This window comes from Erythrolamprus reginae, chromosome 7 (genome assembly GCF_031021105.1).
Source record: "Erythrolamprus reginae isolate rEryReg1 chromosome 7, rEryReg1.hap1, whole genome shotgun sequence".
NCBI classification, from domain to species: domain Eukaryota; kingdom Metazoa; phylum Chordata; class Lepidosauria; order Squamata; family Dipsadidae; genus Erythrolamprus; species Erythrolamprus reginae.
In genome coordinates, this window is record NC_091956.1 from 1,249,536 (window position 1) to 1,320,016 (window position 70,481).

Sequence of the window (70,481 nt, forward strand, 5' to 3'; positions counted from 1 at the left end):
CCGGGAAGGAGAAACGGCTGTTATGAGGCCTCGAGCGCCCCGGACTGGTCGGGCGGGGGAATGCTACGGATGATGTTCGGCTGCAAAAAAACAAGCGATTTATAATCCTTCTCCTCCTCCCTGCAAAGCCCTTTCCTCCCAGTAGCCCTGATGATGTTCCCTAGTTTGGCTATGAGACGTCTGCAAGGCAACCTGTGAGCTCTGAGACAGCTGAGGATCCTTCCTCCACTACTTGTCCTGCATTGTGCAAAGACCCCACCCTCTCGGCACTGATAATGTTCCCTAGTTGGGCCGCGAGAGGTCTGCACAAAAACAAGCAAGAGGGCGCACCAAGGACTCATTTCAACTCAGAGCTGCGCATATTCTATTTGATTGACACCTCCGATGGCAAACAAGAGTTCGGGGCTTCCTGTTGTTGCAAAACATAGAATCCGTTTGCAACCGAGCGTTTAAAATTCAAGAAAGGGGGAAATGTGATATTTGCAGCTGAGCTTGGTGGAAGGAGGTGGGGGAGGGGCGGTGGAAAGAGAGGGGGAAGGACGAAAAAGGCAGAAGGTGGGAAAGAAAAGAGAGAAAAATAAGGAATAGCGGAGGGAGAAAATCGGGAGGAAGAAAGGAAAGGACAGGAGAGAGGGAGAGGAGGAGAGGAGGAAGCAAGCAAGGAAGGGAAAACAGATTGGAAAACAGAAAGAAAGAAAGGAAGAAAGAAAGAAAGAAGAAAGAAAGAAAGAGAGAAATAAATGAATGAAAGAAAGAAAAGAAAGGAAGAAAAAGAAGGAAGGAAGGAAAGAAAGAAGGAAGGAAGGAGTATATGTGCTTGTGTGAACCCCATTAACTATAGCATAGGAGGAGAGAAGGAAGAGGAAGAAAGGAAGGAAGAAAAAAAGAAAAGAAAGAGTATATTTCATGCGAGCCCCCAACTGACATCAACATAAGAGAGAAGGAAGACAGGAAGGAAGGAAGGAAGGAAGGAAGGAAGGAAGGAAGGAAGGAAGGAAGGAAGGAAGGTGAAATCATTGAAATGGTGGTAGACTGTAGGAGAAACCCTCCCACCCTTCCACCTCTCACAATACTAGGCAACACAGCATCAACAGTAGAGACCTTCAAATTTCTAGGTTCTATCGTATCGCAAGACCTAAAGTGGTCACCTAACATCAAAAAAGCACCACAAAGACCGTTCTTTCTGTGCGGCGGTAATAAAACTGGAGCTGCGCGCATAACTTCGGGTCTCTGGCATGTGCGCACATACATCCCATGGAGATCTTGCTTCTGAGCATGTGCAGGAAGCAAAATATCGCGGGACACGTCTGCACATGATATTTTGGCATAATTATTTTGCTTTTGCGCATGCAGAGAAGCAAAAAAAATCACCGAAATCTCTGTCGTGCGTGCGTCCCCTCGTGAAACTTTGCTTCCTGCGCCTGCGTTCAAGAAAAGTCTCGCTGGGATGTGCACATGCCAGAGACCTAAGGCTGCATGCACAGCGCACCGGGAGCAGCAGCACTGGCAACCTCCACCTAGGAGTAACCTACATTGGCTGATATGATCTCCTTGATTTTCCTGCGGATTGTGCTTTATGGGAGAGGGACCTAACTGGCCCTATTTCAGGACGAAGTGTCGCCGCAGGAGCCTGCCCACGTTCTACAGATGGACAAGGAACTGGGCTCTTCCTGAATCTCCCACTTGTGATCTGACGCCTGGCAATGGGACGTTCTCTGCGGGGAACCACGGGGACATGTGGGGGCTTCCAGAGAAACCGCTCCTGGCTTTAAATGCCTTCCAGATGGTGCTTCGTGCTTGCACACAGGAGGAAAACGTACATTTTCCTACGATAAACAAGACTGACCGTATTTTTGGAGTATAACAAGCACCTTTTTTCATCCCTAAAAGAGGCTGAAAATTTATTATTATTATTATTATTATTATTATTATTATTATTATTATTATTATTACTACTACTACTACTACTACTATTGTTACTATTACTATTTATTTATTTATTTATTTAATATTTAGATTTGTATGCCGCCCCTCTCCGCAGAGTCGGGGCGGCTCACAGCAAGATACAGCAATTCATGACAATTCCAAATAAATTTAAAAAGATTTAAAAAGAACCCCATTTACTAGCAAACACACACACACACAAACATACCATGCATAAATTGTACATGCCCGGGGGAGGTGTTTCAGTTCCCCCATGCCTGACGGCAAAGGAGGGTTTTAAGGAGTTTACGGAAGGCAGGGAGAGTAGGGGCAGTTCTAATCTCTGGGGGGAGTTGGTTCCAGAGAGTCGGGGCCGCCACAGAGAAGGCTCTTCCCCTGGGGCCCGCCAACCGACATTGTTTAGTTGACGGGACCTGGAGAAGGCCCACTCTGTGGGACCTAATCGGTCGCTGGGATTCGTGCGGCAGAAGGTGGTCTCGGAGATATTCTGGTCCAATGCCATGAAGGGCTTTAAAGGTCATAACCAACACTTTGAATTGTGACCGGAAGTTGATTGGCAGCCAATGCAATAATATTACTATTAATATTACCAATAATATTACTATTATTACAATATTATTATTGTTGTTGTTATTATTATTATTACTATTATTACTATTACTATAATTATTACTATTACTACAGTATTATTATTATTATTATTATTATTATTATTATTATTATTATTATTATTATTTAGATTTGTATGCAGCCCCTCTCCGAAGACTCGGAGCAGCTCACAACAGCAAAGCACAGTACAAATCCAATGATTTAAAATAGTTAAAACCCTTAATTTAAAAACAGCCATACACCCCAAACAAACCATACATAAAACGGAACGACCAGGGGGAATCAATTTCCCCATGCCTGGCATCAGAGGTGGGTTTTAAAGAGTGTGCGAAAGGCAAGGAGAGTGGGGGCAGTCCTGATCTCTGGGGGGAGTTGATTCCAGAGGGCCGGGGCCGCCACAGAGAAGACTCTTCCCCTGGGTCCCGCCAGACGGCATTGTTTCGTCGACGGGACCCGGAGAAGGCCAAGGTGGGTTTTATACTCCGAAAAATACGGTAATTGTTCTCACTGTCAGGAAATGTCTCCTTAGTTCTAGGTTGCTTCTCTACTTGATTAGTTGCCATCGGTTGCTTCTTCTCCTGCCTTCAGGGGCTTTGGAGAATACGCTGTTCCCCTCTTCTTGGTGGAAATACTGGAAGGCAGCTATCATGCCATCCCTAGTCCTTCTGATCATCAAACTAGACATACCCAGTTCCGGCAACTGTACATTTTAGCCTTCAGTCTCCTAATTCTGGGGCATTTCTCAGAAAAACCTGCTTGCGGGCGTTAAGGAGGTCAGAGTGATCCTGACCCATTTTCACGCTCAGCAGATGGACGCAGGATTGAAAAGAGCAAATGATGGAGGGGGAGGGGAGGGGGAAATATTTCCAGGAATATTTTGACCCTCGCAGAATGGATGCTCATTTGACAGTGCACATATGAAGAACGGTTGCAGGGACTGGGCATGGCTAGTTGAATGACAAGAAGGACCAGGGGAGACATGAGAGCAGCCTTCCAGTATCTCAGGGGATGCCACAAAGAAGAGGGAGTCAAGGTATTCTGCAAAGAAAAAGAAAGAAAGAAAGAAGGAAGGAAGGAAGAAAGAAAGAAAGAAAGAAAGAAAGAAAGAAAGAAAGAAAGGGGACCAGGGGAGACATGATAGCAGCCTTCTAATATCTCCGGGGTTGCCACAAAGAAGGAGGAGTCAAGCTATTCTCCAAAGCACCTGAGGGTAGGACAAGAAGCAATGGGTGGAAACTAAACAAGGAGAGAAGCAACTTAGAACTAAGGAGAAATTTCCTGATACTGTAGTTAGAACAATTGATCAATGGAACAACTTGCTTCCAGAAGTTGTGAATGATCCAACACTGGAAGTTTTTAAGAAGATGTTGGATAACCCTCTGTCTGAAGTAGTGTAGGGTTTCCTGCCTAAGCAGGGGGGTGGTCTAGAAGACCTTTAAAGTCCCTTCCAACTCTGTTATTCTATTCTATTCCACTTTTGGATATCCTGTTACATAGAAACCTAGAAGATTGTCAGCAGAAAAAGACCTCCTGGTCCATCTAGTCTGCCCTTCTACTATTTCCAGTATTTTTATCTTAGGATGGATCTATGTTTATCCCAGGCATGTTTCAATTCAGTGACTGTGGACTGACCAACCACGTCTGCTGGAAGTTTGTTCCAAGCATCTACTGCTCTTTCAGTCAAATAATATTTTCTCACGTTGCTTTTGATCTTTCCCCCAACTAACCTCAGATTGTGTCCCCTTGTTCTTGGGTTCACTTTCCTATTTAAAACACTTCCTTCTGGAACCCTATTTAACCCATTGATATATTTAAATGTTTCGATCATGTCCCAAAAATAGAGACAGAGAGAGGAGGGAGGGAGATTTAAAGCCTTTAATGCTGAAAAGCAGAAATAAATTACCTTTAGAAAAGAAAGCCGATTGATCGTACAAATAAAAAATACACACAAAAGCAGCTAATTGGTCCAATAACTGCATTGCCAAAGAGTTTTTTGCAATTGATAAACAAAGCTACAGATGCCCTCTGCTGTCCAACCATGGGTATTACACTCTCTGGTTTTTGTTTGTTTATCTTAGTTTTGTTTTCTGACACGTGCCAGTAGTTCGAGATAGCTCCTCCCCTGCCAAGAAATCTCCCCAGGAGACTTAGCCAGCATAAATGAGCATTTAGAAGCATAAGCATTTCCCTTTCTCAAAATATAGCCTTGATTCTTTGCAATAACAGGCTAGTGGGAATTTTGCAGTATTGGAACTCTTCCCAGAGAGCCTTGAGATCATGGGAAAGACCCCAGAAGTCCCCAAAACTGGACCCTCAATTACGAAGGCCACCTGGTGAGAACCGAAACCCTGAGAGGTGCATTGGCAACCCCTAAAACCTAGGCCGGAGCCTCTCGAACGTAGTTGAAGGCGAGTAATGGGCAGAATTGATCCGTGTGGATCCACAGGAGACCCTGGTGGAAGCCAATGGGGCAGAAGGCACTGGGGCAGAGGTGGGGAGGAATTTCAGGAATCCCGGGAGGGAATCGCAGGACCACGTTGAAAACCACCACCATAGAAATGTCGTTGTAGATCTGGTTTTCACATTTGGTCTTTTGGTCGAGCGCTGGTTTCCTTCTTGTTGTTCTGTTGTTTTTTGTTTTCAAAACATTACAATTTTTTTAAAAAAGGAAAAATGGGATTATCAAGAGGCCTACACGGTTGACGTCCTACAAGAGACCAGTCGGACAACTTCTTGGAGCTTTGCTCATCCTGCTTTGAGGGAGGATTCGGAGCTCCAGCATAGGTTGACCGCCCCCTTCTCCTTTCATCTTTGCGAAGACCCCCAAAGCGAGTGACTTCATTCTCAGCTCTCTCCCCCCCAACGCACCCACTTCTCCCAAGAAAGGTTTGGGACTGGGGGAAGGAAGGTTCTAAGGTGGGCTTCCATCTCTTCGTCTCTTTCAAGGACTCCTTCTCCCCCTCCTTCTCTTCCGGCAGAAGCATCTGTTGTCCACCACTGTTGTGGGAACATTCACACCTGGTGGTGGCAGCTCAGACAGTTTGTCCTTTCGGAAAGCTTTGGAGGATGACAGGATGAGGCGAGCAGGTCCCTTCCTGCTGGAGGTGCCGGCCAGTTGGGTGGACCAGCTGCTCATCAACCCAACGCTTTGGAGAATGGCAGGAGGAGAAGCGAGAGGGCCCAAAGACCAAAGCAAGGCCGGCCTTGTCTCTCCAGAGCTCCGTCCTAAAACCCTTCAAGGCTTGAAGCCTCCTCGCTCCCCACCTTGAAGTTCAATGAAAAGAAGGACTCCTCACTCCCTTGAAGCCTCCTCACTCCCTACACAAGGTTCAAAGGCACTTCAAATGGTCCAGAGGTTGGACCCGGGTTCAGGCCCCTTACACACACACTCACAAACACACACAAACACGCAATCTCCTCTAGGTCTCAAGGTGACGATGGAAGCAACGACCGAGTTGGTTCTTCGGAGGAAGTTATCGCTTAGCCATGGTGGGGATCAAAAGAGCCACCGTGTGAATTTGGGGTGTGTGTGAAAAACCACACTTGGGTTCAAAAGCGAGGCTTGACACTCAAACAGGGCGGGTGGCCGCACCCCATATGTTGCTCCTGAACTCTACCGGGGCAGGAAGAGGGGGAGAATTGGGGGGAAACAGCATCTTCTTCTCCAGGGACGTGGATTGATTCATCTCGTGGTCCCACAACACACCTCAGTCTGTTGTCTTCACAAGACAGGCCCCTCGCCTGCAGGAAGCCAGAACGGGGAATTTGGGTTTGTGTGGTAGGGATTGTGCGTGTGAGCTCCAAAGGTTTGAGGAAGGACACAAAAGAGGCCCCGCGAAAGCTTTGAAGCCCACCTGGATGGACCTCAGAAGGAAAGACCGGGAGATTCCCCGGCTGGAATTGGGGAAAGCGGGGTAGCCATGGGACGGGTCAGGTGTCTGATGGTGGGGAGGGGTGAATAGGGAACCTACAAGTAGAATCTAGAAGCCTCCTGGCCAGAAGCAACCTGGAGTAATGGTGGGAACCACACACACACCCCAACCCATTGGAGGACGTTCCTGAATCCTTGTGTTAGCAGAGTGGTGCGTTTCCTAGGTGGGACACAATACCTCCCCCCCCCCCCAATGGATGGAGCTCAAGAAAGGACCAACTCTGGGTCTTCCTGGCTGTCCATCACGCCATTCTCAGCCATCCTGAAAGGCTTCCTTCTCTTCTGGAGTCATCAACAGCAGGTAGGGTGGCTTGGAAAGAGCCTGAAGTTCAGAAGAAAAGAGGAAGAGGAAGAGGAGGAGAAGAAAGAAAGAAAGGAGAAAGGGGAAAAGAAGGGAAGAGGAAGCGGAAAAGGAGGAGAAGGAGGAGGAGGAGAAGAAGGAGGAGGAGGAGGAGGAGGAGGAGGAGGAAAGGAGAAAGGGAAAAAGAAGGGAAGAGGAGGAGGAAGAGGAAGAGAAGGAGGAGGAGGAGGAGGAGGAGGAGAAGAAGGTAGAGAAGGAGGAGGAGGAGGAGAAAGAGAAGAAGAAGAAGAAGGAGGAGGAGGAGGTTGAGAAGGAGAAGAAGATAATGATGATGAAGATGATGATGATAGAGGAGGGGGAGGAAGAAGAGAAAGTCCTTGGTCCTCTCTGAGCTTGGTTGTGTTCTCACAGACATTCCATTGTCCTACTAGGCAACAGCATCAGTGCTAGAAGTTGGAGGAGGAGGAGGAGGCTGAGAATCCAAGCCAACTTCTGACCTCCCAAACGGAGCCAAATCTGGGGGAAATCCTGGCTAAAGGATTCTACCGTTTCTCGAAGTGCTTCTGAGATGCCAGGAAAGTTCACATCCACCGTTATCGTGGCCTCCTTGCCTGGTTGGCTGGGGGGGGGGGGGGCTCTTCCTGGGCTCTCCTGCCACCCCAGGAGTAAGGCACAACGGGGGCTGGAGACGGTGGCTGGAGAGGCCCTCCTGGAGAACGTGGCCGACTGACCGGATGTCCCCTGGTCTTCTTTCCTCCAGGTACAACCTCGCCTGGGCTGTGCTGGGGAAGCCGGTCGGGCTAAGGCTGCCCTCCGACACCAGAAGAGCTCCACGGAAGGTCCCCTTCCAACATCTCAGCCGGGCTGGAGGACTGCGCAGGAAAGCGGTGGGCGCTCAAAGGACCGGGAGGCAGAGCGGGGTGGAGAAGGGGAGCCCGTCATGGTCTGGAGAACCACCACAGCTGGGAGGGGCCTTCACTTCCGCTTGGCCTCCGCCTGCTGCAGGCGCCGGGAGAGGTCGTCGATCCGGACGTTCTTGAGGTGCAGCAGGTGCTCCAGACGACGGATTTTCATCTGCAGGATCTAAGAGGAGAGGGCCGAGGAGGGCGTCAGACCACTAGGACAGTGTTTCCAACCGTGGCAACTTGAAGAGATCTGGACTTCAACTCCCAGAATTCCCAGGAACCAAACATACACACAGACATACCATGCGTAACTTGTACTGGCCTAGGGGGAAGGAATATCTCAACTCCCCCAGGCCTGGCGGTATAAGTGAGTTTTGAGTAGTTTACGAAAGACAGGGAGGGTGGGGGCAGTTCTAATCTCCAGGGGGAGTTGGTTCCAGAGGGCCGGGGCCGCCACAGAGAAGGCTCTTGTCCTCACCTGGATGGTCTCCTGGGAAGCCAGCAGGGCCTGTTCACGCTCGGCTAGGTGGAGGCGCATGTTGGCATCCGACTGGAGAGGCACCGGGTAGCCTTTGAGACCCCTGCAAGTGGGAAAACAGTTACAGAAACCTAGAAGACTGACGGCAGAAAAAGACCTCCTGGTCCATCTAGTCTGCCCTTATATTATTTCCTGTATTTTATCTTAGGATGGATCTATGTTTATCCCAGGCAGGTTTACATTCAGTGACTGTGAATTTACCAACCACGTCTGCTGGAAGTTTGTTCCAAGCATCTATGACTCTTTCAGTAAAATAATATTTTCTCACGTTGCTTTTGATCTTTCCCCCAACTCACCTCAGATTGTGTACCCTTGTTCTTGTGTTCACTTTCCTATTAAAAACACTTCCCCCCTGGACCTTATTTAACCCTTTGACATATTCAAATGTTTCGATCATGTCCCCCCTTTCCCTTCTGTCCTCCAGACTCTACAGATGGAGTCCATGAAGTCTTTCCTGATAGGTTTGATGCTTGAGACCTTCCACCATTCTTGTAGCCCGTCTTTGGACCCCTTCAATTCTGTCAATATCTTTTTGTAGGTGAGGTCTCCAGAACTGAACACAGTATTCCAAATGGGGTCTCACCAGCGCTCTATATAAGGGGATCACAATCCCCCTCTTCCTGCTTGTTATACCTCTAGCTATGCAGCCAAGCATCCTACTTGCTTTCCCTACTTCCTGACCGCACTGTTCACCCGTTTGGAGACTGTCAGAAATCACAACCCCTAAATCCTTCTCAGCGACTGAAATCTGGGGTCTCAACAGTGGCCATAAATTAGGACTACCTGTATTTCTCCGGCCTGCAATTCAGCTGGGCCGAAAAGGAGAGAAGTGGCCCCTCGAATCCCACCTGCAACCTACCTGGGTTGGGGGTTCAAAGACCCCCCACACACCTGAAGAGGACGACCTCAGATAGCTCACCTTTCGGAAGAAGGAGAGTCCTTGGCGTATCCTCCGCTGTTGTTGGACGTGGCCTTCGAAGGGTAGCCTGTCAAATGCCAAAGAGAGGTGAAGAAGGACCATTCAACACCCCGGAATTCCTCATGGACCCTTCAGACAATTGCCTGAAGTGGAAGAGGGTTTCGTGGCTCAGCAAGGGGTTGGACTAGAAGACCTCTAAGGTCTTTTCCAGCTTTGTTCTACCCTATAAGACGGAGTGGATGTGGGTTCTGCCTCCCAAGGACAATGCCATCTGTCCGTCCACAACCCGGGGGGGGAATTACTGACCCCCTCAGAGAGGGTTCGCAACTTGGGCGTCCTCCTCGATCCACAGCTCACAGCTCACATTAGAGAACCATCTTTCAGCTGTGGCGAGGGGGGCGTTTGCCCAGGTTCGCCTGGTGCACCAGTTGCGGCCCTAACTGGACCGGGAGTCACTGCTCACAGTCACTCATGCCCTCATCACCTCGAGGTTCAACTACTGTAAGGCTCTCTACATGGGGCTACCTTTGAAAAGTGTTCGGAAACTTCAGATCGTTCAGAATGCAGCTGCGAGAGCAATCGTGGGCTTCCCCAAATATGCCCATGTCACACCCACACTCCGCAGTCTGCATTGGTTGCAGATCAGTTTCCGGTCACAATTCAAAGTGTTGGTTATGACCTATAAAGCCCTTCATGGCATCGGACCAGAATATCTCCGAGACCGCCTTCTGCCGCACGAATCCCAGCGACCGGTTAGGTCCCACAGAGTGGGTCTTCTCCGGGTCCCGTTGATTAAACAATGTCATTTGGCGGGACCCAGGGGAAGAGCCTTCTCTGTGGTGGCCCCGACCCTCTGGAACCAGCTCCCCCCAGATATCAGAGTTGCCCCCACCCTCCTTGCCTTTCGCAAGCTCCTTAAAACCCACCTCTGTGGTCAGGCATGGGGGAATTGAAACTTTTCCCTTCCCCCTAGGCTTATAGAATTTATACATGGTATGTTTGTTGGTATGATTGGTTTCTTAAATTGGGGTTTTTTAGATTGTTTTTAATATTAGATTTGTTTACATTGTTTTTTATTGTTGTTAGCCGCCCCGAGTCTTTGGAGAGGGGCGGCATACAAATCTAAATAAACTAAACTAACTAAACTATCCCATTCCATCCCATCCCATCCTTTCCTTTCATGGTTTTAAAGCCTTGTTCAATCACCTCTTCCCCCAGTCTCACATCTCTTCCACTGAACCACGTTGAAACCCCACACCCCTTTCCTCACAACCTTTTGTCTTTATGCTGCCTGGAAGTGGCACCACACGCCAAAGAGGTCAGGTTGTAAGCTAATACCTTTTACTCTGTAACTCCTCTCGCCTTCTGAGCCATCTCCTGTAGCGAGGCTCTATCCACTGACTATCCCCTCTCATGTCTTCCTCACTTTCTGACTGGGGCCACTCCCCCATTGTCACATCAGCCCCCCCCCTAGTGGTTCCTCGGGTTCACTCAGGTCACTTTCTCCCCCATTCTCGCTCTCTGCATCAGCTGGCAACCCCCCTGGCCCAGGGTATCCAGAGGGGCCTGGCTCATCCTCCCCAGAATCGGACATCACCAGAGGTGGACAAGGAGTGCTCACAACAATCTCCTTGCTGGACAGACTTGTGAAAGAGAGAGAAACTTTTTGCTGGCACTCCTAATAAAAGAACTGTTGCTTCTGCCTCAGAGGGTCTGTCGTTTTGGGGACCCTGGGCAGAACAGCCCCCTCCCCCCCGTTGCCCTTCACGCCCGTACCTGTTTCCATGTAGTTGTTCTCTTCCCCGATGGTGCGCATGCCCAGGTCCTGTTTCAAGAGAGAGGCCAAGAGACTGGCACATCGAGTGCTACGGACCCCCCCTTCTCTTTCACACCCTGCTCCGCCCTCCCCTTTTATTTATTTATTTATTATTTATTAATTGAATTTTTTATGCTGCCCCTCTCCAGGGACTCGGGGGCGGCTCACAACATGTCAACAATAAAACAGTGCACGAAATACAATTGGATCCAATTAACATAAATAGTTAGTCTAAAACGTTATAACAGTTAAGTATCAAAAATCATTCGCTCGAATGCAAACCAAGCACCCTAAGCATTGAGGACGCAGGAAGCTCAATCCCAGCGGTGGTTAGATGGGACCTCTGAGGAGGTGATCAACCCTTTGGGGAATCCTTCTGCCCAGCGAGCTTTTCTGTCGGAGCAAAACAATGGATCTCGCCTCTGCTCTTTGACTCCCTGCTCAACCGAGCGCTTCCTCGGCTAACTCTTTCCTTTACTCCGGCCGAGCTCAGGTGCAAGCTTAAACTTACTCATGGAGCTTCTTATGGGCTTCGGATTGTTAAGAATTTAATTTAATTTAATTTAATTTAATTTAATTTAATTTAATTTAATTTAATTTAATTTAATTTAATTTAATTTAATTTAATTTAATTTAATTTAATTTAATTTAAATCCAGGACTGCCAGCATGTGCTATCTGGCTTTCAGGACCCTGGAGAGCTCTATCTGTAAGTCTACGTTGCCCTGTCCAGCACCAGAGCTACAATAAATACTGACAATACCCAGGAGGTTACAATTTCATTTGTGACGCCATGTACAATGGCAGGCGACATCCTTTGCTCCCAGCTGTTCAAGGCCCTAGCAGCAACTACAGACACAACTCTTTCCCTGGCACTTTTTTCTACAGGAGTCCTCAACTTACAACAACAGTTTCATTTAGTGACCATGTGAAGTGACAACAGCACCGGGGGAAAAAGGGACTTTTTCATATGACCATTGCATCCTCTCCATGGTCACCTTTCAAAGTTCGGAACGTTTGGTAACTGACTTGTATTTATGAGGGTCGCTGTGTTCCCAGGATCGCGATCTCCTGACCAGCAAAGTCAACGGGGAAACCAGGTTCACTGAACAATTGTGTGACTGACTTCACAACTGCGTTCATTGCCTTAACAACGGTGGGAGAAAGGTCACACAATGGGGAAAAGCTCACTCGACAAGTGTTTCACTCAGCGACAGAAATTGTGGGCTCAATTGTGGCCGTAAGATGAGGACCACCTGCATTGGTCCAGCTCAGTGAAGGGTCTCCAAACTCAGTAAGTTTAAGACTTGTCTGCTTGGACTCTCCATCCTGGGCATGGAATTCTGGGAGTTGAAGTCCACCCATCCTGGCAGGGGGAATTCTGGGAGTTGAAGTCCACCCATCCTGGCAGGGGGAATTCTGGGAGTTGAAGTCCACCCATCCTGGCAGGGGGAATTCTGGGAGTTGAAGTCCACCCATCCTGGCAGGGGGAATTCTGGGAGTTGAAGTCCACCCATCCTGGCAGGGGGAATTCTGGGAGTTGAAGTCCACCCATCCTGGCAGGGGGAATTCTGGGAGTTGAAGTCCACCCATCCTGGCAGGGGGAATTCTGGGAGTTGAAGTCCACCCATCCTGGCAGGGGGAATTCTGGGAGTTGAAGTCCACCCATCCTGGCAGGGGGAATTCTGGGAGTTGAAGTCCACAGGTCTTAACGTTTGGAGACTCCTGGTCCAGGTATGTGACCCCTTTGAAGCAACCCTTTCGAGAAGAGTTTATTTTTCTCCCTTAAAAGAAGCAGCGTCCGTCAAGACCAGCCCCTCCGTGCCCTGCCCCACCTGTCTTGTGGCTTGGAGACAGACAGACAGACAGACAGACAGACAGACAGACAGAGGAAAAGCAGCCAGGTGTATCTCCAGGCAGGTAAAAAAAGGAAGGTGGCGAAAGGTAGAAACCTGGGGCATTGGAGTCGGGAAGGAGCAAAGGCTGCAGCAGCCCAGAGGTGTTGGTGGCCGGCCCTGGAAAGAAGCAGAAGACGAAGGAAGGAAGGTATAAAAAGAAAAAAAGAAAGAGGGGGGGGGGGTACGTTTGCCATTATTTCCCCCTCCCATCAGTCCGGATTAAGAGAGCTCCTCAATTGAGTGGGGTGGGTGGGTAATTTCAGACAGGACTTGATACCCCGGTCGTTTCATAGCTTGACTACTGCAGCGGTTTGTACATGGGGCCCACCCTGGGAGACTACTTCCCAGGGCTAAAATACGCATCTCCAGCTGTCCGGGGAGGCTGAAAAAGGGGCCGACTGGTTTCAAGGCGTGGATCTCCATGGATCTCCTGCTCGGATGGTGGCGATCTCCTCTATGGGAGATGGAGGCTATTGTCGATTATTGCAATGATATGGCAAAACTATCTTGTCAATAAAGCATCTTTATCATTGTTGTTAGCTGCCCCGGCTAACAACATTGTTGTTAGATTCCCTAGAATAGAATAGCTTTCAGACTTAAATATGACAGAATAATAAGATGATGATAATAATAATAATAATAATAATAATAATAATAATAATAATAATAATAATAATATATTGGATTTGTATGCCGGCCCGAGTCTATGGAGAGGGGCGGCATACAAATCCAATAAATAATAATAATAATAATAATAATAATAATAATAATAATATTATTATTATTATTATTATTATTATCATCATCTTATTACTCTGTCTTATTTAAGTCTGAAAGCTATTCTACTCTAGGGAATATAATCTAATCAAATCAAATCTACTCTAGGGAATCTACTCTAGGGAATCTAATTTAGAAAAAAGGGTAAAATGTGAGTTAACTATCCAGGTCTATAAAAATATGGAATGCCCTCTGTGGATATGATAGGATTAAACCTACGTGCCTGGTTAAAGGAAACCCACCCATTGATTAGCGTATGGAAATAATTATCCATTTAGCCTTCTGTTTATCTAAGGAAATTAAAACTCTTCTGCTAGTCTAAGGTAAAAACTAATTAGATACTCCTGAGAGGATTTTGTGTTACAGGGAAATCCAGGTTGAAACCAAGAGAGGCGAGACCTCAGGCCAAACACTTGTGGGCGTGTTGTGTTTCTGCCCATGGTTTGAAGGACCACCCAACATGGGTGGTCCTTGGCTTACAACCATTTTGTTTAGGGGCCCTCCCATTTTACAACGGCGCTGAAAAAACATGATTCGGGACTCGCTTTACACACTTAAGGGCCATTGTAGCATCCTCAGGGTCTCAAGATTCAAATTTGGTGATGGACTCGTGTTTACAACAGCGTCATTGTTGGAGGAAGGGGTCACCTGATCCCCCTTTTGCGATGAGCAGTCATTAGGGAAATCGGATTGGCTTAACAAACCAGGTTCCTCGTTTAACAATGGCAATGAGCCGCCCCGAGTCTCTGGAGAGGGGCGGCATACAAATCTAATAAATAATAATAATAATAATAATAATAATAATAATAATAATAATAATACAATAATAATGATGGTGCACTTAATCAGTGTGGCCCAAAAGCTACAAAACAGACTGCGATTCACCTGAGAATGGCCTCGCTTAGCAGCAGAACTCTTGGGCTCCATTATGGTCATTAAGCCGAGGACTGACCTGTGAAACCTTAACCAGGCAGAGAAACAATCCTGGCCCTTCGCAGAGATATTCACGAGATGTTTTAAGGGGTGAGTTACCAACCCTTGTGGTTCTGCCTACTTGTTAAGTTGGGGAAGAACAATGGTTGGGTGGACTGTGCAAGGAGAAGGCCTCAAGAGGTCCACCTTTGCTCCATTGACCCTCGCCTAAGCTCTACTGACCTGGTAAGAGGTGGAGGATATCTTGCTTTGCTTCTGCTTCTCCTCGATCTTCTGTCTCAACGGGATCAGCACCAACTCCACCACGCCGGGCGTGCACTGCGCAATCTTCCGGACGATGTCTTCAGGAATGGAAAAATTCAATTTGCTCAACACTTTCCTGAAAGAGAGGCGTGGGAACTGAGCAGGGGAGTCCATCCACGGATTCTAATTTCTGCTGCGCGCAGCTTCGTTTCCTCTGCGTGCATGGGGAGGATGGCGAGGACTCGGTGCCAGAGGCAGAGGTTCAGCCAGGGTCTTTGGAACCTCCAGCACCTCAGAGCAGTGATGAGGAAGAAGAGACTTCTCCTTGCTGCACGAGCACGCAGGGCTGCCAAGAGACAGGAACGGTTACTCCAGAGGAGGTCTACTGGGGAGTAAGACAGGAGGCTAATCGGCCACTCCCCTAGTCCACTTAAGGACAGCAAAGGCAGCTGAAAGGCTGCGCTTGCACTTGTCAGCATGAGATTTTGCTTCTGCGCATGCACAGCAAGCGGAATTTTGTGTGAGGACTCACATATGAGCAAGATTTCAGCGTTTTTTGCTTCTGTGCATGCGGGCGCATGTATCCCAAAAATCGCTACTGGACTGTAGCAATAGTAATCCAATAAATACTAAAAACGATTAAAAAACCCATTAATATAAAAAACCAAACATACATACAGACATACCACACATGAAATTGTAAAGGCCCAGGGGGAAAGAGCATCTCAATTCCCCCATGCCTGGCGGCAGAGGTGGGTTTTAAGGAGCTTACAAAAGGCGAGGAGGGTGGAGGCAATTCTAATCTCTGGGGGGAGCTGGTTCCAGAGGGCCGGGGCCGCCACAGAGAAGGCTCTTCCCCTGGGTCCCTCCAAGCGGCATTGTTTAGTTGACGGGACCCGGAGAAGACCCACTCTGTCTATATGTTAAATGTTTGTGTGTTTGTTTGTCATTTTTATGCAAAACCAACAACTTAGGACTGCTTGAGTGTGGATCAATTTTCACACCAGTATTCACACACAGGGGGGTGGGGTTTGCACCTATTTTTGGCAAGGCAGCTCCCCATGGACAACAACCGATACCCATCGATCTGGAGTGGGGGATTCTGACCGCCGGCTTTACCTGTAAAACTGCTCACCTGTTCAGGTGTCTCCAGTTGGAGAGCTTCTGCTGCGTGGAATTCGCTGGAGCATAATTGTGCATTTCCACAATTTTGGGAAAGTAAAACTTCACCACTTCGGCCACCAGGACTGGACGGGCGATAAAAAGAAAGAAGTCCTTGACATACAACCGGAATAGAATCTGCCCACTCACGGTTGCAGAACGAGACAAGGGTTAAGTGCCCTTGGCTCCAGTTTACGACCTCTCTTGCTGCCGTTGTTAAGCGAGTCACTGCAGTAGTTCAGTTACAAACACAACTATTATTTATTTATTTATTATTTATTTATTGGATTTGGATGCCGCCCCTCTCCGCAGACTCGCTTCCCCCACTGACTTGGCTTGTTTGCAAAAGTGACGGCGTGATCGCGAGGAACTGTGACGGTCATAAGTATGAGTCAGCGTCTCAATTTTGATCATGTCGCCGTTGGGATGCTGCAACGGTCGTAAGTGTGAAAAACATCCATAAATCCCTTTTTCCAGCGATGTTGTATCTTTGAACGGTCACTAAATGATCTGTTGTAAGAAATACCTATACAGCTAAGTCCTCAACTTACGACGGTTCATTTAGTGACCATTCAAACTTACAACAGCCCTGAAAAAAAAATGACTTGGGACCATTTTTCAGAGTTAAGACCTTTCCAGTATCATGGGATCAAAATTCAGGGGCTTAGCCATTGACTCGAATTACGACGGGTCACGGTGTCAAGGGGGGAAACCAGATTTCACATAACGACCGGATTACTAATGCATCAACTGCAGTGATTCACTTAACAACCGAGGCAAGCAAGATTGTAAATGGAGCAAAATTCATATAATGAATGCCTTCAATTCCCAGAATTCCTCTGCCAGGATGGGTGGACTTCAACTCCCAGAATTCTCAGCAGCGGCTGGGAATTCTAGGAATTGAAAGCCATAAACTAAGTTTGGGAAACCCTGTCTTAATTCTTTCAGGACATCCCCTGGGGAGGGTCCGGGGCTTGGAAGAACTCTGGAGGGTTCCCCAGGGGTCTTTCCCATCGCTGCGACCCCCCCACTGCCCGAGACCCTCCCTGCACAGGGGCTTACACACAGCTCTCTACCCCAAGGAACAACGTCCTCGCTGTTCCAGAGGAAGGGGCTGGATTTATTTATTTATTATATTTGTATGCTGCCCCTCTCCGAAGACTCGGGGCGGCTCACAACATGATAATAATACAATGCATTACAAATCCAATAATATTGGTAGCGGGTGGAAGGGGCCCCCAGGCTGCTTAAATGGGGAGGGGTCTCCAGGGTGCCTCTGAATTCTGGACCAGTTGGGGGCCAATCATCCCCAACCAGGCTCTCTCCGGGTGGCGCAGTGGTTAGAGTGAAGCCCTCCAGGCTACTTCAGCTCACTGCTAGCTGTAGTTCAGCAGTTCAAATCTCACCACTGGTTGATTCAAGGTTGACTCAGCCTTCTGTCCTTCCCAGGTGGGTCAAATAAGGACCCAGATTGTTGGGGGCGAGGGGCTGATTCTGACAACCGCTTAGAGAGGGCTGTAAAAGCACTAGGAAGCAGCATATAAGTCTAAATGCTATCTTCCTTCCTTCCTTCCTTCCTTCCTTCCTTCCTTCCTTCCTTCCTTCCCTTCCTTCCTGTTGACTCAGCCTTCCATCCTTCCCAGGTGGGTCAAATGAGGACCCAGATTGTGGTGGGCAAATATGCTGATCCTGTAAGCCGCTTAGAGAGGCCTGTAAAATAATAATAATAATAATAATAATAATAATAATAATAATAATAATAATAATAAATTGGATTTGTATGCCGCCCCTCTCCGTAGACTCAGGGCGGCTAACAACAATGATAAAAAACAGCATGTAACAATCCAATAATAAAACAACTAAAAACCCTTATTATAAAACCAGACATACACACAGACATACCATGCATAACTTGTAATGGCCTAGGGGGAAGGAATATCTCAACTCCCCCATGCCTGGCAGTATAAATGAGTCTTGAGTAGTTTACGAAAGACAGGGAGGGTGGGGGCAGTTCTAATCTCCTGGGGGAGTTGGTTCCAGAGGGCTGGGGCCGCCCCAGAGAAGGCTCTTCCCCTGGGGCCCGCCAAACGACATTGTTTAGTCGACGGGACCCGGAGAAGGCCAACTCTGTGGGACCTTATCGGTCGCTGGGATTCGTGCGGTACCAGGTGGTTCCGGAGGTAGTCTGGTCCAATGCCATGTAGGGCTTTAAAGGTCATGACCAACACTTTGAATTGTGACCGGAAACTGATCGGCAGCCAATGCGAGCACTGTGAAGCAATATATAAGTCTAAATACTATGCTATGCTTCTTCTAACCCTTCCTTTCTCCCTCCCTCCCTGTTGACTCAGCCTTCCATGGGGGAGGGGGTGTTCATACAGCCTTAGAGGGGGCTGTAGGAGCACTGAGAAGCGGCATATAAGTCTAAAGGCTCTTGCTATTGCCCTGGAGAGATGGAGGTAGAAGATAGAGGAAGACTGACAGCTCCCAAAACTCACTGCCCCCCTCCCCTCCAGTGCCCTCCCCCGCCCCCAAACCTCCATCGCTGAAGTCACGGGTGATGTTCCTCTTGGGGCGCGAGAGGGGGATGCCGTCCACCCAGCTGTAGAGGTCATTCAGGCTCTCCTCGTCCAGGTCACCGTGGGCCATGGTGCTTCTACCTGCTCCTTTCCTAGCTAGCAGGGCCGGGGGCGGCCATATTGTTTGCAAGGGCAGCCATGGCAACCCCAGCCTCTCTACACTGCCCCCCCCTCCATCTCAGGAGAGGCATTGTGGGAGCCGTAGTTCTCTCCGTCTCCTGGCAACCGCAGCTACCACAACAGGGTTGCTAGGCAAGCGGTGCATCCTAGCAGCAGCGGGCATCCGAGGCTCCCTCCCTCTGGGAGAAGGAGAGGCCTGAGGTTACCTGGAGCTGTGGGCCAGGTGTGGACTACAGGGCCCATGATTCCCAGCCATTCAGGGAGCAAGAGAAAGAGGCTGCTTTGGGGCACACTATTGGGATCCGGCCACTTATTATTATTATTATTATTATTATTATTATTATTATTATTATTTATTAGATTTGTATGCCATCCCTCTCCGTAGACTCGGGGCGGCTCACAACAATAACAAGAACAATGTAAGAACAAATCTAATAATTTAAAAAAACACTAAAAAACCCATTATTAAAAGCAAACATACACACAAACATACAATGTATAAACTGTATAGGCCCGGGGGAGATGTGTCAGTTCCCCCATGCCTGACGGCAGAGGTGGGTTTTAAGGAGTTTACGAAAGGCAAGGAGGGTAGGGGCAGTTCTAATCTCCGGGGGGAGCTGGTTCCAGAGGGTCGGGGCCGCCACAGAAAAGGCTATATATTTGCAGCAGATGCCAACAATTTTTGTGGCTGCCAGAGAAATATACATATATATTGCTCAAACAAATGAAGGGAACACACAAAAAGTACACCCTTGATCTGAATGAATGAAATACTCTCATTGAATATTTTATTTGCACAACTATTCCATTTGCACAACAGCACGTGAAATTGATTGACAAACAGTATTGCTTCCTGTGGACAGTTTGATTTCACAGAAGGTGGATTGACTTGGAGTCATATTGTTATATTTTTCATAGTTATATTTATAGTTCTATAGTTATATTTTTTTGAGCAGTGTGTGTGTATGTATGTATGTATGTGTATGCATGTGTATGTATGTGTGTATATATATATATATATTTGTTTTCGTAAATTTTCACGGGTATATGTATGTAGATTGTTCTGAGTTCGGGTTTATAAAACCAGCATATAACAATCCAATATTAAAACAGTTAAAAACCCTTATTATAAAACCAAACATACATGTAGACATACCATGCATAAAATTGTAAAGGCCTAGGGGGAAAGAGTATCTCAGTTCCCCCATGCCTGGTGGCAGAGGTGGGTTTTAAGAAGCTTACGAATGGCAAGGAGGGTGGGGGCAATTCTAATCTCTGGGGGGAGTTGGTTCCAGAGGGCTGGGGCCGCCACAGAGAAGGCTCTTCCCCTGGGTCCCGCTTGTTTAAATTCCTTGTGTGTCCAATCACACCTGGCCAATAAAAATTCTATTCTATATAATTATTTTCTGCATCATTCATAGCAGGCTCTCGAATCCTGTCATTATCCCCTCTGCTTTGTGTTTTGCAACACAAAACGTTGGCAGGCAGGCCTCTGCTTGCCCCCCATTTCAATTGCCTCGCCCAACATATTTTTTCCCCAGGCGCGGCCTCACGTGTAGACAGGGAGGAGGCCCAAAATTCTTTCGCTGCAGAACCTCCCGGCGTCGAAGGAATTAAAGAGGCCCTTTATCACTCAGGAACCCCTCCAGATATTTCACAGGAGTCAGGAATAATTAAGCCCTTCGTGGGGATTAATTACTGAGATTAATGGGAGCGGGAGGCGGCCATTTTCCTCTCACCCGCACAGGCCGCCTTGGAAAAAACCAGTTTCAATCCCTTGGAAGACATCTGGCCCCTTCTCCAAGCGCTCCTGTTTCCCACAAAAGGGACTACGTATGCTCCAGATTAAGCAGCCAATTCCTATTTCTCCCTTTTTTTTGAATATTAAGAAAATCAGCAGCGATTGAGAGGAGCTGGATGAGAAGCGGCTTTACTCTGAGGTGAATTCCCCCCTCAGGGCAGACATTTTTGGCCACTGTAAAAGCAACTCAGGGTGTGTTTGTCTGTGTGTGTGTGTGAGAGAGAGAGGGTGGGAAAGACACGTGCCTGTGAAAGATGTTGTGTATGTGTGTGAAGATTTTGTATGAGAAGTGTGGGACGTGTGTTTGTGAGATGTGTGTGTATTTGAGAGACTATGAGGTGTGTGTATATGTGTGAGACGTATGTGCATGTGAGATGTGTGTATACATCAAAAGGCCTGTGCGTGGTATATGTGTGAGAGATGTGTATGTGCGTGATGGAGTGACTGTCACTCGTGTGTGTGAGGCTTCTGTGGGAGAAATGTGTGTCGGACGAGTGTGCATGTGAGACACTGTGTGTGTGAGAGAGAGGAATAAAGGTGTGTGTGTGTGTGATGATTCTGTGTCAGAAGGGACATGAGTGTGTGAGATATGTGTGTATTTGAGAGACCGTAGGAGAGGTGTGTGTATGTATATGTGTGACACGTGTGTATGCATCAAAAGACTTGTGTGTATGTGTGAGAGGTGTACGTACGTGACGAGTGACGTGTGTGTGAGGCTTCTGTGAGAGAAATGTGTGTCAGACGGTTGTGCAGGGGAGACACGTGAGACTGGCTCAAGGTCCACTCCGTCCTTCACAAATCAAGACCTAGAATGTTGGGGGCAAGAGGCTGATTCTATAAACCGCTTAGAGAGGGCTGTCAAAGCACCGGGAAGTGGTCTAAAATGCTAAAAATGCTATTACAGTTGCCCAGGTTGGAAGCCCCTGGCATAACTTTATCACTGTCTGCGGAGAGGGGCGGCATACAAATCTAATAAATAATAATAAAATAATAATAGCGTGGGACTCATTACCGGACTCCATAGTGTCAGCCCCAAACCCCCAACACTTACTTACTTACTTACTTACTTACTTACTTACTTACTTACTTACTTACTTTATTTATTTATTTATTTATTATTTAGATTTGTATGTCGCCCCTCTCCGCAGACTCGGGGCGGCTCACAACAGAATAAAAACAATTTATAACAAATCCAAATATAATTTAAGATATTTAAAAAACCCCGGTTTGATTTAAAAAAACCCATTTACTAAACAAACATACATACAAACATACCATGCATAAATTGTATAAGCCCAGGGGAGATGTCTCAGTTCCCCCATGCCTGACGACAAAGGTGGGTTTTAATGAGCTTACAAAAGGCAAGGAGAGTAGGGGCAGTTCTAATCTCTGGGGGGAGTTGGTTCCAGAGAGTCGGGGCCGCCACAGAGAAGGCTCTTCCCCTGGGGCCCGCCAACCAACATTGTTTAGTTGACAGGACCCGGAGAAGGCCCACTCTGTGGGACCTAATCGGTCGCTGGGACTTTACCCTTATATTCTCCACAGTTGACCTCTCCAGATTCCTAAGAGGTCAGTAAGGGGCGAGTACAAGTGCACTAGAGTGCCTTCCGTCCCCTGTCCTATTGCTCTCCTATATCTCCTATACCTTTCTTCTATTCCTATATCTCTTCTTCTATTCTTTCATTGATATGTTCTATTCCTATAACTTCTATTCTTTCTTAGATATATTTTACTATGTGTATATAGATATATACCCACTAAAACCCTCATTGTGTATTGGACAAAATAAATAAAATAAATGAAACATTCTGCACACCTTGAAAGCATGTTGTTTGCACAAATGGCTGCAAGATACACAACCCACAATAGTCCTATCTTTCTTCTTCTTCACCTGCCACAACTGACTTTATCAGACTTCTATATCCCATCTGTCTACCTTTCTTTGTTTATTTTACCTTTTCCAGTATATTTTTAGAGAAGGCGTTGGCATCCAGCTGCAAAGGTATATAGATATACCAATGGAAAGGCGTGTCAAAGTAGCAGAAGGCAAGTTATCCATAAAATGCCAGGAATGCAGCTTGGGGATTGGCCCGCGCCCAAAGTCCCTTTGTTCACACATCTCACCCTGTAGGATGGTCTTCTCATTTGCCCCCACTCCCTTTTTCCTCTTCACTTTTCCTTTCTCATTGCAATTTTTGTCTGAGTTTGTTTATTGCTGAACATCACACTTAAATTGGGATTTTGGTGGGCAAGGGTGGCATGGAGTGATCAAAGGGCATAGCTTGTGTGTGTGTATAAAAGAGAGAGAGAGAGAGAATGAAAGGAAGGAAGGAAAAAGCATGAGAGAGACAGAATGAGATTCAGAATGTGAGAAAAAGGAGAGAAAGTCAGAGAGAGAGAAGAGCAAATGAAATAATAGAATGAGAGAGGGAGTGAAAGAATGAGAGAGAGAGAGATTAAATCCAGATTGGGGGAAGAACAAAGAAAATACTGTGTCCAGTTCTGGAGACCTCACCTACAAAAAGATATGGACAAAATTGAACGGGTCCAAAGATGGGCTACAAGAATGGTGGAAGGTCTTAAGCATAAAACGTACCAGGAAAGACTTCATCTGTATAGTAAGGAAGACAGAAGGGAAAGGGGGGACACGATCGAAACATTTAAATATGTTAAAGGGTTAAATAAGGTTCAGGAAGGAAGTGTTTTTAGTAGGAAAGTGACCCCAAGAACAAGGTGGTACAAACTGAGGTTGGTTGGGGGAAAGATCAGAAGCAACGTGTAAGAAAATATTATTTGACTGAAAGAGTTGTAGATGCTTGGAACAAACTTCCAGCAGACGTGGTTGGTAAATCCACAGTAACTTAATTGAAACCTGCCTGGGAGAAACATAGATTCATCCTAAGATAAAATACAGAAAATATTATAAGGGTGGAGTAGATGGACCAGGGGGTCTTTTTCTGCCACCAATTTTCTATGTTTCTAACTGAGAATGACCCCCCCCAAGAAACAATGCAAAGCCTAGGGTTGCTCAGGAGCCCCCTCCCCAAAGTAAAATGCCCCCGTCCATGGCTGGCTGGGGAAGGCTGGGAGTTGCAAACCCCCTCCTCCTCTTCAAGATTGAGGGGTGCAGAGCCCCCCTCTCCTTCCAGGCAACAAACCATCTCCAATGCCCCTCCCCACTTAACCCCTCCAATTCCCATGGGATGCCCCCACCCCCACCAACCAGGCCCCCAGTTAGAGGAAGACCCCCCCCCCACTTGTCCTTGGCAATTTATTTTTCCTTTCTTTCTTTTTGCAAGTGGCAGCTGGAAGGGGGGGATGTTGAGTGGGGGGCTGGCTGGGTGGGGGGTTTGCAAAAAAAATAAAATAAAATGCAAGTCACGTGGTGCCCCCCTCCTCCTCCTCTTGCTCCCCCCCCTTCCTCTTTCCCCCCCCCTGCTGCTGCTGAGCTTTTGCGCATTTTCCTTCCTCTCCTCCTCCTCCTCCTCCTCCTCCTGCGCAGGCGGGCGTCCATTGGTTGGCGCTGCGCCGCTGGGCTCTGTTATTTTTCGAATCTGAGTGCGGGGGGGGGAGGAAGGGGCGGGGCGGGAGCGGAGGGGGAGGAGCCTGGTTCCCGCGCCTGCCGCCTTTGCCTCCCTGCGCTGCCTGCCTCGTCTTGGCCCCGCGCGCCTTCTCCTCTCGCTCTGGCTGCCTCGCCCGCTCCGGTTGCCCCCATGGAGGCCGCCCGCTCCCCCGCCCGCTCCCCGGAGCCCCTGCGCAGCCCCCGCCCGCCGCCTCCGACGCCCCCCGCCCGGGCCTCCACCTCGCCCGTCACCCACCTGGCCCTGCACATGGACCAGCTGGCCGGGCTGGGCAGGTAAATGGCCCCTTCATCCCCCCCCCCCATGCTCTCCCTCTCTTTCTCTTTTCCCCCTTCCTTCCTTCCTTCTCTCTTTCCCTTTCTCTGTTTCCCTCCCCTCCTCTTCTTCCTCTGTTCTTCTCCTTTCTCCCCCTCTCTTTCCCTCTTTCTCTTTTCCCCCTCCTCCTTCCCTCCTTCTCTTCTTCCTCTGTTCCTCTCTTTCCCTCCCTTTCATTCCTTCCTTCTCTCCCTCTTTCTCTTCTCTTTCCCTCTCTTTCCCTTTGCTTCTCCTCCCCCCTCTTTCTCTCCCCCCCTTCCTTCCTCCTTCTCTTCTTCTGTTCTTCTCTTCTCTCCCTCTCTTTCCCTCCCCTTCCTTCCTTTCTTTTCTTTCTTTCTGTTCTCTTTCTTTCCTCCCCCCTTCCTCATCTTCCTCTTTCTCTCCTTCCCTCTCTTTCTCCCCCTTGCTTCTCCTTCCCTTCCTCCTTTCTCCCTCTTTCTCTCCTTCCCTCGCTTTCTCCCTCTCTCTTTCCCTTTTGCTCTTTCTCTCTCCCTCCACTCCTTCCTTCCACCTTCTCTTCGTCCTCTGTTCTCCTTTCTCTCCCCTTCCTTCTCTTCCTCCCTTTCCTTCTTTCCTTTCCCTCCCCTCTCTGTTTCTCTCTCCCCCCTTCCTTCCTCCTCTTCCTTCCTCTTTCTTTCCCTCCCTTTCTCTCGCTCTGCTCTCCCTCTTTTCCTTTCCCACCCCATTTCCTTCTCCCCCTTTTCCTCCCTTTTTCTCTCCCTCTCCCCATTCTCCTCCTTTCATCTCTCTGTGGCTGCCTCCCTCTCTTTCCCTTCTCTCTTTCTCTCTTTCCTTCCCTGTCTTTCTCCCCCTCTATTCTACCACTTTCTTTCCCTTTCTCTTTTCCACTCCTCCTCCCTCTTTCTTTCTCCTCCTTTCCCCTCTTTCTCCCCCCCCAACCTCTCTCTCTCCCACATGCCTCCTTTCCCCCATGGTGGAGGGGGGGGGGGGGCAAGCCGGACCGCGTGGGCCCACCAAAGCTGGCTGTCAGGCTTGGCGGGGAAGGGCAGGCCAGGCCCCACGGAAGGGGGAGGGCTTGGCGGGAGGCCCTCCAGATGTGCGGGGGGGGGGGGGTTGGGGCTGAGGAGGAACTGGGGGGGCTGCAGGGGGAGAGTAAAGCGTGGCCTTTGACCCCCCCCCCCCCAAGGTGCTGCCACGGTCAAGGGTGTCTTCCCTTCCTTGGGGGGGGGGCAGGAGGGGCAGAAAAGACCCTCCCACTTGGAATGAGATGGGGGGGGGGGCATTTTAGGGCCAAACTGAAGCCCAGTGGGGGCAAGAGACCTGGGATGGTGGTCTTTTGCAATGGGGAGGACCCCCGCCTGGGAATGAGCTGAATTGGTGGTGTTGGGGGCTCTCAGGAGGAAGGAGACCCAGGGAGGGGGGTGCAGTTGGGGAGGGGGACCTTTGGGGTGGCTCAGCCTGTAGCTGGACAGCCCTCCCTACTCTTTCTTCCTTTCTTCCTTCCTTCCTTCCTTTCTCTTTCTTTCTCTCCCTATTTCTTTCTCTTTTTCTCTTTCTTTTTCTCTTTTCTCTCTTTCTATCTCTCTTTTTATCTTTCTTTCTCTCCCCTCTCTCTTTCTTTCCCTTCCCCTCTCTCTCCCTCTTCTTCTTTCTTTCTTTCTCTTTCTCTCTTTTCTCTCTCTCTCTCTCTTTCTGTTGGAAGGGACCTTGTAGGTCATCTAGCCCAACCCCCTGCTTGAAAAGGAGCCCCCCCCCACCCCAAAGGCAGACATGGGAAGCAAGGAAGGGGCCTTGCAGGGAGGAAGCAGTTCTGGGTTAGCAAGGGACTTAAAAACTCCCCCCCCCCCCCCCCCGTGTGGGAACCCTAGATCCCATCTAGCTGGACCAGGGTGAAATCCTGGACGCAGCCCCCATTCTTTCTCCAGGGCAGCCTGCAAATGTGGGCTTGCTTCGGCCTTCCTCTGGGAAGGGGGGGGGATCCCCTGATTACCTCCCCCCTCCCCAAATAAGATTCCTGTGCTGGGAGAAAACGGGGGAGGGGGGCTGAGGTGGGATTGGATGGCTGGGGAGTCTGGCCTTCCCATTGCCCTGCAGCAGACTTTGGAAATTATTCCCTATATTGGTCAATTCAGACTTCTTTTTTTTGCCAAAAAGTTGTTTGTTTGTTTTTTTCTCCACACATAACACATACAATATACCTTCAATTTTCAATATAATATAATGTAGCATAATATTAGTCAGCAAGTACAACCTTGAAAAATTCTTAACTCATATCTGTTTTAACCTTGGTTATAAATTATTTTTCTTCTGTTACTTTCTTATCTAAATTTGTCACCTGGGATACAAAGGTTGTTTTTGTATTCTATTCAAATTAAATGCTCTTGACTGTCATTTTTTAATAATAGCTAATTATTATTAATAATAATTATTAATAATAGTAGTTAATTTAGCTCATAATAGCTAAAAGAAAATAAGCTCTAGGCCCAAGTGCTTCAATCGATTCCTTATATCATTTCATTCTAAATAATAAATTAATGTTATAAATTATTATCAAATAAACAAATTATTATTATTATTATTATTATTATTATCATTCATGTTTCTTAACCCTTATTTATAGATATAAGCCCTTTAAGCAGAAAATCCGATTTTACTTCTCTTCAAACCACGAATAACAATTTCATATCACTATTATTTCATGTCTTGTAACCCACTAAAACAATAAAACAACAATTACCCCCAATTCCAAAACCTTTACATTATATTAATTTCTATCCTAGCTTATTCATTATGTGGGAGCTATCTCATGCTGGGGTTTATTCAGTCAATGCAGTGTCAGTTTGCAATGTACTTAAGAATGTATAATAATGTATACAGTAATGTATTATACATAATCTTAATGTATAATACTCAAATATCAGTCAACAATACAAAACATAGAACATAGAAGACTGACGGCAGAAAAAGGCCTCCTGGTCCATCTAGTCTGCCCTTATACTATTTCCTATATTTTATCTTACAATGGATCTATGTTTATCCCAGGCATGTTTACATTCAGTGACTGTGGATTTACCAACCACGTCTGCTGGAAGTTTGTTCCAAGCATCTACTGCTCTTTCAGTCAAATAATATTTTCAGTAAAAAAAAATTCCATTGGGCAAGAGAAGAAAGGAAGGAAGGGGGGAGAAAAAGCAAAATTCAGAGTTTTGCTTTTTTTCCTGGCCAGAAGCAAAAAATATATATATTTTTTTCTTATGAAAAAGGCCAGGGGATTTTTTGGGGGTTGTGTGTGTGTGTGTGTCTTGATTGGAGGAGTCCCTAAAGACATTTCTCTGAGCCCTCCCTCCCTTTTTCCGGGTAACCGTTAGCCTCCTTTTAAAAGCTTTTCTCCTTCCGCTCATCCAGTGCCAATTTTTGGCAGGGCCTCCTGCCTTCTGCACAGATGCTCCTAGGAGCAGCTGCTCCTATTGTAGTTCTTTGCATAATGCTAGGAGGAGGAGGAGGAGGAGGGAGCCAAGTGAGCTTGAAAAATGAGCAGGAAGGAGATTGCAACACGTGAAAAAGGAGAGAGAGTTTGCAACACGTGGTGTAGAGATAAGCCCCCTTCCCACAACCTGATGCGTAGGAAGAGAGGAAGGGGCTGTTAACACAAGGCTGGGAAGACCCCCTCCGTTGCCCAGCTTGCAAAAAAAAATGTGTGTTTTGGTGTGTGAGAATCACCCAATAAATCCTCTTCCTTCGCATGTAGACAAACCTGGTTAGACGTGATGGAAACATTTCAATATGTGAAAGGGTTAAATAAGGTTTGGAAGTGTTTTTAACAGGAAAGTGAACACAAGGACAAGGGGGACACAATCTGAGCTGAGTTAGGGGAAAAGATTAGGAGCAACATGAGAAATATATTTTACTGAAAGAGTCATAGATGCTTGGAACAAACTTCCAGCAGCCGTGGTTGGTCAATTCACAGGAACTGAATTTAAACATGCCTGGGATTTAAAAAACAGTTGGTTTAAAAAAAAACAGGCTAGGTACAGCTCAGGAAATGCAAATGTTATTTATCCAGTTTGATAAATAACAATTTGTCTTGTTACAGCCAACTGACCAGGCCATCAATTTGCCCAGTGTCTAAATTTTGATTATGTGGCCGTGAGGATGAAACCAACGGTCCTAAGTGTGAAAAATGGCCATGTCACTTTATATTGTTCAGTGCTGTCATAACTTTTGAGTTGTGTCCCTAATTGAACTGTTGTAAATCAAAGATTACCTGGGTTTGTGCTAAAGAAATGATGATGTGATGAACTTGGGAGAATAAAAAAAAGCCAGGAGAAGAATTCAGAATAAAATAAACATTTTTTAAAAAATAAATTGAATTTTAAAACAGAAAATGTGAAAAAACAAAGACAAGTTTTAAAAAAAACAATACACAATACACGAAAATTACAAAAGCATTTACATTCTGCAAATAAGATTGTTTTTACATTGCTGTTTCTACATTATCTCTTTTACTTTTCCTAATTGTTTTGTTTCCATCTTTATTTATTATTATTATTATTATTATTATTATTATTATTATTATTATTATTAATTCCATTATTATTATTCTCCTCTCTCCATTTATAAAATTTCCCCCATACAATATAATATTCATTTTCCTGTTGGTTCTGCAACTGTAGAGTAATTTTATTCATTTTTGCGCATTCTAGTATTTTTCTAACTACCATTTGTTCTGTTGGTATATTTTCTTTTTTTCCAATTTTGGCCAAAACTCAGCCTTACCGCTGTTAAAAACGTGGATTATTGTGTAAATTTTCCCTTTTATGTTGCCCTCTAATAATTCCTAGCAAGTATATTTCAGGTTTTAATCCTAACAAAATAATCATGTGTTGCCAGTTTCTTAAAAGAAAATTGCAAGAAGGAATGTGCAAATTGGGGGTGTGGTCTTAATCCCCGTTCCCTCTTTGCGTTGTAGTGACTGGGACACCCCCAAAAGGAAAAAGAAGCACAGCCTAGACTTCAGAAAGGACTGGTCCTCTCAAGACTCGCTCTCTTCGGAATCGACCGACTCAGGTGAGATTTGAGACTCGGGTGAGGCTGGACTCGAACCCATGCCCTCCCAAACCCAGGTCTTCCGCATCAGCGGGGCTACACAGCTTGTCCTCGACTTTAGCGTTTGCATCTTTTAATGACTGTCTGCAATGCTCACAGGCGCTCTAAAAAAAACACAGGCGGGCAACAACAACGCCGCGATGAGCCAGAGGACTTCGACTCCCGGGATTCCCCAGCCAGGGGTCTCACTGCGACGGTGGTGGTAAATTTGAGCCAGTGGCCAAGCATCCAAATAGTGACCGTGGGGGAAATACTGCAACGGTCGTAAGTGTGGATAAGAAAAACCCCACAGTTCTAAGTCTGCTTTGTAACTTTGGACGGTGGTTAAATTGGATGGTCGTAAGTAGGGCTACCTGTCATCCTCTTTCTCTTTGCCTTGCAGGTGTTGGCCCTGAATCTCCTATGGAGCCAGATGTGGAGATGTTTCCCGAGGATGTGTAAGTCAGCATGGGCTTCTGTGTAAATAACATGGATTGTTTTATATTTATATTTTATTTTTTTATTCATTCATTCATTCATTCATTCATTTATTGGATTTGTATGCCGCCCCTCTCCGCAGACTCGGGATGGCTAACAACAGTAATAAAACAGTATATGACAATAATCCAATACTAAAAACAGTTAAAAACCCATTATATAAAAACCAGACATACATACATACATACCATGCATAAAATTGTAAAGGCCTAGGGGGAAAGAGGGTCTCAATTCCCCCATGCCTGATGGCAGAGGTGGGTTTTAAGCAGCTTACGAAAGGCAAGGAGGGTGGGGGCAATTCTAATCTCTGGGAGGAGTTGGTTCTAGAGGGCCGGGGCCGCCACAGAGAAGGCTCTTCCCCTGGGTCCCGCCAAGCGGCATTGTTTGGTTGATGGGACCCGGAGAAGACCTACTCTGTGGGACCTAACTGGTCGCTGGGATTCGTGCAGTAGAATATATATTATATTATTATTTGGATGAGTTTGTTGTCTCGAGAGTCTGAATTTTGCCCCCGGGAATTGTGTGGATGCTGCAACAGGTCATAATTTGCTTTTTTTCCCCAGTGCATTCAATTTCGGTCGTAAAGTGAGGACTGCTTGTAGTTTGAAATGGCGTGAATAATCCCCCAAAGGGATTTGATCAAACTGTTGGCCAGGGAAGGGGATGTGGTTGCGATGCTTGTGGGAGTTTCTCTTGTTTGAAGAGGGATTCTTGGCTGCCTTTTGTCGGGTTTCGGATGTGGGATCTTAATCTATTTACTGCCCGTGGCTTAAGGCTGGTTTGTTATCTGCTGCGATGGGATTTGGGTGGCTTAAATCCTTTTCAGCCCAACCCTGTTTCCAAGAAGTTTTGAGCAATCCCGGGAGGCGGATGGGGTACTTTATTATTATTATTTATTATTATTATTACTATTATTATTATTATTATTATTATTATTATTATTATTATTATTATTTATTGGATTTGTATGCCGCCCCTCTCCGGAGACTCGGGGCGGCTAACAGCAATAATAAGACAGTGTACAGTAATAATCCAATACTAAAAATGATTAAAAACCCATTAATTTGCAATTTCGTTCTTGCAAACTGGGGAGGGCGATCCAAGATTGGCGCAGGGGGGTCCTCAAACTTATGACGGCAGTTGAGAGCCCAATCTGTCCCTAAGTGAAACGAGTTCTTTTATAAAACAAGCAAGTCTCTCTTGAAACGGGTTTCATTTACTTCGCCAACATGTTTTCCCTGGTCGTTAAACGATTCGCTGCACGTCGTTAAGTGAAGCAAACGGACGTTAAAACGAACCGGGCTTCTCCTGCCTGCCGACTTTGATTTTTTGAATAGGGGGGGACGCTTTCGTGCACAGAATTGCCCTTCTGGTTGTATGTGGGGGTGGGAGGCAGGGCGGGTGGTGGGTGAATGCAAGGGGGGCTTCTGTCTGACAGATGGCTCCTGGCTGGAGGCCCTCCCCCCTCCCCTCATTTGCATACAGTTGGGGGCAACGGCCCAGAAAAGACCCCTATTGAATTCCTGCCCTTGTCGTCCCTCCGTCGTCGCTCTTTGGAATTCAATTGAGCCATCCAAGCATGCTGGGGAGAAGGTGGGGGACGGTGGAGCAAGCCCCCTCCCCATTTCCTAAGCTTTTGAAGGGTCTCAAGAGGAAAGGAGGCCCCTTAAGGGTGGGGGGTGGGCAGATAAAGAGGCCCAGCCCTGGGAGAGCTTGGAAAGGATGGGGGGGGGGGGGGGCGGGGGGGGGAGTAGCAGTCTTTTTTTTTTAATAGTAGCATCGTAACTTTAAATGGTCGCTAAGTATTGGATACCTGGTTGAGGAATTCTGGGAGTTGAAGTCCTAAAAGTAGCCAAGGTTGGAGACCTGGCTGAGGAATTCAGGGAGTTGAAGTTTACAACTCTTAAAAAGTTGCCAAGGTTGAAATCTGTCTGAGGAATTTTGGGAGTTGAAGTCTTAAAACTTGCCAACGTTGGAGATCTGGCTGAGGAACTCTGGGAATTGAAGCCTATAACTCTTGAAGTCGGCAATGTTGGAGATTCACCTAAGGAATTCTGGGAGTTGAAGTCCACCAGTCTTAAAAGTAGCCAAGGTTGGAGACCTGGCTGAGGAATTCTGGGAGTTGAAGTCCTAAAAGTTGCCAAGGTTGGAGACCCGGCTGAGGAACTCTGGGAATTGAAGTCCACCAGTCTTAAAGTGGCCAAGGTTGGAGATCTGGCTGAGGAATTCTGGGAGTTGAAGTCCACCAGTCTTAAAGTGGCCAAGGTTGGAGATCTGGCTGAGGAATTCTGGGAGTTGAAGTCCACCAGTCTTAAAGTGGCCAAGGTTGGAGATCTGGCTGAGGAATTCTGGGAGTTGAAGTCCACCAGTCTTAAAGTGGCCAAGGTTGGAGTCCCGGCTGAGGAATTCTGGGAGTTGAAGTCTACAACTCAATCAGCAATGTTGGATATCCACCTAAGGAATTCTGGAAGATGAAGTCCACCAGTCTTAAAAGTAGCCAAGGTTGGAGACCTGGCTGAGAAATTCTGGGAGTTGAAGTCCACAACTCTTAAAAGTTTTGCCAAGGTTGGAGACCCCTGCCTTAGGACCCAGAAAGGGCATTTTCCCTGCCCCAAATTCACAAGGCTCCTCCACTGCAAAACCTTTGCGTCCTTTGTGACTTTTCCAATCCTGCACAAGTTTAGGTGTATCCCCCCCTGCCCCCCTTGTAGGTTTACCCTTCTCTCGAAACCAGGTCACATGTCTCGGAAATGCAGTAATGACCTCCAGATGTTAGACCTTCATTCCGAGAGAGCTCATGTCAACAAGATGTGGGGCGGCCAGGAGGTTTCCTGTGACCTGTTTCAAGCAGAGGGCACATGAGGAGGAGGCTGTGCGTGTGCGTTTATGCACACATGCATTTATGGAAAAAGCACAATCCCCTGGGGCAGATTTGCCTGCAGTCTTAGTGCGTTATTATTATTATTATTATTATTATTAGTAGTAGTAGTAGTAGTAGTAGTAGTAGTAGTAGTAGTAGACTCGGGGCAGCTCACAGCAGTAATAGAAAACAATGTACAATACAAATCTAATATTTAAAAAACTAAAAACCCATAATTTAAATAACATCCACACAACATAATTTATTAGATTTGTATGCCGGAGATTTGTATATCTCCGTAGACTCCATTTTGGGATGGAGGTGATTGAGAACAGTCACAGAGTTTCTTCAGAAATATAATATTTGTTTTTTCTGCAAGGAGAGGATGACTAATTTTTTCCCCAGCTGGGAGGGATGTCGGGTGTGACACAAAAGCGTTCAAAATTCAAATTTGGTGGCTGTGGTTTGCAGCAGAGATGATGTGTCAGCCTATTTGCTAGCTGCCTTAAAACAGGAACTGCTTTCTTTCTTTCTTTCTTTCTTTCTTTCTTTCTTCTCTCCTTCCTTCCTTTCTTTCTTTCTCCTTCCTTCCTGCTTCCTTTATTCCTTCTTTTTTCTTTCCTTCTTTCTTCTCTTTCTTCCTTTCCTTTCTTTCTTTCTTTCTCTCTCCTTCCTTCCTGCTTCCTTTATTCTTTCTTTCTTTCTCCTTCCTGCTTCCTTCCTTCTTTCTTTCTCACTCTCCTTCCTTCCTCTTTCTTTCTTTCTTTCTTTCTTTCTCCTTCCTGCTTCCTTCCTTCTTTCTTTCTCACTCTCCTTCCTTCCTCTTTCTTTCTTTCTTTCTTCTTTCCTTCCTTCCTTTCTTTCTCCTTCCTTCCTGCTTCCTTTCTATCTTTCTTTCTCTCTCCTTCCTGATTCCTTCTTTCTTTCTCTCTCTCTCCTTCCTTCCTGCTTCCTTCCTTCTTTCTTTCTTTCATGTTTTCTCTCTCTCTCCTTCCTTCCTTCCTTCCTTCCTTTAGCGAGAGAAGGAAGGAGTGGGCGGGGGGCAGACGGCACCCTAACACGACACCGACACACCTGTGCTCACGATCATGTTTTCTCTCCTTTCCAGCAGGCTTTTGCAGAGGTCTTCAAACATGGCTACTTTTAAGGCTTGTGGACTTCAACTCCCAGAATTCTCCAGCCAGCCAGTTGGAGGAGTCTGGGAGTTGAAGTCCACAAGTCTTTTAAAGTGGCCACATTTGAAGACTTCTGATTGTAGAACAATCCAGTGAGAGATCTTCTAACAGTCAACATCTTAGTTCCATCCGAATTATGGTTTGTTTGTTTGTTTGATTGTTTGTGTGAGTGGATGATTGCATTCTTAGCCTAAGTCCTTGGTTCTCAACTTGGGGGTCAGGACCCCTTTGGGGATCGAAGGACCATTTCACAGGGGTCACCTAAGAAGACCCTGGAAAAAGACAAATTCCCCCTGGTGTTAGGAATTAAAGCTTCTATTCTGGCACCTTGGAAGATATTTTTACAATCTGACCAATCGGACGCTTAACGGTGGGAATGTCCCTCTGACCTTCCTGCCAATCAGCTTAAAGCTCCATTGAGAGAATTGGCACTCGACTTATGGTTGGGGGTCACCAAAACACGAGGAACTGTATTAGTTGTTATAATTGACTGTATTGTTAATCCAAGGGTTTTTATAGTTATTACTGATTGACTAGTTTAAAGGGGATTTTATTCCTTAATACTTGCCTTTTGGGGGGTATATTTTTATTGTTGTAAGCCGCACGGAGTCCCATGTCAAATAAAAATAAATAATAAATAAAATAAATAAATTAGTGGTGGGGGGTGGCGGTGTCCCAAGGTAGGGTGGAGTCAGGTGATAATTGGAAATTTGAATTCTTTTCTTTTTTTCCCTCCGCAGGGATTCGCTTCCCCTTCGAAGAATCAAGTCCTTGCCGGTAAATACTGTTTTACTCTCTCTTATCTTTTTCTTTTTAAATAGTTTTTAAAAAAATATTTATTTATCATTTATTTATTAGTTCAATTTCTAGGCTGGCCTTCTCCTAGGATTCAGGGTGTCTTACAATATAAATAAAACATAAATATCATATTTTTCGGAGTATAAGACACACCTTAGTTTTCAGGGAGCAAAATGGGGCAAAGAATCTGCTTACCAAGTCTTCACCTGGCCAGCGTCCTTAGCCAGCACATTATTTTATCCCCTGATTAGGGCTTTAAAAAAACTTTATTCAGAGGGAGTAACAATGAAAGAGCTTGCAAGCGGGTAAGAGCTGGGGACATTGTTAGCCCCTGGAAAGAAACTTATTCGGAGCAACTAGAGCAGTGGAAAAAACCCTGCAAAGACTTAAGGCTTGGAAAACATTCTTTGCAGAGAGTAACAATGAAAGAGCTTGCAAGTGGGTAAGAGCTGGGAAGATCATTAGCACCTGGTTAGGGCTGGGAAAAAAGCTACATTCAGGGCATAGGATTCACCCAAATTATCAGCCTCTTTTAGGGAGGAAAAAGGTGTGTCTTATACTACAAAAAATACGGTCGTTCTACATTTCTGTTTAATAGTACAGTGGTGCCTCTACTTACGCACTTCATTCGTTCCGTGACCAGATTCATAAGTAGAAAGGTTTGTAAGAAGAAGCAATTTTTCCCATAGGAATCAATATAAAAACAAATAATGCATGCGATTGGGGAAACCACAGGGAGGGTGGAGGCCCTGTTTCCTTCCAGGAGATTCCTAGAGAGGCCCCATGGAGGCTTCTCCCCGCCTTTTCCGGCCCTGTTTCCTCCCAGGAGAATCCTAGAGAGGCCCCACGGAGGCTTCTCCCCGCCTTTTCCGGCCCTGTTTCCTCCCAGGAGATTCCTAGAGAGGCCCCACTCAGGCTTCTCCCTGCCTTTTCCAGCCCTGTTTCCTCCCAGAATAATCCTAGAGAGGTGCCACGGAGGCTTCTCTCTGCATTTTCTGGCCCTGTTTCCTCCCAGGAGATTCCTAGAGAGGCCCCTCTCAGGCTTCTCCTTGCCTTTTCCAGCCCTGTTTCCTCCCAGAATAATCCTAGAGAGGTGCCACGGAGGCTTCTCTCTGCGTTTTCTGGCCCCGTTTCCTCCCAGGAGATTCTTAGAGAGGCCCCACGGAGGCTTCTCCCCGCTTTTCCGGTTACAGTTTCGGAGGCTCGGGTTTGTAAGTAGAAAATGGTTCTTGAGAAGAGGCAAAAATAATCTTGAAAACCTGGTTCTTATCTGGAAACGTTCATAAGTAGAGGCGTTCTTAGGTAGAGATACCACTGTGGTACCTTAGGTAGAGGTACCACATGGACCAGTACCTTAATTTGCACCTTGTATACATGAATTACCCGTCTATTTCCCCCTAAGGGGAAGGCTGCCGAGGTCGTAAGTGTGAGCAAAAAATGGCCATAAAACTGGTTTTTTTTCAGTGCCGTTGTAACTTGGAACGGTCACTAAATGAACTGTCGTAAGTTTTGGACTAGCCTTCCTGTAGATGGGCGATGAGGCGGATTTTCCTGGATGGAGAAGTGGATGGAAAGGGTTTCCTGGGGGGTCTCGGAAGACGGTCCCCTTTTTGGAGAAGGAAACGGGGGTCTGGAGGCCTCTTGGCCAGGTTCAGCCTCCCTCACCTGTTGGGTCTCTCTCTCAGGTGAGGCTGCTGGGCTCCAGTCCGGTCCTCCGGAACATTTCCCACTGCAGACAGTGCAACGGTCCAGCCCAGAAGAACCACAGCCGCTCAGCTGCCCCCAACAGCCCGGACAAGGTAAGTGCCTGGCCCCTCCCCTCTCCTCCCCCTTCCCCTCCTTTCCTCCCCTCTATTCTTTTCCCCTTCCTTCCTTCCTTCCTTCCTTCCTTCCTTCCTTCATTCATTCATTCATTCATTCATTCATTAATTCCTCTTTCACTTCATTCTTTCCTTCCTTCCCTCCTCCCTTCCATCCTTCGTCTCTTCTTTCTTTCTCTTTCCCTCCTTCCTTCATTATTTCCTCCCTTCCCTCCTTCCCTTCTTTCATTCATTCTTTCTTTCCTTCTTTCTTTCTTTCCTATCCTTCCTTCCTCTCTTTCCTTTTTTCTTTCCTTCTATCTTTCTCTTTGTCTCTCCCTCCATCTTTTTTTTTCTTTCTTTCTTTCCTACCCTCCTTCCTTCCTCTCTTCTTTCCTTCTTTTTCTTTCCATCTTTCTCTTTGTCTCTCCCTCCTTCTTTCTTTCTTTCTTTCTTTCTTATCTTTCTTTCCCTCTCTCCCTTTTCTTTTTCTTTCTCTCCTTCCTTCCTTCTTTCTCCCTCCCACCTCCCCTCCCCTCCACCTTTCCCTTTCCTTTCCCACCCTTCCTCCCTTCTATCCTTTTCGTTCCTCTCCCTTCCCTTATTTTCCTCTTTCTTTCTTTCTTTCTTTCTTTCTTTCTTTCTTTCTTTCTTTCTTTCTTTCTTTCTTTCTTTCTTTCTTTCTTTCTTTCTTTCTCTCTCTCTCTCTCCCCTTACTCCCCCTCCTGCCCCTCCCCTCCATTTTCTGGCTTCCTAAAATTGCAGCCCCCTTCCCCTTTTTCTCTTTTGGACAGGACGGGGCCATTTTTAAGAAGCCCTCCCGCCCTACCAGCAGATTCTCCAGGGGGCAGGAAGAGAGGCCTCCCTTCGCCCAGAGACCAAATTCCGCTCCACAACTGATGGTAAGAGACCGGCCGTCAAAACAGGAAGTGGGTTTTGGGTGCAGGCGGCAAAATCAGGCGTAAGCCTGATCAGAGAAGATACTATTTTTTAAATTGCAAAATTGTTTTATTTTATCATAAACATGCATAAACAATTTGCTATCCATCTAGTCTGCCCTTATACTATTTCCTGTATTTTATCTTGGTATGAATCTATGTTTATCCCAGGCATGTTTACATTCAGTGACAGTGGATTGACCAACCACGTCTGCTGGAAGTTTGTTCCAAGGATCTACTACTCTTTCAGTCAAATAATATTTTCTCATGTTGCCTTTGATCTTTCCCCCAACTAACCTCAGATTGTGTCCCCTTGTTCTTGGGTTCACTTTCCTATTAAAAACACTTCCCTCCTGGACGTTATTTAACCCTTTAACATATTTAAATGTTTCGATCGTGTCCCCCCTTTTCCTTCTGTCCTCCAGACTCTACAGATTGAGTTCATGAAGTCTTTCCTGATACGTTTTATACTTAAGACCTTCCACCATTCTTGTAGCCCGTCTTTGGACCCGTTCCATTTTGTCAATATCTTTGTGTAGGTGAGGTCTCCAGAACTGGACACAGTATTATTCCAAATGGGGTCTCACCAGCGCTCTACACAGCGGGATCACAATCTCCCTCTTCCTGCTTGTGATACCTCTAGCTATGCAGCCAAGCATCCTACTTGCTTTCCCTACTGCCTGACCACCCGTTTTGAGACTGTCAGAAATCACGACCCCTAAATGGATCTTTGCTCTTCAGTTTTGCAGCCCCCAGAAGGAGAACGTCAATCCCGAGAGCCCCGTCTACCTCCGCCGTTCCTCCTTGACGTCCTTCATGAACGACGAAGACGATGATGGATTTTTGGAAGTCCTCAACGAAGAGGAGCTGAAGGTAAAGGAACCACATGGACCGCTGGTGGGGGTGGTGTCGGGCGGACATGGGCCGGTTCTTGAAATGTCCCAAAAAGTCTCCGACTTGCAACCGTCATTGGGACCCTGGAATTTCCGTCACTAAGCGAGGCGGCTCAGTTAACCTGGCTTCCGCATCAACTTCGCGGAAGGGGATCACGTGACTCCAGGGCACTGCAGCCATCAAAACTAGAATAGAATAGAATAGAATTTTATTGGCCAACTGAGATTGGACACACAAGGAATTTGTCTTGGTGAAGATGCTCTCAGTGTACATAAAAGAAAAAGAGACATTTGTCAAGAATCATGTGGTACAACACTTAATGATTGTCATAGGGGTCAAATAAGCCATGAAGAAACAATCAATATTAATAAAAATCTTAAGGATACAAGCAACAAGTCATACAGTCCTAAGTGAGAGGAAAAGGATGATAGGAATGATGAGAAAATCTAGTAGAAATAGAAGTGCAGATTTAGTAAAAAAAAAATCAGATTTAGTAAAAAAATCTAATTAAATACAATAAATATATAAATCTAGGAGTCATCTGCCAAGCAGCTTCGATCACAGGGGTACTTCAGCGGCTGTAAGTGTGAGGAATGGTCCCAGGTCCCCTTTTTTCCCCGTGCCACTGTAACTTAGAACGGTCACTAAACGAACGGTTGCAAGTCAAGGATTTACATAGAAACATGGAAGATTGACAGCAGAAAAAGACCTCCTGGTCCATTTAGTCTGCCCTTATATTATTTCCTGTCTTTTATCTTAGGATGGATCTATGTTTATCCCAGGCATGTTTACATTCAGTTCCTGTGGATTCTTCCTTCCTTCCTTCCTTCCTTCCTTCCTTCCTTCCTTCCTTCCTTCCTTCCTTCCTTCCTTCCTTCCTTCCTTCCTTCCTTTCCTTCTTTCCGTCCTTCCTTCTCTTTCTTTCCTTCCTTCCCTTTCCTTCCTTCCTTCCTTCTCTTTCTTTCCTTCTTTCCTTCCTTTCTCATTCATAGAAACGGAGAAACATAGAAGATTAACAGCAGAAAAAGACCTCCTGGTCCATCTAGTCTGCCCTGATACTATTTTCAGTATTTTATCGTAGGATGGATCTATGTTTATCCCAGGCATGTTTACATTCAGTTCCTGTGGATTCTTCGTTCCTTCTCTTTCTTTCCTTTGTTCCTTCTTTCCTTCCTCCCTTCCTTCCTCATTCATAGAAACATAGAAACATAGAAGACTGACAGCAGAAAAAGACCTCGTGGTCCATCTCGTCTGCCTTTATACTACTTCCTGTATTTTATCTTAGGATGGATCTATGTTTATCCCAGGCATGTTTACATTCAGTTCCTGTGGATTGACCAAACATGTCCGCTGGAAGTTTGTTCCAAGGATCTACTACTCTTTCAGTGAAATAATATTTTCTCATGTTGCTTTTGATCTTTCCCCCAACTAACTTCAGATTGTGTCCCCTTGTTCTTGTGTTCACTTTCCTATTAAAAACCCTTCCCTCCTGGACCTTATTTCACCCTTTCACATATTTAAATGTTTCCCTCCTTACCTATACTTTGAATGTGCCGGCAAACACCCAGGTGTCAAGGTTCCAAGCAGCATCCAAACTAAATCAGAGTCTGGGTCAAAAGTTCCAGTTTATTTCCCGAGCCCTCCTGGCACCTTCACTGGGAAGCCTGAATCCGAGTTTCCCACCCAGTTGAAAGTTCACATCCCTTGTCACCCCCACCCACAAACTTGTCACGTTACCCACTCAGGTTGTGCCAGCGTGGCCAGTCCTCCTTCTGCTTCCATCCAGGTGGGTGGGCCTAGGATGACCTTGAACCCCTCAAAAGAACGCGACTGCATCTGTTCCTTCCCCAAAAATCCCCTCTCCCAAGTTCACACATCCTTCCTCTTCCAGGGTGATGGCGACCTCCCTTCGGGCATGGAGAACCTGCTAACGGCGCCTCTGGTGAAAGCCAACGGTGAACCCAGTCAGGTGTGTAAAGCCCTTTTGTTTATTTGTTTGTTTGTTTGTTGTTTGATTTGATTTGATTTGATTTGTATGCCGCCCCTCTCCGGAAGAGCCTTCTCTGTGGGGGCCCCGGCCATCTGGAATCCGGCACCCTCCTTGCTTTCTGAAAAAGTTTGAAAACTCATCTTTGCCCCCAGGCCTGGGGGCCATTAGATCTCCCCCCCCCACCGACCAACGAATGTATTTAGAATGATCTATTGATTGAGTGAATTATAATCGAACGTTTGTAAGTTTTTAGGATGTTTCTAAGTCTTTTAACTGTTATTAATTGGATCAAATTGTTTTACATTTTAGATTTTTTAATATTATATTAGTTATTGTATATTGTTTTATTGCTGCGGTGAGCCGCCCCAAGTCTGCGGAGAGGGGCGGCATACAAATCTAATAAACAATAATAATAATAATAATAATAATAATAATAATAATAATAATAATAATAATTCTATGTTGTGAGCCGCCACGAGTCCATGGAGAGGGGTGGCATACAAATCCAATAAATAAATAAATAAATAAATAAATAAATAAATAAATATTTATATGCCGCCCATTCCACCAGGACTCAGGGTGGCTGACGGTAATTGCAAGTACTAAAACAATTAAGTATAGCAGTAATAAAACGACAACGATATAAAGTACATAAAAACCAAAAGAGTCTCTCTCTCTCTCACTCACACACACACAACGCCATTCCTAGGGTCATTGGTCTGAAAGTGGCCAACTTAGGAGACCTCTGTCAGTGGGATGCTTTCCCCAGCAAACAGCGCATGTAACGGACATTAATTAAATTAATGAAATATTTAATTTAATGTATTAAATTATAAAATTATATTAAATTCTCCTCCTTCTTCTTATTGTCCTCCTCTTCCTCCCCCTCCTCCCTCCCTCTCTTCTTTCTCTCCTTCTCTCCCTTCCGCCACCTCACCTGTTCCCCTCCCTCCGGCCCTCGCGCAGGGGAGGCCCAGCTGCCAGCGCCTCTTCCGCTCGCCCTCCATGCCGAGCACTGTCATCCGGCCCATCCTGAAGCGTCTGGACTGGGCCCAGGAGAAAGACACGCCGTCAACACCAAGCGACGGAAGAGCCTGAACGGCCACGCCATTGTGGAGAAGCCGGAGGAACCGGTAAGGGCTGGGCGGGGCTTGAGGGGGAGGGCTCCTTTGTACCTGCCGCAAACCCCAGGATCTCAGCCCCACAACAGCCACTGCTGCTGCGTCCTTGGGATTAGCAAAAGGAAGGAGTAGCGGAGGACACAGCAGCAGGCTTCCAATATTTGTGGGGCTACCACAAAGAAGTCAGAGTCAACCTATTTTATAGTGCTTCCTGGCAGAGTCAAGCAAAAATGATCATAACTGTGGCAAGAACTTGCTTTCTCGGCTACCGATATTTCTCTAGGGCTCAGCCGTTTGGTATGACATCATCTGCGACCGCGCTTTAACTAGATCGCGAGTTACAGGGAAATGTCGGGGCAAATGTCAGGGAATTTCAAAATGCTTTCCCCCTGGATACCCTAAAATTATATGATTACGATTTCCCTCCCCTGTTCTTCTAGATGCCTCGGCTGTTCCGTTCCCGTTCTTGCTGCCCCTTAGAGATTGCCAACATCTTGGACCAAGACCAGCGCGAGCTGATTGGCGACTTCTCCAAGGTATTGGCGGGGGAGCAGGTCTTCCTGGAGCAAGTGATGGATCGGGGTGGGATTTCTCTGGGGGCTCCAGGTAGCCATGGCACCTGATGGCCACATTGGTTCTCCTCGTCTCTTAGGCTTACGTCCTTCAAACGGTGGAAGGAAAACACCAAGATCTCAAGTACATTTCTTCAGAAATGGTAAGGATGGACCATCAAGGTTTGTTCTTCTTGAGAACATCCTCCAGAAAGAATGCTGGCTGGGGATTCTGGGAGTTGAAGTCTGCCCATCTTTAAGCAGACTGGGACACCTATTGTAAAACAGACTGGCTAGGGGATTCTGGGAGTTAGTCACCCATTGGGATTCTGGGAGTTGAAGTCCATCTATCTTAAACCTTGATGGCTGGAGGATTCTGGGAGTTGAAGTCACCCATTGGGATTCTGGGAGTTGAAGTCCATCCTTCTTAAACCTTGATGGCTGGAGGATTCTGGGAGTTGAAGTCCATCCATTTTAAACCTTGATGGCTGGAGGATTCTGGGAGTTGAAGTCACCCATTGTAAAACAGACTGGCTAGGGGATTCTGGGAGTTGAAGTCCACCCATCCTAAACCTTGATGGCTGGAGGATTCTGGGAGTTGAAGTCCACCCATCCTAAACCTTGATGGCTGGAGGATTCTGGGAGTTGAAGTCCACCCATCCTAAACCTTGATGGCTGGAGGATTCTGGGAGTTGAAGTCCACCCATCTTAAACCTTGATGGCTGGAGGATTCTGGGAGTTGAAGTCCACCCATCTTAAACCTTGATGGCTGGAGGATTCTGGGAGTTGAAGTCCACCCATCCTAAACCTTGATGGCTAGAGGATTCTGGGAGTTGAAGTCCACCTGTCCCGCCTGCTTTAAGATGGGTGTGCTTCAATTTCCAGAATCCCTTCTTGCAAAACAGATCTGGGATGTGGGCTTCTTTTGAACCCTGGTCTTTGCCCGCAGATGGTGGCGGTACTGAACGGCCAGTTCAACAGCCTCATTGAGAAGTGTGTGATCGTGGACTGTCGATACCCGTATGAATACGAAGGCGGCCACATCAAGGTTCGTTCTCCAGCTGCGGCGTCTTAACCCAAAGGAGCCGGTTGGCATGAACGGGGCAGAAGGGAAGAGGGGCATCTCGGGAGCTTCTCAGTCACCCAGGCCCTGGTGGTCCCACAGGGGCTTTCTCATGAGGCCACTGGACGCTCTCTCTTTCTTTCTTTCTTTCTTTCTTTCTTTCTTTCTTTCTTCTTCTTTCTTTCTTTCTTTCTTTCTTCCCTCCCTCCCTCCCTTCCTTCGACATTTTGCTTCTCATCCCAGAAGCTTCTTTAACTTTTGACTGGATTATGATGGGAAATGGTATAAATCCTTCTCTTCTCTTTTTCTTTCTCTCATTCTCTTTCTCTCTCTCTTCCTCTTTGTTTCTTTGGTATGTTGTAAGCCACCCTGAGTCCTCGGAAAGGGGCGGCATATAAATCCAAATAATAAATAAAATAAATAAATATTTGGGCAAGAAAAGGAAAAAAAACCAACCTAAAATTCTGAGAGTTGAACTCCATGCACCTGTCTTTCTTTCTTTCTTTCTTTCTTTCTTTCTTTCTTTCTTTCTTTCTTTCTTTCTTTCTTTCTTTCTTTCTTTCTTTCTTTCTTTCTTTCTTTCCTTCCTTCCTTCCTTCCTTCCTTTCCTTTCTTTCTTTTTCTCTCTCTCTCCCTGTCTCTCTCTCTTTCTTTCTTTCTTTCTTTCTTTCTTTCTTTCTTTCTTTCTTTCTTTCTGTCTTTCTCCCTGTCTCTTCCTTCCTTTTCATAATGAAATCAGGGTGCCGTACAATAATAAAAATACAATAATAAAAATGCAATTTTAAAGCCTCCAATATTAAAACGTACATACATCGTGTATTCGTTACTACCGTCTGGAGCAGAGCATAACGCTCAACGTTAAGAGTCTATTGTCCGTTCGTCTGTCCCAGTCTGTTTCGAACGTTTTGGGGAGCTGCTTCTGAAACCCCCTTTTTTCTGCTTGGTTTTGCAGGGGGCCGTGAACCTCCCCTTGGAGAAGGACGTGGAAGAATTCCTCCTGAAAAAGCCCATTGTCCCTTCGGATTCTGCCAAACGCGTCATTGTGGTCTTCCACTGCGAGTTTTCCTCCGAAAGGGGACCCCGGATGTAAGTCTTCCTTATTTATTTTATTTATTTATTAATCAGATTTGTATGCCACTCCTCTCTGTAGACTCGGGGCGGCTAACAACAACAATAATACAATGTAAACAAATCTAATATTTAAGTTAATTTTAAAAACCCCAATTTAAGAAACCAATCATACATACTGACATACCATGCATAAATTTTATAAGCCTAGGGGGAGGGAAAGTCTCAATTCCCCCATGCCTGACGACAGAGGTGGGTTTTAAGGAGCTTACGAAAGGCAAGGAGGGTGGGGGCAACTCTGATATCTGGGGGGAGTTGGTTCCAAGGGGTCGGGGCCGCCACAGAGAAGGCTCTTTCCCTGGGTCCTGTCAAACGACATTGTTTAGTTGACGGGACCTGGAGAAGGCCAACTCTGTGAGACCTAACTGGTCGCTGGGATTCGTGCGGCAGAAGGCGGTCCTTCCCACCCACCCGCTGGTTTTGGGACCCCAAAACCCCGTAGACTCTGGGCGGCTCACAAGAATAATAAAACAATGTACAATGTGACAAATCTAATATTTAAAAGAAAACATATAAAAACCCAACGTTTAAAAACCATGCAACACACGCATACCATGCATAAAACTATATAAGCCTGGGGGAGATGTCTCAATTCCCCCATGCCTGACGATACAGGTGGGTCTTAAGCAATTTACGAAAGACAAGGAGGGTGGGGACAGTTCTAATCTCTGGGGGGAATTGATTCCAGAGGGCCGGGGGCCGCCACAGAGAAGGCTCTTCTAACAAGCCTTTGGGAAAAACAACTGTGACCCGAGGGTCTCCGCAGGGCATGCTTTGTTAAGGAGTGTGCAGAGCGACCCCTGAGTTATGAAGGATATACATGTGCAGTGGAAATATGGAATCCCAGCAGATATCCAGCAGGTAGTCGAGAGATATAAGTAGTGGTTCAGTCATACAAACCAGATACATTGAAGTGTATAAAATAGTATTTACTTTAGAAATATCACAGTCAAGTTAAAACAGTCCAGTTATATAGTAAAATCGGTCAATAAATCTGAATGCATTAACATTACTAGAATATTAGATATATTAGATTAGATTAGACACAAATCTAGTATAAAACCCCTTCTCTTCTTTTCCAATTGCTGCAAGAGATATTGGATGGATAAAGATAAAATTTTACTTTTAGTTCCAAATCTCTATACCGTGATTAATTCAACGCTGGTTTCTCCCTATCTATATGACCAATCTTGATCTAAGGTAATGAGCTAACAAAGTTAAAATTAGTTCACATTCTCAACACAACTCCACTGTACACTCGCCCACCCTTCTCTCTTTTTCTTTTTCTCTCCTCTTCATTGCTCCACCTCTTTTTTTCCTTCTCTTCCTTTTTTCCTTACTATCTCTATATCTTTTCTTTTTACTTTCTTTTTCTTTTTTTTTAGTCTATATGTTGATTGAATGCTATAATTTATATATTCAGACATACTGTAATGTAATAGACTCCAATGTCAACTGTTATTATTGTCTTTTATGTTTTGTATATTTGTGAATAAAAACTTTTTAAAATTAAAAAAAAATAAATACAAAAAAAAACCATTACTACGAGCTGCAGAGTGAACCGTTGTAAGTCGAAGACTGTATTATGCCAACCTCCTCCCTCGACTGTGGGAGGGAAACAGAGGAGAAGGTTGGTGTTTGTTTGTGTGTGTGTGTGTAGTACAATGGGGGTTGTGTTGTGCACACATTGTGACAATTCCTCCTTCTCTTTTATCCCCAAAGGTGCCGTTTTGTTCGGGAGAAAGACCGCGGACGCAATACGTATCCCTCTCTCGACTACCCAGAGCTCTACGTTTTGAAAGGGGGTTATAAGGAGTTTTTCCCCCAATACCAGGTGAGCTTTTAAAAAAAACAACAACCTGTGCTCAGTTATGGAAAAATGAAGACATACCAAAAGAAGGAACGACAATCAAACGAATCATGGAACGTGAAGAAATGGACATGCTGACAAAGAAATATATTTTACAATTGGTTGAAAGAAAGAAACGACAAAGGAAGTGAAATTAAATAGAAAGCCTAAAAGATTAATAATAGATAGTTGTCGACTAAAAAATTGCTTCCACATTTGGGAATACCAGGGTGATTTCGACCGAAAGTAGTAAGTAATATTGCTATAGGTAGATGATAGATTAGATAGATAGATTGATTAGTTAGGTAGACAGATAGACAGACATAGAATCATGTTGGCCCAGTGATTAGAATGTAGCATTTATTTATTTATTTATTATTATTATTATTTATTCAATTTTTATGCCGCCCGTCTCCTTAGACTCTGGGCGGCTTACAACATGTTAGCAATAGCACTTTTGTAACAGAGCTAGGCTATTGCCCCCACAATCCGGGTCCTCATTTGACCCACCTCGGAAGGATGGAAGGCTGAGTCAACCTTGAGCCGGTGGTGAGATTTGAACCACTGACCTTCAGATCTACAAATCAACTTCAGTGGCCTGCAGTACAGCACTCTACCTGCTGCGCCACCCCGGCTCATTGCAGGCTAAATCTGCCCACTGCCAGCAGTTCGATCCTGACCAGCTCAAGTTTGACTCAGCCTCCTGAGGTCAGCCAGATTGTTGGGGTCAACTATAAACTATTTAGAGAATGCTGCAGGGCACCATGATGCGGTACATAAGTCTTTTAGTGGCTATTGCTGATTTCAGAGGGGGAGCTGATGTTTTGGTCTGTTTCTCCTCCTCCCCAGAGTCACTGCGACCCACAGAACTACCGTCCAATGCACCACAAAGATTTCAAGGAGGACCTGCGCAATTTTCGCATGAAAAGCCGCACATGGGCCGGAGAGAAGAGCAAACGAGAACTCTACAATCGTCTGCAGAACTGCTGAGCGGCAGAAGACGCGTGGGGTGGGGTGGGGGGAAAATAGTTTGCATTGATGGTGGTGAGGGGGGGTCCTGGAAGGTTGGGTGGGGTATCTTCATTGTGTTTCCACGACTGAGCACCTGCCCATGACAGACGTCTGCAAGGCTGAAGGAATACAAATTCTCGCCCCAAATTGGACCGTTCCCTTCTGCGCAATCTCCCGTTTGGGTTTTTTTGCAACCGGTCGAAGATCTGGATGTTAATACTTTACTACGGCGACGTTCGGCTCCTATCTGGCTCGCCGGAAGTCGGTCGAAATTTTGTGAAGAACGTTCAGTGGGTTTCGGTGCTGGCACAGTTGAGCGGGAAATCTTTCTCGAATCCGAAGAGTCCTCACGTCTGTCCTCACCACGCAAAGTGTGCATCGCGGAGCTCGGTTGTGAGTGTGCTCTGCTGGGTTTCTGCCCCTTGAGGGTGAATGAAGAGAGAACGAAAGCGGGAGCCGGCCTGCGATTTTTCCCAGAGTTGTGTGTGCGCGTGTGTGGAGGGCTGTGTAACCTTCATGCCAGTTGTGCTTAAAACGGATTCCCGAGTAAGTGCTTGGTCGGAGCTGGACTCTTTTTTTCACTGGAGCAGAACTGTGGGGCAAGATTCTGCGTCAGACAGGGGAGGCCTTTGCAGGTGTCGGGGTGGGTGGGGTGGGGAGAAGGACTGAGACCCTCCCCTTAACTACGGCAAAACGGTAGCACAGACCAAGTTTGAAAGGATGAAGAGGAGCCAAGGCTACGTTTGCTGCAACTGAGCCAGTTTGGAAATAACTTTTAAGCAGGGGTCTCCAACCGTGGCGACTTTAAGACCGGTGGACTTAGAGTCGCCAAGGTTGGAGACCCCTGCTCTTAAGGGTGCATTTTTAATATTGGTCATTTTTATTTGGACCTCCGAGGCAAAACTCGGAGGACAAACCTTGAATCCTGGAGACTCCCTGTCGTTTTAAAAGTTGTCTATTTCAGAACCAGCCTTGGATTGAAAACGTTCCGTTTTGCCTCAAAATCTGTTGAACGCGAAAGGCATGGCAACTAGCCAAGTTTGCCATAAGTTCACCACCTTTGGCATCAAAGCGACTTCCATTCACGTTCCAGCCAATCTGACCTCCCACCGCCAACCCTCCATTTTTTCTTGCTGTTGCAAAGCTTGGACAAACAACAAACCAAACTTCTAAAAAAATAAAATAAACCATGATTCGGATAATGCCCGGTGGACACAAAGCTGGCTACCCCACGCCACCCCTCCCCAGTTGCAAATGTCCAGATGGGAGCCACCGCACTTAAAAAAAAACACACAACAACCCTGAAATTTGCACAGGAAGGACTTGATTCCTGCAAAAGATCGAACTCTTGCGGAGAATATTCCGGTTTAATGAAGCTGAGCGGTTGGTTGGTTTTATTTTAACCTGCATTCTGCAGGTGTGTGGGTAACAGGAGGGGGGCCATTGGATGAGGATTTGAGGGGAGGGCAAGGGAGAAAAACTGGGCATTTTATTTTGATTGGAGTTGACATTTGGTGCATCCATCTTCGTCTCCGAGTCTTTGGATTTTGGTGCATCCATCTTTGTCTCCGAGTCTTTGGATCGGTTTTTCCCCCCCTCAAGCTGGACCACTTTTAAAATGGATGGACTTCCAACTCCCAGTATCCCCCAATTCTGGAAGTTAAAGTCCGTCCATCTCAAAGTGGTCCAGTTTTGAGAACTGCTGTTTTTAAAACCGGAGACGGAATTTCAGTCGAGTTAAATCGCCCAAAGCCTTTTTTCAATGTGCAGCATTTCGTGTTTAAAAAGATAAAATAAACCTCGAGGCAAGTTTCAATTCCCGTTAAATGTACAGTGAAGAATATAAGTTGACTTTTTTTTTTTTGCCGTTTTAGGGAAGATTCGTTCTTAACGTTGACCGGCAAAAAGAAAACCACTATTTTAGTACCAGGCTGGTGGGGATCGATGCTAGGTTCTTGGTGCTTGCTCGTTTTTCTCTCCTTTTTCCCCTTTCCAATCCAGGCCTGTGGAGATTATGCCTGTGAAAAGTTTTTAAAAAGTTCCTTTTCAGTGTTGAGTTTAATTTATGGTAAGCTTGAAGTCATGGCAGAAGGGAAGGGATGGAAAGAGAGAGAAAGACAGACGGAGAAAAAAAAGCAGAAGTATTTTATCCTAGAGGCCAAACTCACTTGCAATGAAGGAAGGGGCAGGAATTCTAGATGGGGAGGGTTTGGGAGAGCGTGAGGAGAGAAAACAGCTGGAAATTTTAGCCTTCGGAGTGGGAAGTTGAGGTGCCCATGAGGGGTAGGCAAGGAATTTGGAGCAAGGGGATAATTCTGGAGTGGGTGAGGCCAAATTCCTAAATATTTGCCTTGCACCGTAAGAAATTCTCCCCTTTTGTTATCTGGGGTGGAGGATAGAACTACCTCCACCAATTCAGAGCCCCGACATGCACATCTGCAAAGCGTCAGTTGGGCCCAGAGGGCTCTAGGCCCCGTCCGCACTCAGAATTCTGGGGCTTTTTACAGGACGGTTTGCCCCTGGCAATTTGGGGAAGGGGCTGCAGTGATTTCTTGAAGCATTGCAAGGAAGGCCTGTTGGTGGTCTCCATTCAATGCACCCCGACATGGGAAGCCACTCATGGTCTCCCCCTGGGAGAGGATGGCCCCGAAGCCACTCCCTACATCTGAATGGTGGCTTAATTATTTCGGCACCCAAGTGTCCAAAACCAGATTTGTAGGGAGGGGGAAAAAAAAATAAGGCTAGATATTTTACCCAACTAGGGTTGAGGTCTTGAGGGAGGGAGGGAGGGGGCATTTGTTCCGACTCTTGCTAAATGTACTTGTAAACCCACCCACGAACCCCAAAATGTGAATTTCCTTGTAAAAATGCCCCCTGGCTTGAGTTGCCCGATGTGTTGGGATGTAATCGGAGAGTTGAATAAATGCTAGGTTATGGAACAGATTGGGGACTCTGGCCTGGCTTTCTTTGCAAGGGGGGGAAATGGGGAAAAAATAAAATGGGGTAGCCCCATTCCACTACAAGTGGAAAAGTGAAACTGACCTCCAGAAGGATTTCTCGAAATTGAGTGGGCAAGAAAGTGGCAAATGCATTTTAACCCAAACAAGTGCAAAGTTATGCATATCGGGGCAAAGACCCCCAATTATACCTACCAACTGATGGGGACCAAGCTTTCTGAGATGACCCAAGAACGGGATCTTGGGGGTTTGATGGACAGCTCAATGAAGAGGTCAACCCAGTGCGCATTAGCAGTAAAAAAAAAGCAAATTCCATGCTTGGCATGATTAGGAAGGGAATCGAAAATAAGTCGGTAACTTGTATTGCCTCTTTTCAAATCGATGGTGAGACCACACTTGGAGTCCTGTGTACAGTTCTGGTCACCGCACCACAAGGAGGATAGAATGGAACTGGAGAAGGTGCCAAAAAGGGCAACAAATGATCAAGGAAATGGAGCCCCTCCCTTATGAAACCAGGTTGCAACGTCCTGGTCTCTTCAGCCTTGAAAGACGGCGTTTAAGGGGTGACTTGATCGAAGTGAATAAAATCACACATGGGATAGAAAAGGTGGATGGAGAAAAATTATTTTCTCTATCACACAGTACTCGGACGAGGGGGCCACTCCCTAAAGCTCACAGGTAAGAAACTGAGGACAAATCAAGGGAGATATTTCTTCACCCAGAGGGTCCTTGGTTGATGGGATTTCCTTCCAGAAGAGGTGACAGCTGTCAGCCTTGATAGCTTCAAGGCAGGATTAGACAGATTCATGGATGCCAAGTGTATCATAGGTGGTTATTGAAATGGATGTCCAAGTGCCGCCTCTATGTTGGTTGAGGCAGGCAGGGTTCCCTTGGGTCCCATTTGTTGGGGGTCAAGAGAAAGGGAGGGTTTTGCCCTCTCTACTCAAAATCCCCATGGACAATTGGCCTGTGTGACACAGAATGCTGGACTTGGTGGGCTTTGGCCCCATTCAGCAGGGCCCTTCGTAGGTTCTTATGTTCACTATTGGTTGCCAAGTCCTCCAATGAATATTACGCACACGCATACAAACACACAGCCAGTGGCCGCTTTGGATTCAGTCACCGGCCAGAGATGCCATGAGAAAACTTACAGAAGGGGGCTTGTCACTATTCATAAGACTAGGGGCACATCGCTGCTACCAGTGTGCAGCTTAGGGTGTCTTTCACATGTAAACCGTGTGTTTTTTCTTCTGCGCATGGACACAAAGCAAAAATGCACTGAAATATCACGAGGGGACACGTGAGATTTTGGTGATTTGATGATGGGCGAACCTGGATGAGATTTTGCTTCTGCACATGTGCACGGAGCAAAAAAACCCAAACTATAAAAGACGGAGGTGCCACTAGGATTAAACTGGCTGCTGATCAATTTCCGGTCACAATTCAAAGTGTTGGTAATGACCTGTAAAGCCCTTCATGGCACTGAAACAAAATATCTCCGGGACCGCCTTCTGCGCACGAATCCCAGCGGCCGATTAGGTCCCACAAAGTTGGCCTTCTCCAGGTCCCGTCAAGTAAACAATGTCGTCTGGCAAATCGTAACTTCTGGTGGCAAGCTGTTCCACTGATTTATTTTACTTTATTATTTGGATTTTTGGGTTGCCCTTCTTCATAGACTCAGGGCGGGTTCCAAAACAGAAATAAAATACAAATGAATAAAATGCAAATTTTATTTTAGATTAGTTTCAACGTTTTGAATTTCTTACAGTGAGAAACTCAAAAAACGTTGAAAGGAATCTAAATGTAAAATAAAATAATTGCTTTCACTTTTAAGGAAAATAGTCCTTGCGCGGTGTCCTGGGGTCACGTGATCTCCTTTTGCGACCTGACCAAAGTCAACCCGGAAGCCAAGTTCATTTAACGACCGTGTCACTCCCTTGAACCGCAGGGATTCGCTTAATGACTTCATCAACTAATGCAACTGGTGCATTCCCTTGACAACTGCACCCAAATGGGCAAAACTCACTTAAATGCCTCCATTTGGCACCAGAAACTTTGGCCACCGCTGTGGTCGTAAAGCGAGGACAGCAGCTTCGCCTTTCTTGGCCCCTTGCGCGCGCCATAGAAGGAAGCTGCTCCGTGCCACGCCCCCTATGCGAGATGGGCCAATCCGCGTCGGCCTCGCCTTTAGCGCTCTCGACCAGTCCCTGCATTCGGTTGTTAGCCCCCGTTCGGGTGATTGGAGGAGGTTCCCCCGGCGCTCTTTTTGAAATCAGTCCCGCCCCCTAGGCTCGGCCGCGCCCCTTTGCGTTGAGCCGCCAGAGGTTGGGCGCATGCGCGAGTAAAGACTTTTACCCTCCCCCTAGCCGCGAGGGCTTCCGCCTCCTATAGCTCCACTTCCGGTCCAGCGCGCAGCCCGTCGGGAAATGTAGTCTCGACTTCCGGATCCCCCGCCTAGAGCGACGGCCGTTCCAGCAGGGTCGCAGCCGGGGAGCCCCTTGGACGTTGAGGGCCAGGAGGTGGCCAGAGAGGAGGGGGCGTCACCCCACCCCCCCGTCCGCTCTTCTCTCTCTCGAACAGACCAACAGAGTTGGGAGGGACCCTGGAGGTCATCGAGTCCAACCCCAGATCGGCCTCTACCTGGGCCCAGCCTGCTCCCACCATGGTCCGCGCCTTCTTGATCCACACGTGGCGCCCTCGGCCCGGGGAAGAAGCTCAGCCCTGCCGGCTCCTCTTCTGCCGAGGCTTCGGGGCCCGAGGGGGGGCGTCAGGAGACCCCGGGACGGAGAAGGAGCGTCTGCGGACGGTGGCCAGGTGAAGGCGGTGGGTGGGTGGGTGGGTGCCCCTCCTTCCTTCTTTCTTAACCCTTTTCTTCCTTCCCACCCTATTTTCTCCTTCCTTCCTCTCTCATTCCTCCTTCCTCCCTCCCTTTCTTTCTTTCCTCCCTCCCTCCCATGCTATTTCCTTCCTTCCCTCCTTCCTTCCCTCTTTTGTCCTTCCTCCCTCTCTCCTCTCTCCTTCCTCTTTTGTCCTCCTTCCTTCCTTCTTTTCTCCTCCCTCCCTCCCGTTCTTTCTTCTCTCCCTCCCTCCCTCCCATGCTATTTCCTTCCTTCCTGCCTTCCTTCCATCTTTTGTCTTCACCCTCTCTACTTCTTCCTTCCTTCTTTTGTCCTTCCTTTCTCCCTCTCGTCTTCCTTCCTCTCTAGTGTCTCCTCCCCTCTCTCCATCTTTCTTTCCTTCTCTTATTTTTCTCTCACTTCGGCCTTCATCTTTCCTTCCTTCTCTATTTTTCCTCCCTCCCTTCCGTTTTTTCCTTCCTTCCTCTCTCTCCATCTTTTCTCCCTTCTTTTATTTTTTCCTCACTTCCTGGTTGTTGTTCTTCCTCACTAATCACATTTTTTTAAATGAATTGTCGTATTTTTATATTGTTTTAGTAACTGATTATTGTTAGGCGCCCAGTCACCAGAGTAGGGCGGCATATAAATACCACCAAATAAATGAATAAATGAAACTTCCACCTCCATCTTTCCTTCCTTATTTTTTCCTCCTTTCCTTCTTCTTTTTTTCTGTCTCTTATTTTTTCCTCCCTTCCACCTCCATCTTTCCTTCCTTATTTTTTCCTTTCTTCCACCTCCATAGTTCCTTTTTTCTCTTATTTTTCCCTCCCTTCCGCCTTCTTCATTCCTCCCTTCACTTTTTGTGTGTATTTAGACTTTTAACCCCCCCCCCCTTTGCATTAAACAGTCATTCTATAATGTTTCTCAGCTGGAACTACATGGGATATCCTACCAGTTTCTTTAATAGAGGACAGTAGGACTGTAGAAGAATTTTATGGATTTTGAATGGATTTAAAAATTATAATGGATTTCAGCCCCCTTTGAAAACCCATGAAGTAGCGAATCCGCGAAAGATGAATCGCAAAGTAGCGAGGGGTTACTGTAGTGGGCTTATCGGTTGAATGGATATGTGTGTATTATTATTATTATTATTATTTTTTAATTTTAAAATGTTTGTACATGCAAAAACATTACAACAGCAAACAAAATAAATACAAGTAAATAAAAAACAAACAGACAGACAGACAAGTAAATGTAACGAAAAATAGAACAAAACGTATAAACAAAACATAATTTCCCCACTGTTTTAGAATGTTCAATCGGAGAATTATTCCTCAGAACCTGTTGTCATTTTGTTAACGTATTGCTTTGCGTTACATTTGTCTTTTTAAGATTGTGTTGGATATGTGTGTCTTTTAATTGGTTCTTTAGTTTTTAGATGTAACTTCATTTTAATTAATTGGATCTCGATGTTTATTGTCTTTTTTTATATGTTGTAAGACGCCCTGAGTCCTCGGAGGGGGGCGGCAGCATATAAATCCAATTAAAACTATAGTAAAGTTTCTGAAATAGCAACGGCAAGAGGGAAGCCCCCACCTGCACAGGAATTGTGACCGCTCTCTTGCTCTGTGTCCCCAGACGGGTCGAGACGGCGTGCAGGCTGCAGCTGAGCCTCGCAGGGAAGCTTCCTCCCGAGCACCTTCACCAGCCGCTGCCCGAAGAAGCCCTTTCCCTCCAGGAGACCCCGCTGGGGGTCTTCCGCCTCCCCGCAGGCGACCCCTTCTCCGAGGACAAGACGGTGCTCTGGTTGGGGGTCCAGTCCTTGGCCTTCGTTTTGGTCTGCGACCCCGAGGAGAACCTGATGCTTGCCGAGGGCACCTTGAGGCTGCTGGGCAGCACGTTGCTGGAGCACCTCAAGCTTCTCTCCGCGGGGAGCGACGTGCTCCTGAAAGCCGACCGGACGGAGGCCATCCTCGAGAAGTTCCTGCCTCACGGGCAGCTGCTCTTCCTGAACGACCAGTTTGTGGCGGGGCTGGAGAGAGAGCTGGGCGCCCATCTTGGCAAATGAAAGGCCGTTGGAGGAGGAGGAGGAGGAAGAAGAAGAGGGGGATTCCGGCTTTCTAAGAAGGACCCGCCGATTCCTCCGAGCTTCCTTCATCTCTCTTTTGTATACTTGAGAAATTGTGTAGCGGGGGTGTGTAAAAAGCGCCCTTCCTTGCTTGTAAAATGTTAGGAAGGTTTTCAGTTGGGCTGGTTTTTTGTTTTTGTTTTTAATATGATCAGCATTTTCATCCGCTGTTTTGGCGTCCGTTCCCTCCCCTCTGTTCACGACTCACGACTCAAAAATCCTTTATTTTATGAATAAATGAAACTCTTTATTGATATAAACACACATAATGAAAAGCAGGTTTTAAAAGATTCGGAGGAGGGAGGATTTTCTTTTTGGGAACTAAACGTCAACAAGGCACGGGGGAAAACGCCAAGCTCGGCGTAATTAGCTTTCCAATAGATAACAAAGTCCGTTTATCATTTAAGCGTATGTTTTACGCTCACCAGAATCCTGGCAACAAGCATCCAGCTGAGAATGAGTGTTATTGAGTCAGAAATCATGGTTTTAAAGCTTTGTTCAAGCACACACACCAGTCTCACATCTCTTTCATTGAAGGACGTTGAAACTCCACACCCCATTTCCCACAATCCTGTGCCTTTATACTGCCTGGAAGTGACATCACACCCCAAAGAGGCTGAGACTGTACGCCAGGGGTCTTCAAACTTGGCAACTTTAAGGCTTGTGGACTTCAACTCCCAGAATTCTCTAGCCAGCCTATAGCTGCTACTGGAGCTATGCTGGATAGAGAATTCTGGGAGTTGAAGTCCACAAGCCTTAGAGTCGCCAAGTTTGGGGACCTCTGCTCTACGCTAATACCTTTTACTATGTAACTCCGCTCGCCTTCTCAATAATCTATAGCGAGGGTCAGTGTTCTCTCTAATTTTTTTGGGGGGTGGGCGGAAAAGTATAGTGTCTGAGCGGCAGTCCCTTCGGGACTGGGCGGCACACAAATAATTAATAAATAAATGAATGAATAAATAAATAAATAAAAAACCCACCCTGTTTTGCCTCAGAGAATTTCAAAATAAAATACTGTACTGTGTGTCTATAACAGTGAGCTCATAATAGGGCAACTCTCAATATCAAAATGCCATTTAAATAGTTGAGCTAGTTTCAAACTAGATTTTGATTTTCTTTCTCTCTTCCTTACTCCCATTCTTTTTCTTTCTCTTTTCCTTCCTCTCTTTTTTCTATCTGTTTCTCTCTCTTCCTCTCTTCCTCTCACTCTCCTTCCTCTCACTCTTTCCCTCTCGGCTTCTGGGCAGGTTTGGAAAACTCTGAGTTGATGATGATTTTTAAGTGAGCGATTGCTCACTGCTCAGCTTAGAGGGAACTATGGCGAGGGTCAATCCATTGACTTTCCACTCTCATGTCTTCCTCACTCTCTGACTGGGACCACTCCCCCATGGTCACATCAGCCCCCTCTAGTGGTTCCTCAGGCTCACTCAAGTCACTCCCTCACTCTGGCTCTCTACTTCATCTGGCAACCCCCCTGGCCTAGGATATGAGGAGGGGCCTGGCTCATCCTCCTTAGAATATGACAGGACCTGAGGTGGACAAGGAGCAACTCACTCTGCCAAGAACTTAGTAAAATGTATCCCCACTGCGCCAACACAGCTTTTGTACCCGCTATGATCAACCAATCCCGTCAGTCAAGCAAGCAAGCAAGCCCCCCTAATCCTGTTCACTAGACCAACCAGGCCCAGTTCCTGCAACCGTTTGTTGTATATTTTAGCCTCCAGTCCCCTCATCATCTTTGTTGCTCTTCTCTGCACTTTTTCTAGAGCCTCAACATCTTTATCCATTTTTATCTAATATCTATCTCATCTGCCTGCGTGCTTATCTATCTATCTATCTATCTATCTATCTATCATCTATCTATCTATCTATCTATCTATTTTTATCTATCTATCCATATCTATGTGTCTGTCTGTCTATCTATCTATCTCTCATTTGTGTCTGTCTGTCTATCTATCTATCTATGTTATCTATCTATCTATCATCTATCTATCTATCTATCTATCCATATCTATGTATCTATCTATCTATCTATCTATCTATCTATCTATCTATCTATCTATCTATCTATCTATTTATCTATCTCATTTGTCTGTCTCTGTCTCTGTCTGTCTATCTATCTATCTCATCTGTGTCTGTCTCTCTATCTATTTATCGCTTTCTGTCTATATTTCTATCCATCTAGTCTGTCTGTCTGTCTATCTCTGTCTGTCTGCCTTCCTATCTATCTATCTATCTATCTATCTATCTATCTATCTATCTATCTATCTATCTATCTATCTATCTATCTATCTATCTACCGTGTTTTCCCGAAAGTAAGACAGTGTCTTACTTTCTTTTAACCCCCAAAAGCCCCACTACGTCTTACTTTCGGGGTATGTCTTACATTGGAAAAAAATTGAAAGGGTCGCGTTCCCGAAGGCATCTCCCCAGAGTCCAGAAGGGCAGCCGCGGGACAGGAGCCTCGTGAGCCCTTTTCCAAGTTCAACCTCAGGGCTCCAAGCGGCGTGCACGCATGGAGCTGCAGACGCGTGTCGGGGAAGCGTGTGTCTGGAGGGGAGGAGCCGCTCTGTGCAGTTGGGCAGCCCCACCTGCCTGCCAGAAAGGAGGCGGGCGAAGGAGAGGCGCAGCTCCGGCCGCTCGCCTCGGAGCCGGTCGGCCTTGCTGGCTGCTTGCAGCCGAGCCTCGGCAGGACTCGGTTGCTGGGACGAGCGCCTTCGCTGTAAGCCGCTGCCCGCTCGGCTCGCTTCGGACCAGCGCCGTCCTTCGCTTTGCCAAGCCGGGGAAGAGGCGGTGGCGGCGAGGCGAAGGCGAGGGGCGCGCGGGGAGCTTGGAAGCGACGTCATCAGGCTCCCCCCCCGGCAATACCCCCGTGTTTCCCCGAAAGTAAGACATATGTCTTACTTTCGGGGTATGGCTTATATTAGCTGACCCCCATGAAACCCCCGATACGTCTTACAATCGGGGGTGTCTTACTATCGGGGAAACAGGGTATCTATCTATCTATCTACTGTCTATCTATCTTATCTATCTATCTCTATCTATCTATCTTATCTATCTATCTCATCTGTGTCTGTCTCTCTAACTATTTATCACTTTCTGTCTATTTCTGTCCATCTAGTCTGTCTGTCTATCTCTGTCTGTCTGCCTTCCTGCCTATCTATCTCATCTGTCTGTCTGCCTATTTATCTCTATCCTCTGCCTGCTTATCTACCTATCTATCTATCTATCTATCTATCTATCTATCTATCTATCTATCTATCTATCTATCTACCTACCGTCAACTGTCTCATCTATCTATCTATCTCATCTGTGTCTGTCTGTCTGTCTATCTATTTATCGCTTTCTGTTTGTCTTCCTATCTATCCATCCATCTATCTATCATCTACCTACCTACCTACCTATCATCTCATGATGACCAAAGGTGCTTGCCAGGCCCAGTCTGTGTCCTCTTCCCATCCAATGATGTCACAAACCCGCCTTCCCTTCACCTGGCAGGTGTGCTGGGGATTGTGAGGACCCCCAGCAGCCAATCAGCAAGCGGCCCGGGTCCCAGGGCTGCTGGACATCCCTAGTTAGGATTATCAAGAAGACCAAGCAGGTGGAAAAAGCAGGGGAGAGCAATGAAAATCTCCAATAAAAACTTGCTCATGACTCAGCAGCATAGGAGAAGAAGACAGTAAACATAAGTGAACAATAGCGTTGGACTTTTAACGGAAATCAGAAGTAGCAGGTACAACACTGGGGGGCTTGTTTTTCTTTAAATTATGCCTTTAGAATAGACTGGAATTCTTTATTGGCCTTTGTTGGATCTCTTCTATGGACGAAAAATGGGTTCCTTTCAGGGCTGGGAACAAAAAGAAGTCTGCTGGGGCGACGTCAGGACTATGTGGTGGTGGGGCAGCGTTGGCACCTGGTGTTTGGCCAGGAACTCGTGGACTCATAGCGTGTTGTGGCAAGGCGGGTTTTTCATCCATAGAAGAGATGCAATCAGCCGTGACTAAGACCTTGCGAGAGGTCCCTGAAGACGCCTTCTAGGGCACCTACCGGTCACGGCAGAGTCACTGGAAAAAATGTGTAGAGGCCCAAGGACAGTACTTTGGAGGGTTTTAAGTGTTTGTGCAAATCTGTTCAATAAATTACTTTAAAAAAAAAAATTGCCTTTCTTTTGGAACGCACCCTGTAGGTTATAAAATCAATAAAAGTATATATTTTTTAAAAGGCGTGGATGTGGGAATGAGTGACCGTGTGAAGAGGCTCCTGGTCTAGTTAGGGTTGCAACTGGTGCACAAGACGAACCTGTGCAAAGGTCCCCCTAGCCACAGCTGAGAGATGTAGATCTAGTCTCAGCTGGGGATCTAGGAGGACGTCCAAATTGCAAACCCTTTCTAAGGGGGTTATTTCTCTCCCCCCCCAGCACCAAAGACAGATGGCACGGTCCTTAGGAGGCAAAACCCACAGCCACTCAGTCTTGACTATTGACTCCCAACTTTTTGATTCTGATCCATCCACCCACTTTCCCTCTCGCCCTCCGTCCCTTTGTTTGCTTGTTTCCCTTCCTCTCTTTCCTTCCTCCCTTTTTCTCTCTCTCTTTCATTCATTCTTTTTCCTTCCCTCCTTCCTTCCCCTTCTCTCTTTCCTCCATCTTTCCCTTCCCTTTTTTGTTTCTTTCCCTTCCTCTCCTTCCTTCCTCCCCTTTTCTCTCTCCCTTTTATTCATTCTTCTTCCTTCCTCCCTCCCTCCCTTCCTTCCGCCCTTCTCTCCCTCCCTCCATTCCATAATAAAAAAAACAAGCATACACCAAATTCCCCAGGAAATCTATAAATATTTCTTAATAGAGAACAATTAACCAGTGGAACTGCCTGCCTCCAGAAGTCGTGGGTGCTCCATCGCTGGAGGTTTTCAAGGAAACCCTGTCTGAAATATGCCCAGGGTCTCTCTTGCTTGAGGAGGGGGCTGGAATAGAAGACCCCCACTCCCAAAGGCAGATCTCCTGGCCTTCTCTGAAGGGGGGGGAAGGCAGTTGGGAGGATTGGAAGCCTGGGCCCTCGGTCACGTCTTCTCCAGGGCTGCTCCCTTCCGCCTTCCACACCGGAGGCAGCGATGGCTGGTGGTGCAGAGTCCGGGGGGCAACGCAGCCCCTTCCTCTTTCTTGTCCTTCTACTTCTTGCCCGCCTGCCCAGCTGGAAGGCCTGGGGGGAGCGGGAGGGGCCCCCGGAGGGCCGGCGAGGGCTTGTCTCTTGCTCGGCCCTCTGTGACGGTCTCTTCTTCTTTTCTCTCTCCAGCTATGGCCCCCAAAAAGCCCCCGCCGCCCCCCACCGCCCCCGCCGCCCGGAGACGAACTGATCAAAGTGCCTAAATTTAAAGCGATCCCCCCAGAGATTAAGTGGCGAGTGATCCGACTCTTCGGGATCTTCTGTTTCGTCTCCTTCATCATGTCAACGATTTATTGTAAGTTCCCGTCAGGGAGTCCTCGACTTGCAGTGCTTCATTCATTCATTCATTCATTCATTCATTCATTCATCATTCATTCATCATTCATTCATCATTCATTCATCATTCATCATTCATCCATCATTCATTCATTCATCATTCATTCATTCATTCATTCATCCATTCATTCATCATTCATTCATTCATCATTCATTCATTCATTCATCCATTCATCCATCATTCATTCATCATTCATTCATTCATTCATTCATCATTCATTCATCATTCATTCTTCATTCATTCATTCATTCATTCATTCATCCATCATTCATTCATTCATTCATTCATTCATCATCATTCATCCATCATTCATTCAATCATTCATTCATCATTCATTCATCATTCATCATTCATTCATCATTCATTCATTCATTCATTCCATTCATCCATCATTCATTCATCATTCATCCATCATTCATTCATCCATCCCATCCATCCATCCATCATTCATTCATTCATCATTCATCATTTCATTCATTCCATTCATTCATCATTCATTCATTTATTCATTCATCATTCATTCATTCATTCATCATTCATTCATTCATCATTCCATATCATTCATTCATTCATTCCAATTCATCCATTCATCCATTCATCCATCATTCATTCATTCATCATTCATTCATCCATTCATCCCATCCATCCATCCATCATTCATTCATCCATTCATCCATCATTCATTCATTCATCATTCATTCATCCATCATTCATTCCATCATTCATTCATTTATTCATTCATTCATCATTCATTCATTCATCATTCATTCATCCATTCATCATTCATTCATTCATTCATTCATCATTCATTCATTCATCATCATTCATCATTCATTCATTCATCATTCATTCATCATTCATTCATCATTCATTCATCATTCATTCATCATTCATTCATCATTCATTCATTCATTCATCATTCATCATTCATTCATTCATTCATCATTCATTCATCATTCATTCATTATTCATTCATTCATCATTCATTCATCATTCATTCATCATTCATTCATCATTCATTCATTCATCATTCATTCATCCATTCATTCATCATTCATTCATTCATCATTCATTCATTCATCATTCATTCATCATTCATTCATTCATCATTCATTCATCATTCATTCATTCATCATCATTCATCATTCATTCATCATTCATTCATTCATTCATCATTCATTCATCATTCATTCATCATTCATTCATCATTCATTCATTCATCATTCATTCATCATTCATTCATTCATCATTCATTCATCATTCATTCATTCATTCATCATTCATTCATTCATCATTCATTCATCATTCATTCATCATTCATTCATTCATCATTCATTCATCATTCATCATTCATTCATCATTCATTCATTCATTCATTCATCATTCATCATTCATTCATTCATCATTCATTCATCATTCATTCATTCATTCATTCATTCATCATTCATTCATTCATCATTCATTCATCATTCATTCATCATTCATTCATTCATCATTCATTCATCATTCATCATTCATTCATCATTCATTCATTCATTCATCATTCATTCATCATTCATTCATCATTCATTCATTCATCATTCATTCATCATTCATTCATTCATCATTCATTCATCATTCATTCATTCATTCATTCATTCATCCATTCATCCATCATTCATTCATTCATCATTCATTCATTCATTCATTCATTCATTCATTTATTGGATTTGTATGCTGCCCCTCTACGTGGACTTGGGGCGGCTAACAACAGTGATAAAAACAGCATGTAACAATCCAATACTAAAACAACTAAATTTAGTGACCGCACTGGCGAGGGGGGAAAAAAAGAAGGGACCTGTGGCCGTTTTTCACACTTAAGGACGGTCGCTGTGTGACTCCTCGCGCTCACAGGATCAAAATTCACACGCTTGGCAACGGACATGCCACAAAGGTGTCGTGTCACACGATTTCCTTTCTGCCAAGCGAAGTCAACAGGGAAGCTGGATTCGCGTCATGACCAGGTTAACAACTTAACAAATGAGGCAGCAGGATAAGTTGCAACCTGCGGCCAAACCCACTCATAACCAACACTTTGAATTGTGACTGGAAACTGATCAGCAACCAATGCAGACTGTGGAGTGTTGGAGTAACATGGACATACCTGGGGAAGCCCATGACTGCTCTTGCAGCTGCATTCTGCACGATCTGAAGTTTCCAGACACTTTTCAAAGGTAGCCCCATGTAGAGAGGGTTACAGTAGTTGAACCTCGAGGTGATGAGGGCATGAGTGACTGTTAGCAGTGACTCCCGGTCCAAATAGGGCCGCAACTGGTGCACCAGGCGAACCTGGGCAAACGCCCCCCTCACCACAGCTGAAAGATGTTTCTCTAATGTGAGCTGTGGATCGAGGAAGATGCCCAAGTTGCGAACCCTCTCTGAGGGGGTCAATAATTCTCCACCCAGGGTAATGGAGGGACAGATGGAATTGTCCTTGGGAGGCAAGACCCAAAGCCACTCCATCTTGTCTGGGTTGAGTTTGAGTCTGTTGACACCATCCAGGCCCCAACAGCCTCCAGGCACTGGAACATCACTTCCACTGCTTCGTTGACTGGACATGGGGTGGAGATGTATAACTGGGTATCATCGGCATATTGATGACACCTCACCCCATGCCCTTGGATGATCTCACCCAGCGGTTTCATGTAGATATTAAATAGCAGGGGGGAGAGGACCCACCCCTGAGGTACCCCACAAGGGAGAGACCTAGAAGTCGACCTCTGACCCCCCACTAACACTGACTGCGACTGACCGGAGAGGTAGGAGGAGAACCACTGGAGAACAGTGCCTCCCACTCCCAACCCCTCCAGCCGGCGCAGAAGGATACCATGGTCAATGGTATCGAAAGCCGCTGAGAGGTCAAGACGCACCAGGACAGAGGACAAGCCCCTGTCCTGGGCCCGCCAGAGATCATCCATCAACGAGACCAAAGCAGTTTCCGTGCTGTAGCCGGCCCTGAATCCAGACTGTTGAAGACCTACATAATCGGTTGCTCAAGTCATATTTTTTACAGTCAAGTTTGGAGCGGTTAATATTAAGTTTAAATCTGTTGTGTGCTCTTGTGTTGTTGTGGTTGAAGCTGAAGTAGTCGCCGACAGGCAGGACATGTCTTTTTATTTAATTTTATTTATTAGATTTGCATGCTCACAACAATAGTGAAAGCTCCGCACTCTGATGTAGCGTCACAAAAACTTTTTTCCATCGGTGTCAATATAATGCCTAGAGGCAAAGCGCTGACGTTCCTTAATGTTTTGTACATGAAGCCTTTCTGCTGTCTCCGTTTTAGATATAGAGCTGATCCAGGCGCCCCCGAGCCCTTACATAGGGCCCATGAGGTCTGTGAGGAACACGATTTCCTCTGCCTTAAGAAAACCACACCTCAGTGCTATGAGCGGTAAGTGGAGGTGGAGGAATTATTATTATTATTATTATTTATCAGATTTGCATGCCACCCCGCTCCGTAGACTCGGAATCCTGGCCCTTGCGCCGGGCTCGGAAAGGGGCGAAAGGATTTCAGGGGGGGGGGGAGAACTGGGGGAGAATCCAGCAGGCCCAACCCTGCCAACACCAGCGCTTGGACCCTGAGCTCTGCCCAAAGGGCGTCTCCTCCTTCCCCAACTGTTGTGGTTAGCTCTGGCCCAGCTCCTGCCCCAGAGGGATGTGGGGGAAACATCCACATGCCACAGGCCTGTTTTGCTGCCAGTGAACTATCCTCTGAAGAAGGAAATATCTGTGAGATGGAAGAGGGGGGCCTGGCAGACAGCCAGGAAGAAGCCAGTCCTCATTATCTTCAGTAGACTCTGATGAGGAAGCAATGATAGAGCCATGCATGCGTAGAGCTATGCATAGGAGAGAGCAGCTTCAAAAGTATTGCAGGCGATAAGAGAGTCCACCTGTGGTTGGGTGGGGTTCAAGTAATTAGGGCTGCTGTTAAATGGGCAGCGTGCCGGCCTCGCAGTGTGGACGATTATCTGATCGTATCTGGGAAGATCGTTAGCAGCTAGTTAGGGCTGGGGGAAAGCTACATTCTGTTGTGCTTAGCTCTGGCCCTGCTCCTGCCCCAAGGACTGTGGATGTGGGGGAGACATCCACATGCTGCAGGCCTGTTTTTCTCCCTGTGGAATCTGCTGATGAAGGCTCCTCTGACCAAGAAGACATGAGTGACAGGGAGGAGGAGAGTGTGGCAGACAGCTCAGAAGGAGATCAATTCTCTAGCTCCTCTTTGGATTCAGAACAAGAGTTAATGATACAGCCACGCATGCGGAGAGCGATGCATAGGCCGCAACAACTGAGAGATTATTATCAAAGAAAATGAGGCCACCTGTGGTTGGGTGGGGCTGTGGTCATTAGTGAGGCTGCTATAAAGAGCAGCCTGTGGGTTTGGCCATTGTGGAGGATTATCTGATCGTTGTGTTTCGTGACTGCTTTACTGACTTTGACCTTTTGTGTGCTGATTTTTCCCCACTTTGAAACTAAACCAGAGCAAAGTGTGTTTCACTTTCTGAAAGAAAGGACTGTGAATTGCCTCACAGCTGCAAGCTAAGTATCACAGAACTGATAAGGGACTTGTACAAATTACCAGTTTGTTTGGAGACGAGGGCTCTTTGCTATACAAAAAAAGAGGGCTTAGTTTATTTGAATTTTCGGTATAAAGAGCATTGTTTTGAATTTTCAAACGTGTGTGTGTGTGTCTGAAATTTGTATCTGTGAATTCTCGGGAGGATTCTACCAGAGAGCTCGACAGAACACATTCAGAGCTACATGCACCCAAGTTATCAGCCTCTTAGGGAGGAAGTGGGTGTGTCTTATACTCCGAAAAATAGAGTAGGTTTGTCAGGAGGTGGCGACGTCTGACTATACTCCGCCTGCAGAGGCTTCCAAAGTCTGTGTCTCTTTCAGATCTGAAGACGGCTGAAGAGGTCATTCAGATACCAAGCTACCAGGAAGGATCGGAAAAGGGTTACCTAGACAAGAAAAACACATACCGTAAGTACTCCCCCCCCCCTCTGAGTTTGGACGACTCCGGCTGCAAAGTGCAGTGGTGCACCAGTTGCGGCCCTACCTGGACCGGGAGTCACTGCTCACAGTCACTCATGCCCTCATCACCTCGAGGCTCGACTACTGCAATTATCTCTACATGGGGCGACCTTTGAAAAGTGTTCGGAAACTTCAGATCGTGCAGAATGCAGCTGCGAGAGCAATCATAGGCTTTCCCAAATATGCCCATGTTACACCAACACTCCGCAGTCTGCATTGGTTGCCGATCAGTTTCCGGTCACAATTCAAAGTGTTGGTTATGACCTATAAAGCCCTTCATGGCATCAGACCAGAATATCTCAGAGACCGCCTTCTGCCACACGAATCGCAGCGACCCGTTAGGTCCCACAGAGTTGGCCTTCTCCGGGTCCCATCGACTAAACAATGTCGTCTGGCGGGACCCAGGGGAAGAGCCTTCTCTGTGGCGGCCCCGGCCCTCTGGAAGCAACTCCCCCTGGAGATCAGAACTGCCCCCACCCTCCTCACCTTTCGTAAGCTCCTTAAAACCCACCTCTGCCACCAGGCATGGGGGAACTGAGATATCCTTTCCCCCTAGGCCTCTACAATTTATACATGGTATGTTTGTGTGTGTGCTTGTTTGGTTTTTAATAAGGGTTTTTAGTTATTTTAAATATTAGATTTGTTATATGCTGTTTTTATAGTTGTTAGCTGCCCTGAGTCTATGCAGAGGGGCGGCCTACAAATCTAATAGATAGATAGATAGATAGATAGATAGATAGATAGATAGATAGATAGATAGATAGATAGATAGATAGATAGATAGATAGATAGATAGATACATACATACATAGATACATACATAGATACATAGATAGATAGAATAGATGATAGATAGATAGATAGATAGATAGATAGATAGAATAGATGATAGATAGATTGATTGATTGATAGATAGAATGGATGATAGATAGATAGATAGATAGAATAGATGATATTGATGGATTGATAGATAGATAGAATGGATGATAGATAGATAGATAGATAGATAGATAGATAGATAGATAGATAGATAGATAGATAGAATGGATGATTGATAGATAGATAGATAGATAGATAGATAGATAGAATAGATGATAGATAGATAGATAGATAGATAGATAGATAGATAGATAGATAAATAAAGGTTTGTGCGCCTACTCATCCCCTTCAGTGAATGCGGCATTAGAAGAGAACGCCTTGCGCCTCCCCCACCCCCAATTCCACCCCTGCCCATTCTGCTGCCTCCCTCAATCTCCTTCAATGTCCCCCCTAGACTTTCTGAGGTGGGGTGACATTTTTGTGCCCAGGGTCTTTATTGTGTATCTAATTTATGTAGCCCACCTACCTCACAACCACTGAGAGTTAGCTAGAGAGCCACCCCCTCCCCTCCCATCTGCCGAGGAACACCAAGGTTGTGAGCGGTCGATGTTAGCCAGATGTTCCAACCTCTGCTTTTCCTTAGAATCCATCTATAAGAAAGGGGCGGTTAAATCCGCCACGCACTGGACGCTTTTCAAGAAGAGCCTCTACTACATCTCGGTCGGTAGGAAGACCTGGTACGACGCTCAGAACTTCTGCCTCTCCAGAGATTCCTACATGGTCTCCATCTTAAATGGCGAAGAGCAGGTTCCACTCGTTTTTTGCCCCCTTTTCTCACCCACTTCTAGAGTTTCTTAAGCAACTGCTTCATCTGTGCTCTTCTATCTAATTATATATATATAATATAATTACATACAACAAGGGGACACAATCTGAAGTTAGTTGGGGGAAAGATCAAAAGCAACATGAGAAAATATTATTTGACTGAAAGAGTAGTAGATGCTTGGAACAAACTTCCAGCAGACGTGGTTGGTCAATCCACAGTCACTGAATTTAAACATGACTGGGACAAACATAGATCCATCCTAAGATAAAATACAGGAAATAGTATAAGGGCAGACGAGATGGACCATGAGGTCTTTTTCTGCCGTCAGACTTCTATGTTTCTATAATTACATATATCTCACACATACATACATACATACATACATACACACACAGTGGTACCTCTATTTACGAACTTAATTCATTCCGTGACCTTAAGTAGAAAAGTTTGTAAGAAGAAGCAATTTTTCCCATAGGAATCAATGTAAAAGCAAATAAGGCGTGCGACTGGGGAAACCACAGGGAAGTTGGAGGCCCTGTTTCCTCCCAGGAGATTAATAATAATAATAATTTATTGGATTTGTATGCCGCCCCTCTCCGTAGACTTGGGGCGGCTAACAACAATGATAAAAACAGCATGTGACAATCCAATAATAAAACAACTAAAAACCCCTATTGTAAAACCAAACATACACACAGACATACCATGCATAACTTGTAATGGCCTAGGGGGAAGGAATATCTCAATTCCCCCATGCCTGGCGGTATAAATGAGTCTTGAGTAGTTTACGAAAGACAGGGAGGGTGGGGGAAGTTCTAATCTCCGGGGGGAGTTGGTTCCAGAGGGCCGGGGCCGCCACAGAGAAGACTCTTCCCCTGGGGCACGCCAAACAACATTGTTTAGTCGATGGGACCCGGAGAAGGCCAACTCTGTGGGACCTTATCGGTCGCTGGGATTTGTGCGGTAGCAGGCGGTTCCGGAGGTAGTCTGGTCCAAAGAGAGAGGCCCCACGGAAGCTTCTCCCCGCCTCTTCTGGCCCTGTTTCCTCCCAGGAGATTCCTAGAGAGGCCCCACAGAGGCTTCTCCCTGCCTTTTCCGGCTCTGTTTCCTCCCAGGAGATTCCTAGAGAGGCCCCACGGAGGCTTCTCCCCATCTTTTCCGGCCCTGTTTCCTCCCTGAAGATTCCTAAAGAGGCCCCACGGAGGCTTCTCCCCATCTTTTCCGGCCCTGTTTCCTCCCTGGAGATTCCTGAAGAGGCCCCACGGAGGCTTCTCCCTGCCTTTTCCGGCCCTGTTTTCTCCCAGGAGATCCCTAGAGAGGCCCCACAGAGGCTTCTCCCTGCCTTTTCTGGCCCTGTTTCCTCCCAGGAGATTCCTAGAGAGGCCCCACGGAGGCTTCTCCCCATCTTTTCCGGCCCTGTTTCCTTCCTGGAGATTCCTAAAGAGGCCCCACGGAGGCTTCTCCCTGCCTTTTCCGGTTACAGTTTTGGAGGCTCGGGTTTGTAAGTGGAAAATGGTTCTTGAGAAGAGGCAAAAAAGTCTTGAACACCTAGTTTTTATCTAGAAAGGTTCTTAGGTAGAGGCCTTCTTAGGCAGAGGTACCACTGTATGCATGTATGAATGTATATACTCCTCGAGCAATTTCAACCAAACCTGGTACATAGATGACTTACTATCTGGGAAAAAAAATGCTACAAGGCGTCCCCAACACCCTTTGGTGTGTTTGGTGTGGGTGGGTGTCTTCCAGCGTAACTCTGAAACACCTGGCCTGCTGAAATGAAAAGGAATGAATTCAGAGGTGGGCTGCTAAGGTGGAACGGTGACGTGTGCTTGCCCCGTGGCTCTTGAGTGCTAGCGGGGTCCAGTGCGATTCTGCCACTGCAGCTGTACAGGTAGCAGAATCATGCGTGGAGATGTAGGTTCGCCCGTATTTCGACGCTGTTATTTGCTTCCATGTAAAACTGTTAAAACACCATAAACTGTGTTTTTGGATATTGTTCTTATTATTGTAAGCCACCCAGGGTCCTTAGGGCACCTTTAAGACTTATGGACTTCAACTCCCAGAATTCTCCAGCCACCATAGCATAGCCTAGCAGACTGGAGAATCCTTTATTTATTTTATTTTATTTTATTTATTTTATTTTATTTTATTTTATTATTTTATTTTATTTTATTTTATTTTATTTTATTTTATTTTATTTTATTTTATTTTATTTTATCCAATACACAATAATACACAATGAAGGTTATAGAGGATATAGTAGAGAAGAAATACAAAATATAGGAGAGACTATAGGACGGGACGGAAGGCACTCTAGTGCGCTTATGTACGCCCCTTACTGACCTCTTACGAATCTGGAGAGGTCAACCGTGGACAGTCTAAGGGTGAAGTTTTGGGGGATGACACTACAGAGTCCGGTAATGCTTTCCACGCTTCGACAACCCGATTATTAAAGTCGTATTTTTTACAGTCAAGTTTGGAGCGGTTAATATTAAGCTTGAATCTGTTGTGTGCTCTTGTGTTGTTGTGGTTGAAGCTGAAGTAGTCTTTGACAGGCAGGACATTGCAGCACATGATCTTGTGGGCAAATACTTAAGAGTTAAAGTATTGCCCACAAATCCTGGGAGTTAAAAGTCCACAAGTCTTAAAGGTGCCAAGTTTGGGGACCCCTGCCTTAGGGAGTTGGCTGGCATATAAATCAAAGTAGGAAATAGATGAATTTTAATGGAAATTGTGTCTAACCTGCCTGCCAACTTTTTTTAGCCACAGGACGGGGTTTCTTTGGCAAAGGGAGCAAGAGCAATTTATTGTTTTGTCAAAGGCGGCAATCTCTCCCTTTTTTTTTTTTTGGCAGGAGTTCATCACTTCGCAGTTCAACGAGCCTTTCTGGATTGGTTTGACCGATGAGAATGACGAAGGCCATTGGCAGTGGTCGGATGGATCCAGATTAAAAATAGAGTGAGTCTGCCATTAACGGACTACCGCACCTGAAGAGTTCAAACTAGTTTTATTTTGTTGTTTTGTTGGAGGAGTGCGGGGTGGGGGGCTCACGAGGTTAGGATGCTGGGGTGTGGTCCCATACTCCAGCTCCTGCTAACCTAGCAGTTCAAAAGCGGCTGATAGATAGGTACTTTTTATTTTTATTGATTGATTGATTGATTTTGTCCAATACACAATGAGGGTTTTATAGTAAAATACATGATGAAGGTTATAGAGGAGATACTCATAGTAAAATATATCTAAGAAAGAATAGA

General features: G+C 46.1%; 4 protein-coding genes across 4 annotated transcripts in view; 3 read left to right on the forward strand and 1 right to left on the reverse strand.

The window, feature by feature from the left end:
- Positions 1–4,410: 4,410 nt before the first annotated feature.
- SPEF1 (sperm flagellar 1) lies at positions 4,411–18,727 on the reverse strand. The gene is made up of 7 exons (XM_070756818.1): positions 18,512–18,727; positions 15,949–16,060; positions 14,793–14,949; positions 10,924–10,972; positions 9,148–9,214; positions 8,169–8,271; positions 4,411–7,868 (listed from the first exon to the last, which is right to left on the reverse strand). The coding sequence occupies exons 1-7, from the start codon at positions 18,621–18,623 to the stop codon at positions 7,761–7,763; spliced, it is 708 nt and encodes a 235-aa protein (XP_070612919.1). The 5' UTR covers positions 18,624–18,727; the 3' UTR covers positions 4,411–7,760.
- A 5,369-nt stretch (positions 18,728–24,096) lies between these two features.
- CDC25B (cell division cycle 25B) lies at positions 24,097–50,034 on the forward strand. The gene is given in 16 exon segments (XM_070756819.1): positions 24,097–24,330; positions 29,301–29,398; positions 29,820–29,874; positions 34,690–34,726; positions 36,433–36,546; positions 37,341–37,448; positions 38,226–38,357; positions 40,270–40,347; positions 41,335–41,434; positions 41,437–41,501; positions 41,930–42,025; positions 42,142–42,204; positions 42,990–43,088; positions 44,056–44,189; positions 45,954–46,065; positions 46,930–50,034. Coding segments are annotated over 16 exon segments (1,575 nt in total). The 5' UTR covers positions 24,097–24,187; the 3' UTR covers positions 47,071–50,034.
- Positions 50,035–52,459: 2,425 nt separating this feature from the next.
- Positions 52,460–55,992, forward strand: AP5S1 (adaptor related protein complex 5 subunit sigma 1). The gene is made up of 2 exons (XM_070756821.1): positions 52,460–52,862; positions 54,524–55,992. Exons 1-2 carry the CDS (start codon positions 52,711–52,713, stop codon positions 54,951–54,953), a joined length of 582 nt encoding a protein of 193 aa, XP_070612922.1. The 5' UTR covers positions 52,460–52,710; the 3' UTR covers positions 54,954–55,992.
- A 14,112-nt stretch (positions 55,993–70,104) lies between these two features.
- The window catches only part of LOC139170074 (C-type lectin domain family 4 member M-like), a 17,939-nt gene continuing 17,562 nt past the window's right edge, over positions 70,105–70,481 (forward strand). Inside the window, exon 1 of the mRNA XM_070756820.1 lies at positions 70,105–70,185. The gene's annotated coding sequence lies outside the window, so the exon portion shown is untranslated. The remainder of the gene's footprint in view (positions 70,186–70,481) is intronic.

Excerpts from the sequence above, each read along its gene's own strand:
- SPEF1 (XM_070756818.1), bottom strand. The coding sequence starts at position 18,623 with ATGGCCCACGGTGACCTGGACGAGGAGAGCCTGAATGACCTCTACAGC. Across the intron at positions 9,215-10,923 it reads GAACAACTACATGGAAACAG|GCTACCCTTCGAAGGCCACG; the intron begins GTACGGGCGTGA and ends GGCATTTGACAG. Across the intron at positions 7,869-8,168 it reads CTTCCCAGGAGACCATCCAG|ATCCTGCAGATGAAAATCCG; the intron begins GTGAGGACAAGA and ends CTCTCCTCTTAG.
- AP5S1 (XM_070756821.1), top strand. The coding sequence starts at position 52,711 with ATGGTCCGCGCCTTCTTGATCCACACGTGGCGCCCTCGGCCCGGGGAA. Across the intron at positions 52,863-54,523 it reads CGTCTGCGGACGGTGGCCAG|ACGGGTCGAGACGGCGTGCA; the intron begins GTGAAGGCGGTG and ends CTGTGTCCCCAG.